Source organism: Hippopotamus amphibius, chromosome 14 (genome assembly GCF_030028045.1).
Source record: "Hippopotamus amphibius kiboko isolate mHipAmp2 chromosome 14, mHipAmp2.hap2, whole genome shotgun sequence".
Classification (NCBI taxonomy): Eukaryota; Metazoa; Chordata; class Mammalia; order Artiodactyla; family Hippopotamidae; genus Hippopotamus; species Hippopotamus amphibius.
This window is the reverse complement of record NC_080199.1, coordinates 127053-197631: the sequence shown is the minus strand read 5'-3', so window position 1 is coordinate 197631 and position 70579 is coordinate 127053. Positions and strand designations below refer to the sequence as shown.

Below are 70579 nucleotides of genomic sequence, written 5' to 3'. Positions count from 1 at the left end.
AAAGGAGGAGGAACTGAAACCCGGGGGCTGGGGTCCACCCAGCCTCCAGAGCGCGCCAGGGCCGGAGCGTTTCACATGCCCTCGCCGGAGTGTGCTCAGCTGGCGTCGGTGACTCACGCCCAGCCCGTCACTTCCTTCCTGCTCCCTGGAGGAGGCGAGGAGCATTGCCCCGGGCCCCCTGCGCAGCCCCAGAAGCCTCCAGCGGGTCTCCCGCTGTGCGTGTGGCCTGTGCCGTGGTCTGACCTCCCTTCACACGGCACTTGGCCCAAAGGGAACTTAAAAGGTGGATCAAAATGAGAATTAAGGTCTGTGGCATCATCATCTTTGCTGTTGTAATTGAGGATGTTTTCTGATTTAGCCGTTGTTCTGACCCTCAAGGACCCAGGAGTCAAGGTTTGGTGGGTCCTGTCAGGTGTCGAGATGGGAAACCGCCCGTGGGATTTCTGGACCCCTGAGCAAACCCGGTTGGCAGATTTCCCCAAATTCCTTTCTGGCCCTCAATGCTGAGTTTAAAAAGGCAACTGAGAAGTCCCACGTGACACGTGAAACGTTTACTTTCTTTAACTCTTAGTGGGGTTAAGGCAGAGAGTTGGGAAACGTAACAGAAACAGCTGCTCTGGCTCGAGATGAGAGTCTGGCGTTGCCGTGTCCCGCCTGGCTCTGTCCTCAGCTGCTCTGTCCAGTCTCCCCATAAAATAAGCAGAAATACAAAAAAGATGGTTGCATGGTATTTTGCAATTCATATTCAAAGGGACTGTATTTGGTTCTTCTTTTTGGAGAGGACCTTGTACTTTTGCTTCATCTCTGTTTTCATATTTTTTTTGTTCTCTAAACGAAATGCCAGCCTCTGGACTATTTATAGATAGGCATCATTGTGTAATTACCCTTATGAGGCCCTCTTAAGAAGGACTCAGATACTCAAAGGCTTTTGTACTAAGAGATTTTTTAAAAACTCCCAACCGTGCTCATAACACCCTTGACGGCTTGATTCCTCGAGGAGACTTCAGAGCTGGTTGGCAGAGCCCAGCTCCACCCAGAGCGTCGAGGCTCGCCCGCCGCATTTACCACCTCAACCCTGTGCCGACACGCGTAGTACCTGGTCAAGCTACAAGGCTGTTCAAGACTCAGAGAGGCCCACCTCGCGGCTGATCCCAAAGCTCGCTTTTCTTCTAGAATCTGGCCAGTGGTGAGAGCGCGCAAGGCTCCGTGCACACCTGTCGCCGTTGCTCAGTGACGTCCCCACTGCGGCCCCGACGGGCTGCTGGGACGCGCCCCGTTTCCTCCGCCGGCCGTGGCAGGGCCGGGGGCTCGGGGCTCGTGTCGCATCTGCTCTGCTGCCCGCAGCGCACAGCCTGCTCAGGGCAGCCCCACAGCCACGTCGCCTGCTGCTGTTGCAGGAGGTGCCAGCCCCGGATGGCATCGACCCCACATGGAAGTCAGTCCCCGGACGTCACTGTGACGCGAGCGAGTTCTCCGGTAGCGAAATAACCTATACGGCGTGTTTTTTATTTTAACTGTGAAGTAATGGGAATAGTACAAAAATTTATAGAGCCATTGTCTTTACTTTGTCTCGAATTTCCTCCTTACGAAATAAAAAAGAGATTGCATTTTTTGTCACACACGGCGTTAAACCATCTCACTCTCCTCTCCATCCTGGCTAAGGCACCCCGTGGACTCTCACCAGGACCGGGCGACATCGGCACATCGCCTGCAAAGCACAGTAAAAGCTGAAAGGACCGAGTGACTGAGTATACAGGGGCCGAATTTCAGAATATGGTCCTTTATTCTTTTTCCTCAAGCATCTGGGCTTACAGCCCCGGTGTGACTGGGGCCAGAGAGAGTTCCTTGTAGTTACACGCGACCGCAGTGCTCGTTGCGCCAGCCACACGTCTTCAGCACGGCTGCTGATGGCGTGACCGCGCCTGATGGCTCAGCAGCGAAGTCAGCCGCTGGGTTTACTCGGACTCCTGGCAGGGTGGCTAGCACGTGTCACCTGCTGGAAGCACGGATGATGTCCCCAGGGGAAAAGGAAGCCTGGGAAGTGGCCTGGAGCCACCCGAGCAAAGCCAGGTTCCTGAGTCTCAGCAGGTGTGGGGCCGAGAGCTGGAGGCCAGGCCACAGGTCTGCGGGCCGACTGGACTCCCTCCACACCTCGCCCAGCCCCTGGGCGCCTGAGGTGCTTCTGTGAAACTCAAGCCCTCCCCATCCCTCCCGCCCCAGGTGAGCCTGGACCCCAGCCCTCCTGCAGCTGCTGGGTCCACCCTGAGGTTCTGACTCAGCAGGTCCAAAGCAAGCACTGGCATTTCTGTCAGATCCCAAAGGATGGTACACGGTTGTTCTGGAAAGGGGTGACCAGCAGTCCCCGTCTGCCAGGGACAAAGGGGGCCCTCAGAACATGAGACTTCAGTTTTCAAACTGGAGTGTGTTGGGGCAAACCTGGGATGGCACTTTGAGACCCCCCCACCTAAGCCCCCACCCTGGTGGCAGAGTTGTCTCTAGTACCAGTGGTCCGGAAGGCTGTGTGCTCACGATGGCAGACATCCTCCTGCGGTATAAATGCACCAGGAAGACAGCAGAACAAGCCCAGTGCCTAATCTGGATTTGTTTACAAGAAAGTCTCTTATAAAGAGGAACTTTGAAAGAGGTAACTATTCAAATAGGGGGAAAAACCTTTCAGAGACCATGGTGCATCTAAGCTAAAGGTGAATTCTATATATCTCACTTCGTTAGGCCCTAGCTCTGCACTTGATAAAGTGTTACGTTCTTTTCTAATGTCTGTGCCTAGAATCTTTCCCACATCTTCATTTTGCTCACTAAGCAGCTTTAGTTTCACCCCCTAACTTTTTAACAAAAATCTCTCTGTCAGTTATACAACAACCGCCACACACCTTGTGGCTTACAGTGGCATCGCTCTCGGTGCTGGGGTTGGTGGGCAGTTCTCCTGGTGGCCGGGCGGGTGACCTAGGAGGCCCTCACTCACCCGTGCAGGGATGGCCGTGGTCCCCACTGTTCGGTCACTCGTTCTCAGACCAGGAAACCTGGCTTGTTAATTCGGTACCAAGGGTTCCCCACAGCACGCGTGGCAAACCCCAAGATCCATGCACATTTCACGCGTCTGCTTGTCTCCCATTGGTCGAACCAAGTCACCTGGCCGAACCCAGAAGCAGCATGGAAAGGGCTCAGACACAAGCCCCTATGCAGTTTGCCACAATCTTTGTTTCTCTTAATAAAAATTCATCATTTCTGAATGGTCTTTCAAAGCAACTTGTGAGAAAGGAGAGGCTCACCAGCAGAGCACTCACCAGTAGAGCGCTAACCAGTAGAGCTCTAACCAGTAAAGCACTAACCAACACAGCACTGACCAACTAGTAGAGAATTAACCAGCAGAACACTCGCCAGCAGACATTCACAGCAGAGCACTCACCAGCAGAGCACTGGCCAGGAGAGCACTCACCAGTAGAGCACTCACCAGCAGAGCACTCACCAGCAGAGCACTCACCAGCAGAGCACTGGCCAGGAGAGCACCCACCAGCAGAGTGCTCAGCAATAGAGTGCTCGCCAAGGTCGTGCTGACACGCACGTCCAGTTCTAGTCCCTTGGGCTGATTAGCCAGTCGCCCAGCACAGCCCCAACTCTAGCGTCCAAGGACACCCTCAGCCTGGGCAGACCGAGACAGTGGTCACCCTGTAATCACCCCGTTAGCCCTAAACACTGTCACCCCATCTTGCAGGAGAGGACATCAGGGCCTGGAGTCATGAAGGGATTGTCCCAGATGCTCTTGCGAGTAAACAGTAGGGCTGGACCCGTCCAGCGGCTGAGCCCAGAGCCGTAGCTGCCACAGCATCGCCTGTGACAACTGGGAGGCACCTTCAACTCTGGGAAGTGCTGTTGCCCTGTGCTCATCGCTCGCTTCATGTGTTATGTCTTTTATATGATATTTATTTATTTCTTTATTGGCTGCGTTGGGTCTTCATCGCTGTCCGTGGGCTTTCTCTAGCTGCGGCGAGCAGGGGCTACTCTTCACTGTGGTGTGCAGGCTTCTCATGGTGGTGGCTTCTTTTGTTGAGGAGCACGGGCTCTAGGCACAAGGGCTTCAGTATTTGTGCATGCGGGCCCTAGAGCTCGCAGGCTTCAGTGATTGCAGCACACGGGCTCCAGGGTGCGAGGGCTTCCGTAGTTGTGGTGTGTGGGCTCAGTAGTTGTGGCTCACGGGCTTAGTTGCTCCACAGCATGTGGGATCTCCCTGGACGAGGGATTGAACCCGTGTCCCCTGCGTTGGCAGGCGGATTCTTAACTACTGTGCCACCAGGGAAGCCCCTACGCTCTTCATTTAAAATCATGATTTCAAATTATTTGCTCTGTGTTGAAAAATAAAATTCAAATTTACCTTCAGTGCAAAGATTTGTGGTATTTAAGGGTATTCCAAAGAAGGCGCGTTTGGCTCTGAAGAAGCGTAAAAATGTAACGCTTGTGTGTGTTTCTTGGAGTCATGAATCTTTTCACCATTTTAAGGCCAACGCATTTTTCTGCTGTGAAATGTCCGTTCTTGCTCACTTTCCTATCGGGTCTGTGATCTCGTGTGTTGATTCGTTGGCACCCTTGTTTATTAAAAATGTAACCTCTTGCTTATGCTTGTAGGTTACAAATACCTCTGTTTGGTTATTTTGTCTTTGGCCTGTGCTTCATTGAAGACATATTTTATTTTTATGTAATAAAATGTATTGATATCTTTATTTTTTTAAAAAAATTATTTTTGTTAATCTTTTATTTTACCTTCTGGAGTCTTGTATCATACTTTAGAAAGAACTTCCCCTCTCAAATTATTTTAAAAAGTATTCATATTTTCATTTACTACTTTCATGCTTTTGTTTTCTCCAGTTACATGTTGATTTACCTAGAATTTATTCTGCTGTGGATTGACTAACTTTTCAGGTGGCTATTTAGTTGTCTCAGGACCACACGTGGACTAATCCCTTCCCTGATTACTTGAAGTGCTGTTTTTATCAGTATACTCCTGTATAAACTTGAGCGTATTTCTGGGTTTTCTAGTTCGCCCGTTGGTCTATTTACGCACCAGTACTACCCCACCACCATGAGCCTTTTTCCTCAGATGTTTTTTGTGGCTATCTTTGATTTTTTACCTTGTCTAGTTAAGAAAGTATGCAACCTGTTCTGATCCTTTTTTCAAGATCATTTACCTGGCATGGCTCTGCCCGCCCTCTCATTGCAAACCTGCCGAATCCCTCTGCTTTAGTCAGGTTCCTGTCCTGTGATTCAATCTGACAGTCTTTTTCTTTTAAAAGGTGAGTTGAGCTTATTTAAGGACATTTGTTGATAGGAAGGACATGGTTAGTGTTAGTTTTGTCATCATATTTCTCGTTACAGTTCCTGGTTATAATTAATTCTCCTTAAGAAGACCCGCTCTGCGCCCTTCATTGCGATGTGTCTTCATTGGGAAGGGCGATGTTTCTGTTCCGGGAGGTGGGTGCGCCCGGCCTTCTCTCCTCTCGTGGCCGTGCTCCTGCCCCCTCTGCTGTGCTGCCCTCTTCCCTTAGTTTGCGTGTTCTGTCCGCACTGTGTCCTGGCACAGCTCCTGTGCTGGTTCCTTCCTGAAGATGACTCACCTTCATGGGGCACGTGCTCCCCGGGTCAGCTGTTTACAGGGGGCTCCGTTGGGGGCGGGGCCTGTCCAGCTGGCATCACTGCCCCCAGCCCCCGGGCGGGCGTGAGGAGCAAGGCCTGGTCTGGGGGCTCTGACTGCTTCTTTTTCATGCTGCGGCCTGACGCCCACACTCCGTTCCTCCCTGGGGACGTGACACGTACTCTGAAGCTTTGTGGCCTGCAGCCTCTCAGGGTCTCCTGCTCCCCGCATCTCTCCCGTCCATGGAGCTTAGACTCGTAGCCGACGCCTCATTTCTCCTCGCTTTGTTGGAGGTGGAATGTGTCTCTCCTTCTCCTTTCCTTGGTTTGTTTGTGCTCCCAGAAGAGGGGAGACGCTGCTTCTGCTCTGCTGTTCAGCCTGTGCGGCTCGCTTGCGCGTGTCCCGTAAACTGGCGCCGACGGGTCCTCTGTCCCCAGATCCCCTCGGGCCGGGTCTGGGTGGCGCGTCCCCTCCCGACATCCTCAGCCTCCATGGCGTCTGTCTCCTGAGCCACGTCTTTCTCCTGCTCGGAAGTTTCCCTCTGCTGCGTCCTAGTGATTTCTCGCCCTTCTTCTTTTCTCTCTGAAGCCCTAGGGGCCAGACGTTCCACTCCCGAGCTGTCACCGCAGCCCTCACCTCTCCTGTGTGTCTCCCCATCGCACCACGTGTGAGCGGCGTCCTGGCCGCCAGCTCTTCCTTGGGATCTCAGTTCAGCAATCGTATTTTAATTTCTTTCCTGTTCTCTGCCTGCTCGAGGATAGCGTCCTGTTCTTGCGTGATGGACGTGCAATGTTTTCTGGAATGTTTCTGAGGACAATAATTCGACTTTTAACTCTCTCCTGTTTCCTGCGTGGCTGTCTGCTCCAAGGTCAGTGTCTCTGCGGAGCTCCGTCTCTCTCCTCTGTGTGCTGACCTCCTTCTGGACGGCTGTAGGCGGAGAAGCAGCCGCTCTTGAGGAGCCGCCGTGGGTTTCTCTGAGTTCTCCGAGTGGAGAGGTAAGCTGTGGCTGTGTCCACAGACGGGGTTTGTTGCTTTATTTCGGTAGACGTGTGAGGAGCTAACTGGGCAGTAGGCTGGCAACTCCCCCTCCTCCCTACCCCCCACAGACCCCACCTCAAAGCAGAATGAGGAAAACTTTGCTACAAGCTGTAGCCCAACCCAGGTCTTTGAAGGTGTCTGCCCCTTGGGCGGGGTGTGGGGCCTAAGGGCAGGTGCGGGGAGCTCGTTCACAGCCACTGCACCCAGTGACACCCACCCTCAGGCCCTCCAGGGTCCCCCCTGCAGGGTGACACCCGCCTTCACGGTGCCTCCCCGCCTTCCGGTCCTTTCCACCCTCAGAACCCGCCCAGCCTCCCGACTCTGTCCTCACTGCTGTCACGGGTCCATCCCTGCAGGTGTTTCCTTCCCGGCTGGGGAGGCCTGAGGAAGAAGGAGGCCCAGACATCTGGGGGCGTCCAGCCACTTCACCACCCCCACTGTGGAAATGAAATCGGCCCGTCCCTCTTCTAGGAGCCCGAGGAACGCTGAGACGGAGTAATTGCGTCTCCGGTCTTTCTCTGGAAGCAGCACCCGGCAGCAGGCTGTCTTCTTAAAATCCCCTCTGTTGCGGATTCATTTTCCACACGATGCGTCAGGGCCCTCGTGCATCTTTCCTTTGTCCTATTGTCTGGTAGTTCGTTTTCAGCTTGTGCTGAAATGCGTGGACGGTTTCCGTCTTCACACACCTCCGTGTCGCTATTGAACGTCGCCCTTTTGGATGAGTCGGTCTCCTAGTAAAGGCCAGTGCTGGTGCGGGGGGCCTCACACACCCGCAGGGTACGCGGAAGGGCGCCGACGGCTCCGTGTTGAATCCGGGCTGCGTGGAGCTCCCGGGAGACCCGTCTGGCTCTCCTGGACGCCCTGCGGCGTGCGGCGGCCCCTCCACCCTCTGCCTGGGCCACCTCATCCCTGTTAGGGTGCTTCGTGGTGTGAGTAGATACCTTCTGGCTTCACTCGCACGCCGAGTATAAAGAGAAGGAAAGACAGCCCCTGCCGACCGCGTCCGCTGCTCCGCCGGTGTTCCACCTCCGCGGCTCAGCCGAGTCAGGAAGAACTGTGCTGCTTCGTTCCCAGTTCGCTGACCTCTCTAAAATGAGACGTCACAGCAAATTCCTACTCCGTGCTCACAGGCAAAACATCCATCACGTGTCTTGACCATTAACTTTCACAGTTACGATCCCAGCCATGGATTACTTGGTTTTCCATAGTTTCTGCGAGTCCCACGACGTTTTCTTCAAACAAAAAGCACAAAATCAACATATGAAACGTGTCCAGGAAGAGTCACTCTGACTGGATGTGGAAGGCTGTCGGGGTCCTGCCCTCTCAGCCTCACACCCTCTGGTGCCCAGGGACCATGCTCAGGAGACGTCTGTCCGGCAGAGAACTCGGGAAAAGAAAGCAATTTGCAGAGAAAGAAAAGGTGTACGTAGAGACGGATCCTGAAGCCGATATGCTTTGGTCCTGGGGGAGGGGTGTCAGAAAGAAAAGAGGTTAAAGTTACAAAAAGAAAACCGCTAGTATCTTGCCAAAACCTCGGGGCTGGCGTCTTGGGGTCGCAGCGCAGTGAGGGCTCTGGACTTCAGCTCCTTTAACTTGAGGGCAAATCTGCATTTTTCCTGCGGAGGGGCCCGCGGTACAGGAGCAGGTGGGAAGCGAGCAAGGCGAGCTCAGGGGTGGGGGGGGGGGACAGGGACCTTTGGGTCTGACAGGGAGCAAGTCAGATCTTGAAAATGTTCCTTGGTGTGGTCTCCATGGAGGCGCGAGGTCGGGGACCTGATTGAAAGGGCCCCGGAAGCTCACGCAGCAGAGGAAGCAGCTTGTGGCAGCTGGTGAACCAGGGGAAGGAGGGGGACACCACAGCCCCGCCAGCCCAGCCCCTGCCCTCCCCTTCCCAGGCCACTGCCCGCGACACTGCGCAACGCAAAGCCTTGGCCCTCACCTCCTGACCACTCGGTTTTGTCCTGGAAGAAACAAGCTTTAAGAACAGACCCCCTTGCTGATCACGGAACGATGACCACAGGGGCGGCTGCGGAGGGCGGGTGGCCACACGTACAACGAGCGACCCAGCTGCGCCAGCTGCAGGGCGCCACCCCCGCCACCCTGGGCCCAGAAGCAGCCCCGCCGGGTCACCCGCCACGCCAGCCCAGCCCGCCCACAGCGATGGCCACACGGAGACGCGGCCGGCGGCAGGTCCCCCAGAACCGCTTTCCCACGCGGAGGCCCTCGTGGCGGCGCGGGTGGATGACGCTCTTCTCACCTCTCATGTTTCTTCTCAACTGGAGGAGAGGGTGCCGTTTACTCTCCAGGCGCACGTTCTCCTCTTCCCCAAAGCGTTGCCGAAAATGCTCATGACCCACTTCCTCGTTTTCATGAGGGAGAAAATGGTTTCTTTATCTTACAGTCGCATCCGTGTGAAAACGGCAGCAAGCGACAGTGGGATTGAGAGCCTGGGGCCTGGTTCCTCCCCTGGGCTCCCAGCGTGCTCACGGGCGTCTTCTGGAAGGTCCCCTGGACGCAGCCCCCAGGGCCCAGAACACACACATCTTGTTCAGCCTGTGCCCTGCAGAGCCCAAACGTCAAGGGCTATTGAGACAGTGTCTGTGGCCACCGGTGCAGGTCAAGGGCGCTCCCGGGGGCCTTCCTGGCGGGTGGTGCCTGAGCATCCGTCCCTACCCTGCAGAAGCGGGAGCTTTGCCGAAGGCCACACTGCAGGACCTGTCACGGGTGATAAAAAGTAGCTGCTCTAAAATAGCACAAACGCCCTTAAGGCCTTGCTGCCATCTTTAGCAAGATGGAAACGTGAACCGGTGCGGAGGCCCTGCAGGACGGGGTGCTCGGTCAAACCCGGGCGCCCGTGGTGTGGGCAGCCCGGCTCTGACCTCGGAGGCCCTGCCCTCTCTGCCCCCTGGGAGCCACTCACAGCATCCCTGCGTTGCCTGGTTTCCCAGTAAAAGTTGCCTGAAAATTCAGATCCACGCTCACTCAGCCTGGCTTGGAAGAGGGAGGGAGACACAGAAGGGAGGCTGCCCTTCAGGTCCTTTCAGACACTCTTCCTGGGAACGCTCTGTGGCCTGAAATGGTCTCCGTGGTTGGTGCTTTCTCTGCACGTGGGCTCCTCGCTGCGGGGCCCTGAGGGCAGCGAGGGGCTGTGCGACCAGAAACCGGGGGGCCCCGGGGAGTCTGTGTGCTTTACAGGAGGCTCTGGGGTGGGGGGTGACGCACGGCTGGAATTCTCGAGGCTCAGTAAATGCGGGCGGGGCGTCCGGGAGGAGGGATGGTCTGCAGCCGGTGGGATCAAGGCCTACGTTGCACATCAAGCAGATTTTTTTAGAGTAAGCACGCAAATACGATAAATCCATTTTAAATATTAAAACTCGCTTCTTTCCCACCTGTAACAAATTAACTTTCCAGGGCATCCTCCAGGCTCCAAGCACACCCGACTGCCACAGGCTGTAAGAGGGACGGTCTCCTACCTGCTTCACTGGGTTACCATCACTGCCATCACAGGAGTTCGGCTGCACTACATCCCGTCATGCGAATGTGATCATGCCCCACAGAGGACACTGCAGGCTCGCGGCTCCACGAGCAGTAAAATTAGAAACACTGAAATTCAGCATTTGTGTATACAACTTTTCTTGTCTTCCGGATGAATTCCCTAAGAACATATCCACAGCAGGATTAACAGATCTAAGTGAATCTTTTCAGGACTAACATTCGTGAGAAAGGGCTGCATAAGTGAGGCTACACAACCCCACCATCGCTGATTACTGGCAACTACAATTCCTTGTGTTCGAAACACCCAACAAACATATCCAGCTTATCCTGAAGCACACTTGAGGGTCACAGGAAGATCCCTGTCTTGTTCCCGACCTTGGAGCCCATCCAAACACACGCGGTTCCCAGTCGCCTCGGTCGTTGGCTCAGCGCAGCCTCACTGCAGCGTCACCTGGTCCTGTGAAACGCGCGGGGACTTCCTTACAGCTCGTATATGGTTAAATTTTGCAAATTTTGTAAATGCTCCTCCTGTATTGAAAATTTTTGTAGTTTCCTGTCCCCTGCAGATATTTCCGATTTCATTTCTTTTTCCCTTAAAACACAGTCAGCGCTGTGGTCCTATAACTTTCTCACCATTTCAGCCGCTGTCGTCTCTAGGAGTCGGTTCTGAGGTTTCTGCTGGTTCTACTCACGTTGATTCACTTCACAAGACGCTCGTGCCCTGGAGACACTGGGAAAGTTCGGGGCCTTGGAGGGAGGCCCTGCTTTTTCTCGGCACCTGGGGACGCCCCGTGCAGGGCTGCTTCGGCCAGTCTCGCAGGTGAGGGTGTGTGGCTACAGGGTCCCCCGCTCCGGGCTGCTCCACAGGAACGGGCGGTTGCTCTTGGAGACTGGTTTTGACTCCCCTTTTCCCGAGAGTGCAGCCTTGGTCTCCTGTGGGCCCCCCCTAGTTTTCAGGATCTACCCCCAGGAAGAGCCCCCCGTGTGCTGGCTCAGGACCCTGGGTCCTTTGACTGTAGCCTTGACTCCTAAGTCAGCTCTTTGATGCACTTAAGACCCTATCTGTGTTTTCAGGTATTCTTGGTGCCCAGGGAACCGCCGCCCCGCACTGGACGTAGGTGCCCGGTGTCTTCACCAAGGCCCCTCAGTGACCCACGCTCACCAGAGGCCACGGGGGGCCCCTCGTTATTTCTGAGAACAAACATCTGCGGGCCAGTTTCCCTCCGAAAGCGTATGAGTCTGAGGCAGTTTGAGTTTGTGTTTAAACTCATCTGTCCTGGGAAGGAAGAAGGAAGACCGTGGCTCTGTGCTGCTCTCACTGCCCCCGCAGGACGGCAGAGGAACAGGAAAGCTGGTTATAGTCACAGGACACAAGAAAAGAATTAGGAATATTAAGGATTTAATTAACGTAGATTATATCACGAATGCTTGATCCTAAGTATACATCACAGTGCGTCTTGGACAAGGGCTTCACGTACTCACGGCATTGCTCAGCAACATTTCAAGGCATTACTAATAAAATCAATTTTCAAGTCAATATTTGGCCAAAACATTGATTAAGGCTGAGCCGAACACACAGGTATCATGTGAACAATCAAATCGAAAGCAGGCTTTGGTGTTGACTTTCTTCAGAGCATGAGTAGAAACTGTATAATATTAAACATTCGAACCTAGGACCAGGTAAAAAATTCTCTACTTAAAAGTTCACAAAATGCAAAGTGGTATCACAGATCGGGTCTTGGACAGAAAAGGAACGTCAGTGGAAACTGACATTGTCTCCTGCTACTAATTAAACTCCAGGTCTTCCAATCTTCCACTTTCATGAGTAATTCTTTGATGTGTGTAAATCCTTGTCCATGTTTCAGAGTCTTTCCTCAGGACAAGCACCAAGGACCTCTGGGCTGACTGCCTTTTCTGGTCTGATCTTGTTGAGAACATGTTGAAAACTAAGCCTTAGCTCGAGCCTGGGAGCCAGGTCAGCGAGCTGCCGGCAACCATCCTGGCTCACGGGGCACGTCCGGCCTTTGCAGGCCCTCTGCGCTGCCCCTAACAGCAAACGTGAGTCGAGCGGCCGGGTCCTCCTCGAGAGCAAGGCCAGGTGGACAGGCAGCACCCAGCAGCGTGGGCAGCACAACCACAGCTGCGAAGCCCTCAAACACCCTTATCCTGCCCAGTGTCTCCTCTGCCCTCAACCCCAGGGCTGTCCACACAGGCGCGAGCAAACTGGACAGAGTGGCCTCCCCGCCCAGGCACCGGGCAGGATGCTGAGGTTGTCAAAAATCTCTCAGCCTGTGTGGCCAACAGGCTTCTGGAAAAGAAAGACAAGAGTCATGCAGACCCAGCCCCGCAATTGAACAAAAAGCCTCAGATTCCCAGCTGGGGACTCAGATGCTAACATCAGTCCCACTCTCCATCATCATTAATGCAGATGTCCATCGAGCACCTCCTGACCACTGGGTTCAGTCAATGCCCACAGCTGGGTAAAGACAATGAACTATTTTAACAGAATTCCTCTGACCGTGGCGTGCAGGTTTCATAGGTTAGGAAACCTTAATGAAGCCCGTGTCTTCAAGTGCCAACTGTATTTTTTAGGCAGTAGTTCTTACATCCATCTTCTACTGTATGCACATAGCTTTCTAAAGTTAATACTTGTGAACAATTCTGAACTAAAATAAATTAGCTCTTTTAATAATTTACTCTATTCAGATAACTTTTTAACTTTCAGCATATCAACACTTTTACCAACCTGCAAAGTCTTCTACCAAATTTTTGAAGATTAGAACCAGTTAAGTATGCTGTAGCTCAGCTGCCTGGAGCAGGGCAGGAGAGAGTCATATTCTGATTTTATTCACGTCTTATTTTTCCCAAGTCTGACTCAACGTAAGCTTGGCTAATTCTCTTTCAGACGGATGGCCGCTAATATGTAGAACTCGATTCCTCATACAATGCCCCTTTTCTACACTTGACTTACACACAGCTGAACACGAGTTCCCATTCACTAATTCTGCACTGCAGAGTTTTTGTAATAGATACTGTAATGCAATGAAGACCAGCATTTTGAAATGAAAATGATCCTGCTATTTTGTCATTAACCAATTCCTCTAACTGTCATCTCCAAAATGACGCCTATGATTTTGACAAAGGTGAGTGAATCTGCAGACAAGCTCTCATCGCTGTGCTTCCTTTGTCTCAGAAAACCCATCCCAAGCCGACGAAAGCTGGGGAGAGAGGAATAGCTTAAAATGGCTGAGACTTTCTGTGGCTCATCTTCCCGTCCGTTGGAAAAGCATTCAGTGAGGATCTGACAGCTAAGCTGCAAATACAAGCACTTGGAGCTGCCCGAGTCACTATAAAAGTCGCAGACAGAAGGGGAGGGGCTGAGGAGGGGAGGAGACCGTGGGGAGAGAGAGGAGGAAAAGACCGGGGTGGGGGAGTGGAAAGGGAGGTGAGTCGGGGGGTAAATTCTTGACCTTATTCACGAGTGTGGGGTGGTGAGGAGCGCTCTTCAAAATGGCATTGAGGAAATACCCGCTGGAGGGAAGGACATTCAATCCCTCTCTGCCCCGTGCCAGGCCACCCTCTGGCCTCTTCCCCTCCCTGGAGCTTGGATGCCATGGCGACGGGCACGTGACCCAGCAAACACAGTCTCTCCGCAGGGCAGGGGGCTCGTCTCTGCTGCCGGAGATGCGCCGAGCCCCCCGGCTGACTCTTCCCCGTGGCGGGGGCTGCCTGCGGGGCACGTGGGAAAAAGCCTACCAGGATCACAGGAGAAAGGTAAGGGGGCAGGTGCACAGAGCAGCACCCCAGATGCCAGGGCTACCCTGGAAGTCCAAGGCAAATGTTCTTTTCGGAAGTGGAACAGTTGAAATGACATTTCCTTAAAAGGTTGGTCATATATGTTGCCATACAATAAAAATTCCATTACATAGACGAAGGTTTTCAAGTGTTTTAGGGCCAGCCTTTCTCAATCATGGCACATGTTTATAGAGTGCTCAGCTTTTCCCGAAGGACCCAAAAGACAGAAACAGCGTCCTGCAGTGGGGACTGGGAGCTGACTTTTGTCTTTATTAGGAGATGCGTTCTTATTTCCGTGTGTCTGATGCACATGTGGATCTTGTTTGAGAAGGAGGCCCCGTGGTCCCAAGTGGCCGGGCGGTCTTCTGCCCCAGAGACCTCGCAGAGCCGTCCAAGTGCAGGGCGTTCGCCGCCAAGGCTGAGAAACGCTCTGAAGACGCGCCCGTTCTGGGCACCAGGGTGCCCTGAGAGGGTCTGAAGGGGCTCCCCAGGAGTGAAAGCAGTGCTGCCCGCTGTGCCCTCGCCTGGCCCTGCCCCCGTGTCCCCATGAGAGCCCCACGGAGCCTCTCGGCCGCGGCCCGGGCTCACCTCCCCTCCCTGCAGCGACCCCTGGTTCCGGAGCCCCCCCGCCACCTCTGCGCGCAAGGCCCGCACGCGGCCCGTCCCTGTGCCTCGCTCTCCCGCCTCGGGTCACTGCGTGACTGATGGGACGTGTTCACCAGGTCCCCTTGCTTGTGTCGCCCAGTCTGGGAGGGCGGTGGCCCGGTGCCGTCACCCAGAGCATGTCGTGCGCTCAGCAAAGAGCTCTTGGTGGGGGAGGACTCACCAGCTATCCATCTCCCCCGTTCTTCTCCCACACGCCGAGTGGGTCCGTCTCTCTGCCTGGGGAGGAGCCCCGGGGATGGAAGGGACCCTGGTGCCGCTCGTGGGAGGGCTGTGCCCGCAGCGCCTGCAGTCAGGCCCCTCGCCCCGCCCCCGTCTCAGCAGGGCCTCAGCCTCAGAACCTCAACACCGGTTCATGATGTAGATACAATTAAACTCACCTTAATAAAATAGAAATCGCGACTGATATTCCCTTAACGTAAGCCTGGGGCCGTCTCCACCCCTCCTCCCCCAGCCCAGCAGGCTCCCCGCCGCCGCCCCCATGGCCCTGGGCGACCGTGCCAGCCTGAGACCGCCCGGCCTCATCCGGCCTTGCCCTCCCCCACAGCACAGCGGCGGAGGACCTCTCCCTTGCTCTGCTGTCAGGGGTCCCCTCACTTCAGGGCATGAGTGCCGCCTCCTGAGCGTGTGAGCCAAGCCCTCGGCCGCCTCCTGGCTCTGCGCGCACCGGCTCCAACACCACGCGGCCCCGTGGGTCCGCGTCGCAGATGCCTGGTGCTCACGCCGGCGCGTGGGGCAGACGGTGGAGGTGCCGCTTCCAGATCATCGGCTGAGAGGTGCCAGCAGCTGGAGATCACGTTCCCAGTGCCCTCAGCCCAGAAGCTGCCCGATGGGAGCTCAGGTTAACACCTGGTAGGAGCGTCTGGGTCACACCACCCGCTTTCTGCAGGTGCAGGAGGCCCGGCCGCTGGTGGACACCCGCGCCCCACCGACCCTGAGCCACCTCCACCTGAGACTCGGAAAGCTCAAGGTAACTTTCAGTTCTGTCCCAGTGACTGTTACAGCTAACAAAACACAGAAAATGTCAGCTCAAACCCCAGCAAAATGGAAAGGGCAGCCTCCTCAGGAATAATAAGTCACGTATCAAAATAAATAAAATGCCTCTGAGTAACCAGTTGAGCCTGTCTCGCCTGGAGAGCAGTGGTGGTGATTGCACCAGGAATCTTTCTCTCGTCTCCCTCTGACCTGGCAGGGATCCGGGAAGAGGGGGGGTACGCACAGCGGCGGTTTATTCGGTGCGGATCTAGAGTAATTAATTAGCATCGTTCCTTTAAACCAGCCCATTTCGTGACCACCTCAGCATATTTATTCCTCGAGGCGTAAGCCATCTGGTGAGCGTAAGAATCCCACGGTTCTGCTGGCGGCCGTGCCTCCGGAAGCACCAGGCTGTGTGCGTCTCCTGTGCCTGCGGCTGACGGCCTAGCTGGGCAGAACGAGCGAAGTGCGACTCAGCAGATCAATCCATTTAAACCCTGAAGCAAGAGGATTTTCTTTTCCTCTGGCCTCAAATCTTTTCTTCTGAACACTATAAAATCTGTCTCTTAAAGTATGAAGTGATTCCTTTCTATTTCACTGACACAGCTCAGAGTTTTTGAGTACGACCTAATTTCACAAAGAATCACACCACCCTCCATGTTACTTCCACTGAGAGTAAAATTTGTGAAATTTGGTCCCATCCTAACGGATCCCAGTTCCCAGACACAGGCGCCTGCACCGTCCCTCAGGAAGCTGCTCTAGCAGCGCTGCCTGTTGCGTGAGGAGGTGGCCTACAGCCCTGGAAAGGAATCCTCTAGATAGACCTGGGTGCAGCGCGGCCCAGACTCGGCCCCCGTGTGTCTGTGCAGCTGGAGGAGGGCCGGCTCTCCGTCATCGACAGGGACAACCGTGTGCTGCTGGAGAAGGTGTCCTGCATCATGAGGACAGGGGGACAGGCCCGCAGCAGAGACTCCCGCGTGCACAGGAGGTAAGGGGGCCCCCACCCACAGGCAGCGCAGGGCGCGCGGAACCCGCCCACCAGCCGAAGCCAGGCGCCTCTGCCCCCCCCAGAGAGAGCGCTGCACGCTGTCCGGGAACCGAGGTTTTACCTGGGCCTCAAGCACTAGCTCTCCTGGCTGCAGGCTCCGGGTCCGCACGGACCCTCTGGGCCTGTTAAAGCTGTGACTCTTTAACCCTCACAGTGACCCAGAGACAGAGAGGCCATTGCGTTCCCGGTTTACAGACGGGGAAACTGAGGCCCAGGAGCCACGGAACCGGCAGCGCGGCAGGTAGAACGTGAGGGAGCACCGCTTCCTGGGGGAGCGGCTGTGCCCGGTGGTTCTCAAAGGTTCCATTTCCAGAAGCAGCACAGGTTTTTGCTTTTCTGCCGGCAGACCCCTGGGCCCAATATCTGGAAAGAGTATGGAAGGTCATCTACTCCTGTGTCCAGCAGACGCCCACTCACAGCCTGGGTGCTGGTTCTGCCTTCTCATAACCCCGGTTTTTACCAAAAGTGGAGTTCTCGGTGGAGGTGGGGAACAGCGGCTGTCATGGTCTTTAAATCGCCATACAAATGCTTAGAGACAGTCGTGAATCCTGAAAGCCCCTCTTCTGCAAGGCAAACCACCTCTGTCCCCTGTGCCCTGCAGATCCCCAGGCCGTGCTCACTGGCCCCATCAGAGTTCTTTCACTCAGTGACCCTGGTGGGTTATTGGAAGGAAGGCCGCTTTCTTCAGAAGCGTTCAATCCTTTGATAACCTGTAGCCTGTACAATGTTTTCTTGAACATTATGTAGTGGGTTTGTCACATGTTCTAATAAGATGGCATCATTTATTAGAACCTCTTATTAGGCCTCTTATTAGGTCCCCAGATAAACTGAGAATTTCCACTTTCACAAACGATGCAGAAGTGGCCATCTTTATGCACTAATTTTCATGCAGACTCTTTTGTCCTACTCTATGTGTGGAACGAAATTGCTGACTTTTCATTGTTTTTGACCTACAAAAATGTCAATGTCCTCTCTCTTCTAGCCAGAACTCTTTCCCCAGTCTTATGTCTCCTTTACGCCTGATCACTTTTGTCTGCCCCGTGTTACCCCCGGTCTCCCTAACCTCCCCACACCAAGGGTGCCCTTTCTGCCCCTGTCTTCACATCAGTGCCACTCCAAGCTGCTCATCCTTTCGTGCCCACAGCTTCAGCTGAACAGGTGATTGCACCTCGACGTTCCACATGAGCCAGGCTCACTGGACCTTGTGCTCCAGCACCACCGCCAATGCGCTCTGTGACCCCGGACACATCTTCCACCTCAGCAGGGCTAATGACAGTGCCTGCCTCTAAGGACAGAGTGAGACATTCACATTTCATAGGTTCTAAGACACGCTTGCCCACCACACACACACACACACACACACACACACACACACACACACACGGCACACGGCTCTGAAGAGGGTTACATCTTACAGAGCACGGCATGGTTTTGCTAGGAGCAATTTTCTTTCTGGTGGCATATAAAGCAATGGATGGCACCTGTTATCAATGGAATGACGTGTATGATGTATTTAGAACCGTGCCCAGTCAACGTGCTGACGGCGGCAGTGAGGGGGCGCCCCACCGTCCCTCCCTGTTTCAATAACGCCCCCCCCCCGGGTTCATCGGTCACCTCATCCCAGGGCCTGCACGGCCCTCCCCGCGCTCCTCCCCCCCCCCGCCGCCCACCAGGGCCAGCGGCTCCCGGCCCCTCCTCTCGGGCAGCCCCTCCCTCATCTGCGCGCCGCGGCCTGGCTCTGGCCCCCGTGTTCTCACCTGGACTGCCGCAGGGGGCTCCCAGTCAAGGCCCCTCCAGTCTCACCCTGGTTCCTCCTCCACCCTCTCTCAAGAAACCCTCCTACAATGCACGTGTGGGTGTGGTTTGAAACCACCGATGGCTCCCCACTGCCCTCGAGACAATTCAGAACTGCTCTGTCAACCTCCTGCTCACCTTCCCAGACACGCCAGGCCACCTGCAACGACCTTCCTCTCCTTCTGGCCCGTGACACCCACTGTGCCTTCAGGCTCTGTCCCAGCATCACGTGTCCTGATTGCTGCCCCCTCCCACTGCCCTCAGGAGGCCCTTAGTGTCCCCACCCCTGGGTCCCCAGGGCACTGGCAGCACCCTCTGCATTTTCTCCTCTACCCATCGTCTTTCCAACCGGCCATAAGGTCCCCGAGTTCAGGGCTGTGTTTGTTCACCTCCCGAAGCCCAGCTCCTCTCAACGAGGCGCCTGGAGAAGGGTGAGCTTCCAACCATCCACGAAGCAAGGGAACGAGAAGGGACACTCCTGCTCTGGGAGCCCTTCCTGCCCGGAAGCTACTCGGCTTGTTGTCTTGAAATGAGGACTCTGTCACAGGCTTTAACTCTCTCCATACTTCAACATCTGTGCTGTTTGTTGGAGTCTAAACAGGGAGAAAAGAGAAAAGGAGCTTCGCAGAGTGCAGAGAGGAAAGAAAACCATTCTGGAAAGCATCGTAAACTCAGAGCCAAGCTCTGGAGCTCAGAGCCGGGACTCCGTCACCAGGGATCCTGGGAGGGGGCTGACGCGCCGCCGCCTGAGAAGGTGCTGCGCTTTCCCTTTCCTTTTCCACCCACAGCTGTTTGAGACTCCCCTTCCCTTCACCAGATCCATCAGACATACAGACGCACAGATTCTTTGCTATTTTAGGGCATTTTATTCTATTGTCGGCAAGCGTATGCCAAACGGTCTCATCCTAATAAGAGAAGACACAGAACAACCACCCAGCTGATGAATTCATCACTGTTTCCTCACCAAAAAAAAATGATAAGGAGATAAACATGAGCTCAGCTGATTGATCATAGGTTGTGGGAGAAAGATTTGGTGAAAATACTTCCGAGCAGGATGGTCTGCATAAACCTTAGTGGGAACTTAGGTGGCGATCCTGAAACAGCAGTCACACACACATCCAGAAAGGCAGAGAAAATGGATCATTGGAACGCACTTGCCAGATAATTTAAACTCTAAACTCCCCTCTTCATCTGGCAAAACCATAATTCCAAATGAAAATAATATTTCAATTTTGTCATTAATTATCCTGTTTATGAATGTCCCAATGAATCAAATTAAAGAGCCGTAAAATCTTCACTCACCACCCCCACCCCCGTCTGTGAACACAGCCATCGTGTTTCAGGGACTCGCTTTCCCTTGAAATCTAGTCCATCACAGGGAACAGTGCAGACAGCAAGGTTTGAATAAACCCTCGGAGCCCAGGCCCCCACCCCAGGCCTGAGCTGCCCACGGGCCCATCTCCCCCTGCCCACCCCCACGGCTGCTGGGCCTCAGGCGCTCGAGTCGGACTTGGCTCTGCCAACGCCTGTCCCCTTGCCTGCGGGGGACCTCGAGAAGCCCCAGCCTTTCTGCCTGCCTGCCTCGGACATTTCTCACAGAATCTGGAGGTCTGGGGAGAGCAAGCACCTTTCACAAAGATGCGTAACTAATAAGCAATTACTCGTTACAGGCACACCTGTCTGGGCTCCATTCCGGACCACAGTGAAGCGAAGGTCACAGTCAAGGGAGCTGAGAAAGTTCTGGTTTCCCAGCACATAGAGAGGTTATGTTTACACTAGACAGTAGTCTATGAAGTGTGCGGTAGCATGACGTCCTAACAAGCACACTCCTTAGTAAGAAACACTCCACCGCTAGGAAATGCTACCCACCATCTGAGTCGTCAGTGAATCACAGCAGCGACACCACAGATCACCTAACAAGCATAATAATAATGAAAAAGTTTAAAATATTCTGAGAACTACCAAAATGTGACACAGAGACACAAAGTGAGCAAATGTTGTTGGAAAAATAGCACCAATGGACTTGCTTGACACCGGGTTGCCCAAACCTTCGATCTGTAAAAAACCGCAGTGTCTGTGGAGTTCAATAAAACAAGGTGCTAAGGCATTCAGAACATCTAGTTTGCAATTTACATTGAAAGCTTGAACCATTCTTACAAATCTTTATTTCTAATTATGAAACTAATATTTGTTTACTGTAACAGTGAACTATAACACAGTACAGTGTGTGCAAGTAAGAGGCGGGCTTCTCTTGGTTTGGACGCCCTGGAAGAGATCACGGTCACCAACTTGTTTGTGAGCTCTGACTTTTCTCCTTACGTAAATTCCCTTGTTTAAACAAAAATGAGATCCCACTCTCCATAGTTTTCTGTAAGTTGCTTGCTTCATTCAATAACATATCATGGAAACAGTTTCATGCCAGTATATAAAGACCTTTCCATTCCTTATTAGCAGTTACAAAGTATTTTTTGTACAGATGTGCCCTAATTTATTTAATGGGCCCCCTGGCTACAGAAATTTAGGCTGTTTGCAGTTTCTCACTCTTCCCCATGAAACTGTGACAATCCTCCTAGCCCACATGGATCTTCACACATGTTATTTCTGCAACTTATATTCCCTGAAGTGAACTTGGTCAGTTGAAAGGTATGTGCATTTAATTTTTTGATGCTACCAAACTGCCCTCGAAAAGGGTCCAGCAATTTGCACATCTGCCTGCAACGGCTTCACCTGAAAGGTCTGTTTCCTCACACCCTTTCCTTCTGATTTCCTCTACGGATTAGCTGTCTGTTCATTCCTTTGATCAATTTCCTATTGGGGTGTTTCTTTTAGTTTTTATGTGTATTTTCAATATCTACTTTTTTCTATTATCAATGTCACAGATATTTTTCCCATTTATTATTTATCATTTCACCTAGTTTATTTTTAGGTTGTCAGATCTGTCACTATTTTCCCTTATGACATCTGGTCCTGTGCTGTACATAGAAAGGTTTCTCAAGCTAAGACTGGAAAAATGTTCTCCTATATTTTCCTTTAATTCTTTCATAGTTTTCTTGATTCACTTTAAATCTTTTAATTAATATAGAATTTAATAAACATGGAATTTGTGTACATTGTGTACATCAGAGATATACGTTCATTTCCCCCAAATTTATTGCTTAAAAAAACACCAGTTTGTAATATCAAAAACTTTTCATATTCTTCATGCTTCTTACAAACTGCTTGCCAGAGGTTTACAGCAGCTCACACCCCCAGCAACACGGAAGGCTTCTCCCTGGTCCTCCCCCAACAGAGGGAGGAATCGCCTGCCCTGCGTGCCTGTCTCATGGGGTCTCCTCACCGACTTCTCTGGGTCCCGGGGCCCTTTTCCACTGCCATCTCATGTATTTACTCCTCTGCAGCCCTCCTTTCGTTCATATCTGTCTAATTTGGTTTTTGACATCATTTCATTTTTAATATTTGTGTCATTTTATTTGAGGTTTGTGTCTTCTAAGCAGAACACTGTAATTTGGTTTTATAACTTAGTCCGAGAGGCTTTCTCACCCAGTTTTATCCATTTTTATTTGTTGACATATGTAGCGTATCATGTTTGCTCTCATTTCTAGCTTTTTGTTCCTTTTTGCTTCATTACCTTCCCCCCCCCCCCCATTTATTGTTTTCTTTAGTAAATGTAAAGAAAATGCTTGGAAGCTATGCTTCAGATCCACCCTTCATTTATTTACTTTGACTCTCTTGAAATCCCCCTTTTACAAAACAGGAAACAGATAAAACCCAAGAGCAAAGAGAGATGTTAAGATAAAGTAAAACAAAGAAAGGGAAAACAGAAGCTCCTCGAAATAGAGTTTCCTGCACTTTATTTGAAGTGTCAGCAGCTCTGGTGAGCATCTAAGTGCAGGGCCGGGGGGCCGCGGGAGGACTGCCACAGGAGCCGGAGGGGAGAAGCACGCTCAGTTCTGACAAAGAGCAGCCCCCAGGGAGCCGGGCAGGCAGGCGGCCCCGCACTGGGCCTCCTGGTGAGGTTATCATTGCTCTGTGCTCTCCTTGGGAAAAGACAGACACGGAGAGCATAAGGAAACGACTGCCAGCTCATTGCCTCTGGGTCTCAAGTCCGAATTGTGATCTGAGTGTCAAAATCCAAATCCGAAGACAGCTCTCTCCTGAACGACCTTCATGCCCTGTTTGACGTTTCCAGGGCCTCAGCTTCCGTGTGCAGGACGAGTGTGGTGACAGGCACAGGGCAGAGGGACAGACACCCCGCTGTGGAATTCCTCAGAGTCCCCTTCCCCACCTTGAACGAGCAGGACTTGCTCTGAACTGCGTGCTTGCACAGGGACTTGGTCAGCATTCGGGTGGCAGCAGGGGTAGCAGGACAAAACCACGCTATTTGAGAACTGCAGGTTTCGGGAGGAAAGAACTTTGCTTTACAGGACCAGACAGTTGGAAGATGGTCCAAAGAAGCCCCAGCAGCCACCCTTGACCATCTGTCTGAAGGCCAGAGGTCACCCACCCAGTGTCCAGTCAGCTGGGTTTGGGGCCTTTGCTGGTCAGGCACACACAGGACATGCTACAGTTTACATATAAAATTCCAGAAAATACGCTTCTCATTGACGCAGCAGAGGAAACAGCCCTTCCCCCACCCCCACCCCACCCCCCCACCCCCCCCAGGGAGCCCTGACCGCTCCTCCAGGGCAGCGTCCCCCAAGGGAACACTGGACGTTTCCTCAGTGGCCGAGGGGCTGCCCTGCGTTCAACGGGATGTGCCTTCAATCTCTTTCTCTCTCTCTTTTCTTTGCTAGTTTAAATATTAATTTGCGAAACATCTCAACTATTTTGAAGGAAGGATTTCAACTTTTCATCCTCCTTACCCTTTCAAATCATCCTCATTTATCCCTAACTCCAAACTGAGAAATTACTTAACTGGATAACTTTTTGCTGAGGGAGGATAAGATTTCCATACAATCAACCAATCAAATCCCTTGGCCACCGTGGGATTGTTGGAGTTTCAGTTATTGTGAGTGTGCACTGTTCTAATCTAGCACGCCAGCCCCAAGTGACCCCCATACGCGAGAAGGAAGCCAGAACAGAACAAACGCAAGTGATCTCGAAGAGCAATGCTTCAGTGTTTCCTAACCAGTGCAGAGGGCTTGGGGGAGACTCAGCGATGCCAGCCTGACCCCAAGGCCACTCAGTCCCCGTGAGCCTCCGGCGCTCATTTGTGAAGAGAGAACACGAACCCTCTCCCAGGACTCATGTCAGGGTTCAATGTTTGCAAAAATGACTATGAACGTGCCTGGCATTTACTTGGCAAGCAATGAAACAATGAAACGGTGTTTCTTTCCTTCTTTACTGTGGGCATCTGCCACCCAGAGTAAGAGCGCTAACCGAAAAGCTCACCAGCTTGAGAGGCGTGTGCACCCCCACGTTCACAGCAGCACTATTTATAACAGCCAAGGTGTGGAAGCAACCCAGTGCCCACTGATGGATGAGTGGATAAGAACCCGTGAGATATATAGTTACACATATAGGTATTGTTCAGCCGTCAAAACGAATGAAATCTTGCCATTTGTGAAAACACGGACGGACCTCTAGGGCATTATGCTGAGTGAAATAAGTCAGAGGAAAACAAATACTATAGGATCTCTCTCATGTGTCAAATCTAATAATAATAACAGTAACAAGCTCATAGATACAGAGAGCAGATTGCCCAGCGGGGGTGGGTAGTGGGAGAAGTGAGTGTGAAGGGGGCCAAAAAGTTTTTAAAAAGTAGACAGAGCCTTTAACACTTACGCAAACCCTAAATTCTCTTTGTCTAAAATCCTTTGTTAAGAACAAATAAGGAGGGGCCTCCCTGGTGGCGCAGCGGGTAAGAACCCACCTGCCCACGCAGGGGACGTGGGTTCCATCCCTGGTCCGGGAAGACCCCGCATGCCGAGGAGCAACTAGGCCCCTGTGCCACAACTACTGAGCCTGTGCTCCAGAGCCTGAGAGCCACAACTACTGAACCTGCGTGCCACAAGTACGGAAGCCTGCACGCCTAGAGCCCGTGCTCTGCCACAAGAAAAGCCACTGCAATGAGAAGTCTGTGCACTGCAACGAAGAGTAGCCTCCACTCGCCACAACTGGAGAGAAAAGCCTGCATGCAGCAACGAAGACCCAGCACAGCCAATAAATAAATAAGTTTACCTAAAATAAAAAAAAGAACACAGTGGGTGGGACTTCCCTGGTAGTCCAGTGGCTAAGACTCCACACTCCCATGCAGGGGCCCCGGGTTCAATCCCTGGTCAGGGAACTAGATCCCACACGCCACAACTGAAAGATCCCACATGCCACACCTAAAAAAACCAAAAAACAAAACCAAAAACAAATAAACAAAAAAAACATAGTGGGCAAGTGGTACCTTAAGATATTTGCCCACGGGACTTCTCTGGTGGCAAAGTGGTTAAGAATCCGCCTTCCAATTCAAGGGACATGGGTTCGATCCCTGGTCTGGGAAGATCCCACATGCTGCGGAGCAGCTAAGCCTGCAAGCCACAACTACTGAGCCCATGTGCCGCAATGCCTGAAGCCCACACGCCTAGAGCCTGTGCTCCACAACCAGAGAAGCCAATGCAATGAGAAGACTGCGCACGGCAACGAAGACCCAACGCAGCAAAAAATAAATTAATTAATTAAAAAAAAAGATATTTGCCCACCTCAAGGGTTTTATAATCTTGGTGTGTACAGGGTGTGTGTGTGTGTGTGTGTGTGTGTACTGGAAGTAAATGGATGGTGAAAGAGCAGGGGATGTTGTTAAATTTATCTCAATTCTTACATGAGAATGTCGAACCAGGAACAGGGTGAGATTTTTGCACAGGTTACTGAATTTAATTATGAAATATTCTTGTACTATTGTTCAGTGTGTTTTTTGAGAGCCTACTACTTACCAAGCATTCAGCATCCAACCGGGATTTATTCTTTTAGGCTTATAGTTAAAGCTGAAAGAGAATCCCATAGGTTCTATTGAAAGGTTTTAGCTGTGAGAACTCAACTCCTAGCGTTTCACGTGAAACGCTGATTTGTGCTGTGCAGTCCCCCGACACGCGCACCGTGGACGGTCAGGTCAAGCGAACACTCTCCAGGGCAGGACACGGCAAGGAGCCTTCATTCTCCCCTCTTCCAAGTCCTGATGAGTCCATGCCTTTTCCCTGAGAGACCTGGACACCTAGGTCCCATTACCCCAGACTCTATCCTCGGGCGGTTCCCAGCACAGCCTTTCAGGGAGGGATGAAGGAAACAAAGGAAAATGTAAAAACTCTGGGCTTTGGCTGGCACCCTAAAGGGCCGGCATCACCCAGTACTAAAAGCCAGCAAGCTCGAAGTGCGGTCACGGAATTTTACACTGAGCTAGGGGAAAAGTACTTTGACCCATTTTAGAAAGATTTTCAACAATAAAATTGAAATAGCAAAAGATTATCTATTTATTTAAAAAGACATTTCTCCAAAGAAGATGTACAAATGGCCAACAAGCCCATGAAAAGATGGTTGATACTATTAGAGAAATGCAAATCAAACCCACGAGACTTCGCTTTACACCCACCAGTTGACTAGAATCAAAAGACACAAAATAGGGCTTCCTAGGTGGCGCAGTGGTTGAGAATCCGCCTGCCAATGCAGGGGACCCAGGTTCAATCCCTGCTCCAGGAAGATCCCACGTGTCGCGGAGCAACGAAGCCCGTGCGCCACAACTACTGAGCCTGCGCTTTAGAGCCCGTGAGCCACAACTACTGAGCCCACGCACCTAGAGCCCGTGCTGCGCAACAAGAGAAGCCACGGCAATGAGGAGCCCGTGCACCACAACAAAGAGCAGCCCCCGCTCACCGCAACTAAAAAGAAAGCCCGCACACAGCAAAAAAGACCCAACACAGCCAATAAAATAAATAAATAAATAAATAAATAAATTTATTTAAAAAGACAGAAAACAAGCGTTGAGGATGTGCAATGTGACCCCGGCCCAGTGGTGACAGGATGTGAAATAGTGTAGCCACTCGGGAAAACAATCTGGCTGTTCCTCAACAAGTTAAACATAAAGTTACAATATAACCTAAAACTCCCACTCCTTGGTATACACTCAAGAGAATTAAAAACACATGTGCCTAAATGTAAGGCCAGACACTATAAAACTCCTAGAGGAAAACATAGGCAGAACACTCTATGACATCCACCAAAGCAAGATCCTTTTTGACCCACCTCCTAGAATCATGGAAATAAAATCTAGAATAAACAAATGGGACCTCATGAAACTTAAAAGCTTTTGCACAGCGAAAGAAACCATAAACAAGACAAGAAGGCAACCCTCAGAATGGGAAAAAATAGTTGCCAACGAAACAACGGACAAAGGATTAACCTCCAAAATATACAAGCAGCTCATGCAGCTTAATACCAAAAAAGCAAATAACCCAATCCCCAAATGGGCAGAAGACCTAAATAGACATTTCTCCAAAGAAGACAGGCAGATGGCTAACAAACACATGAAAAGATGCTCAACATCACTAATCATCAGAGAAATGCAAGTCAAAGCCACAATGAGGTATCACCTCACACCAATCAGAATGGCCATCATCACAAAGTCTGGAAACAACAAATGTTGGAGAGGGTGTGGAGAAAAGGGAACTCTCCTGCACTGTTGGTGGGACTGTAAGTTGGTACAGCCACTATGGAAAACAATTTGGAGGTTCCTTAAAAAACTACAAATAGAACTACCATATGATCCAGTAATCCCACTCCTGGGCATATACCCAAAGAAAACCATAATCCCAAAAGAAACTTGTACCATAATGTTTATTGCAGCACTATTTACAATAGCCAGGACATGGAAGCAACCTAAATGCCCATCAACAAATGAATGGATACAGAAGATGTGGCATATATATACAATGGAATATTACTCAGCTATAAAAAGGGATGAGATGGAGCTATATGTAATGAGGTGGATAGAACTACAGTCTGTCATACATAGTGAAGTAAGTCAGAAAGAGAAGGACAAATATTGTATGCTAACTCACATATACGGAATCTAAAAATGGTACTGATGAACTCAGTGACAAGAACAAGGACGCAGATACAGAGAATGGACTGGAGAACTCGAGGTATGGGAGGGGGCGGGGGGTGAAGGGGAAACTGAGACGAAGCGAGAGAGTAGCACAGACATATATATACTACCAACTGTAAAATAGTCAGTGGGAAGTTGTTGTATAACAAAGGGAGTCCAACTCGAGGATGGAAGATGCCTTAGAGGACTGGGGCAGGGAGGGTGGGGGGGACTCGAGGGGGGGGGCGTCAAGGAAGGGAGGGAATATGGGGATATGTGTATAAAAACAGTTGATTGAACCTGGTGTACCCCCAAAAAAATAAAAAAAATTAAAAAAAAAAAAAAAAAAAAAAGAATGGCCATCATCACAAAATCTGGAAACAACAAATGTTGGAGAGGGTGTGGAGAAAAGGGAACTCTCCTGCACTGTTGGTGGGAATGTAAGTTGGTACAGCCACTATGGAAAACAGTTTGGAGGTTCCTTAAAAAACTACAAATAGAACAACCATGTGATCCAGTAATCCCACTCCTGGGCATATACCCAGAGAAAACCATAATCCCAAAAGAAACATGTACCATAATGTTTATTGCAGCACTATTTACAATAGCCAGGACATGGAAGCAACCGAAATGCCCATCAACAAATGAATGGATGAAGAAGATGTGGCACATATATACAATGGAATATTACTCAGCTATAAAAAGGGATGCGATGGAGCTATATGTCATGAGGTGGATAGACCTAGAGTCTGTCATACAGAGTGAAGTAAGTCAGAAAGAGAAAGACAAATATTATATGCTAACTCATATATATGGAATCTAAAAATGGTACTGATGAACTCAGTGACAAGACAAGAATAAGGATGCAGATGCAGAGAATGGACTGGAGATCTCGAGGTTTGGGGGGCAGGGGGTGAAGGGGAAGCTGAGACGAAGTGAGAGAGTAGCACAGACATATATATACTACCGACTGTAAAATAGATAGCCAGTGGGAAGCTGCTGTATAACAAAGGGAGTTCAGCTCGATGATGGATGATGCCTTAGAGGACTGGGACGGGGAGGGTGGGGGGGAGTAGAGGGAGGGAGGGGATACAGGGATATATGTATAAATACAGATGATTGACCTTGGTGTACCTCAAAAACTGGTACAAGAGTGTAAAGCAATTATATTCCAATAAAACAAAACAAAACACATGTGGACCGGGCTTCCCTGGTGGTGCAGCGGTTAAGAATCCGCCTGCCAATGCAGGGGACACGGGTTCGATCCCTGGGCAGGGAAGATCCCACATGCCACGGAGCAACTAAGCCATGTGCCACAACTGCTGAATCTGTGCTCTAGAGCCCTCCGGCTACAACTATTGAGCCCATGTGCCACAACTACTGAAGCCCATGCGCCTAGAGCCTGTGCTCTGCAGCAAGAGAAGCCACCGTAATGAGAAGTCCACGCATCACAAGGAAGAGCAGCCTCCGCTCCCCGCAACTGGAAAGAAGCCCGTTGGCGCAGCAACGAAGACCCAATGCAGCCAATAAATAAATAAATATTTTAAAAAAAACGAAACAAAACACATGTTGACCAAAAACTTTACACGAATGTTCCCTCAACTGATGAACAAATAACGTGTGATATAACCACATAGTAGAATATTGTGCAACCATGGAAAGGAATAAAGTTCTGGTACATGCTGCATGGTAGAGAAACACTGAAGACTTTATGCTCAGAGAAAGAGGCAGACACAAACGGCCGCATAGTGTATGATTCCGCTTGTGTGAAACGCCCAGAGCAGGCCAGTCCATCGTGACACAAAGTAGATCAGTGGCTGCCGGGGGCTGGGGGCCACAGGTGCAGGTGAGGTGTCGGGGGTGACGGGAGTCTTCTAAAATTGGATTCAGTGATGATTGCACAACGTTGACGACACCAAAACCACTGAAATATAGACTTTGAAAGGGTGAATTGTCTGTTATAGAATTATGTCTTAATAAGGTTGTTATTTTTTTAAAAGATTATATGAGTAATTCTAAATCAAGCAGAATTGTCCATGCGTGTACCCCATTTCCCATGCGTTCTAATAAACTGATATTTTACTGTCCTAACTTAAGGAGAGTGCTTGTTTCCAACGCATTTTTGATCCAGCAGGAACTGAAACTGACATTTAGCAAGGCCACATCCTGGACCCAAAAAGTGAAGCGGAGGCGGGGACTTGAAACAAAGTAGGAAAGAAGATGTGTGAGACGTGGTGATGGGAAGAATGGCAAGGCCAACACGGCCTCCCGGTGCAAGGCCACCTGGTCCTCGGGGTGCTGGGCCCCGGAGTATCACACAAGGGCAGCCTGAACACATGTGAGTCAGCACTCCGAAACTGTGTGTTCACGGGGTATATTTGACCACATGATGCAGCAAAACTATTTTTTGTGCTTCTTAGGCTGATAGCTGGAAACAAATTATGCAGAGTAACAGTGGGAGTTAAAGCCTTTTGAATTGGATTTTTCTCTAGTTATTAATTCTTACTCTATTACCATATTTTGTGCTGTTGTGGATTTGTTTATAATTCTCAGGTGTATTTGTGTAATTTGCCTTAAAAATCTGCGATTATTACTTTAACAAATATCTAAATAAATCAGATTAAAACTCTTCAATGTGATGAAATAACACCCTGACCCTGAAATACACAACCTAAGATGTAAAAGGAATCAGTAGGTCTTGGTTAGAGTAACTAAGTACCACTGAGAGGGTCTCAGAATCTGCATACTTCCTCTGCACGCCCAGGTAAGGTCATGCGTTCCACAGCTATGAACATCTATCCTACAGGTAAGGCCTCAGAAAAAAATGCTTAAAAGACTCATTCATTTATCAGCAAACTCTGTGTATGTGTCAGGCCCTGAGGCAGGCCCAGGGTTCAAGACAGGAAAGATGGCTGGGGTCCCCAGTTCATGGAGCTGGGCCCTCGACCGCATCACGGTACCTAAAACTCTTGGCTGTATTTAACTTGTACAGCAGGTTTAGGTTGAATTCTCTACTAAAATAAAAGAAGAGAATCAGGAGCTCAGGTCATTCCTTCCTGCACAAACCCTTGAAGCACCCTTGAAGATCCAGGGCCCGTCTCCTCTCGGGTTTCCATGTCTGCATGGAAACACCCAGGTTCCTCCCTGCTCCTGGCAGGCAGGCCCTTCAGTGATGGTGTTTAGAATCACGGGCCTGGAGTCAGACAGGGCTGCACGTGCGCGCTGGCCCCAGAGGGCTCTCCGCGTGGCTGTGATTGCTCAGGTGTCTCTGAACCCCCATCCGCAGCCTGAGCGGGTGCTGGAACCTGGCTCGCAACTGCGTGCTCGGCCTTTGGAGTGTTGCGGGGCCATCCTTAGAGCCCCTGCAGGCCGTCCACATCCCTTTCCTGTCGGGAGGCCTCGAACTGGGCCCAGGCCTGTGTCAAGAGTCTTGAGCTCAGCACTAGATTTGGTGGAAACAGCCCTCCGAATCGCGGGCGAACGCCTGGTTTATGGCCCTCACACCCGCCCCTCCTTTATAACCACGGCAACGCGGGGTCGGGGTCAGGGCTTCCCGTGGTGCATCTTGCCTTGACCCTCGCCCAGGGACCGTGCTGCTCCCAGAGCGGAGCTTCAGTGGCTGCGTCTCTGCAGCTTCGTCCCGAAAAGCCCCGATGGGACGCATTTAGACAACGTGTGTTTGATGTTTGAGTCTCTGTGGTGCTCACCTCCAAAATCCAAAAAGAAGCTTGATGGACAGAAGGGAAAGACATGAGATTTGTTATACATGATAAAGTGGTCAAGAAATGTCTTATTTCTGGAAAAGAAAGTTGTTATCTGTTGAGCTTTTGAAACAATTACTTAACCACCTGCATTCACTACAGAGACTATTAGAAATTCAATCAAAGCAGCAGCACAGAAGGCCCCGTAACTGGAAATGTGCGATTTGGCCATTTCTCAGAGTCAGCTCCTATACAGCTGCCGAGCTGCTGCGTGCGGTCAGGGAGCAGCTCTCCTTTGCAGGGAAACAGCCCTCCTCTGGCTTTGGTGTTTCCTCTCTGGACTCTGTCCAGAGAGCACCCAGGGGGCAAGTGGTCATGTTCCCTAACCCACCCCTTAGGGTGAAAACTGGCCGTGCAGGAGCTCTGATTTTGAAGATAACTTGAGAAGTAAAGCACCAGGTATGTTCCCAGGTGAAGAGATGTTGTTTGTCCCATGTTACCCTGTGCATCGTTAGTTTAAATATGTAGAACTTTGGAATGCTTTTAAATCCCCATAAATGTAATGACCGGGAAGAGTGACAGAGGAGGGGGAGAGAGGGGAGAGGGAGGAGCAGGAGGAGGGAGGGAGGGAGCCCTGCGTGATGCCTGCACAGGGCTCTGGGGCCCAGGCGGACTCTGGCTGAGGCAAGGAGACACTCCCCTGGGGCCTGCAGGCCCTGACCCTGCACTTGGGGGCCTGAGTGTGGGCACCCCTCCATCTCCATCCCTGAGCCCCAGCTCCCCAGAAAGCTCCACAACACTGCAGCCATGCTGTTAGTCTCAAGGACAGTTTTGGGGCCGATTCTGTCTAGTTCGACACCGCTCGTTTGCTTCACCCTCTTGCTTGCTGCTTAATCAGCCAAAGGTCCCGGAAAGGCCACGTAAGGCCGCCCTCGGGGCTCTGGTATCACAGGCGGAGGAGGAGGCCTCTGAACGCTGGTACGGAGTGCACGCGGGGCCCCTCCTCTGGACGCAAGCAGAGCCCTGACTGTGAGGGGCTGTTCTAGAAATGCAGATGTGGGCGTCAGACAGAGTGCCCAGCGCTGAAGGTCTGTAACTTCTAACTTCCAGCAACGATGGTCTGGCCTGGAGGTCAGACTTGCCCAGCAGAGAAAGCAAACTCCTTGAGAAAGTCGCGTCCACAGGCTGGGTGGGCAGAACCAAGGGTGCACGTTGAAACCATGAAAACTGGAAACTGTGACTTGGGCTTGAACCGCCAGGAAAGGAGAGCAACTGATTTTGGCGGTGACGTGAGAGAAGCAGACGGCAGCGTGTCCTCGGGCTGTGGTGCCGCCCGTCAGGCTGAGTCCAGCCCTCGGTGAGGCGGCTGCAGCCCTGGTCTCTGTCCACCGGGGCGGTCGCCGCGCGGTGTCTGTTTCCTCCTCTCAACATCAGCTGCAAAGGCCTAAAGACGCTGTACGGGCTGAACAGCACTTCTTGGTTATTAGAGAAAGTAGTTACTTAGAAAGCAGGTCAACTTCCCCGTAACCCAGGAGTAGGTTGGGGAAACCACAAAGCACACTGAGCCTCGAAACAGTGGCTGAAATGGACGGGGCCTCGCTGATCCTCAGGGTCTACGACCCGGCCCTCCTGCCAGCCTCCCGAGGCCCCTCGCGTGACCCGCCCCATCCAGCCCGAGGCGTTCACAGAACCGACCGCCCGGCAGACTTGGCCGAGGGCCTTGGGGAAGCCGGAGGGGGCGCGCCCTCTGGTGGTGGCCCCTGGGCCGTGCCAGGCGGGACCACCGAGCCCCCAGCGACCGGGGACACAGGGCTTCTCTTCCTTCCTGTGGTTTGAGGAGAAATGTCCAGGAGCGCACAACTCCAACTCCCCTAATTAGCACTCTTTTTCTCATGTTGTTTTCCCAATATTTCATCAAACTGTAAATTGTAGCACAATAATCAACTGCACTCAACCAATATACACCAAGTCACCCAAAACCCTGAAACCTGGTCGGGAAGAATAAATGTGGCCCGTCCCCAGCAGCACCTGCGCTCAGACCAGCAGCTCTTCAGCACGGTTTTATGGGCTCTTGTTCTAATAAGCGTCTCCAAGTCATGAAATCCAATTTGGGAAAATATCAAGTTCCCCAAGAGTTTTAACAGAATCATGTTTAGAAGCAGTAGGTGTAAGATCTTTAGGGAAGAAGCAGCTTCCTTTTACCCTCCAAGGATTTGTGGCTGGCTGAAGAACTGAACGGACCTAAGACAGATAAACAAGAGGAAAGCATAAAGCTTATTTAACATTTTAAGTGTACATGGGAGTCTTCAAAAGGAAAATGAAAACCTGAAGAAACCATTAGACCCAAGAGCTTATATACATTTTTAAACCAAGAACCATACGTTGTGGAGCTGTGACAAGACAGAGGGGCTTTGGCTGGAGGGCCACCCTGTGAGGCAGTGACTGGGGGATACACGGAGTTAGTGGAAGATAAGGGTTATTTTGTAGCTTTGTTTGTAGACCCATCTCTGCTGACTCCTGTCTCTGCTGGTGCAGAAGGGCATCTTTTTCATGGGTATTTTATGCCCTGGTTTTAGGTAGAAAGGCGGAGGGCAGAGAGCCTGCTGTTTCTTGAAATAATCAATAAGCCAAAGTGGTGTATTTTGGGGTGGCATGTTCTGAACACATTCAGATCCTTACGTAAAATCCACACAAAATAATATTTCCACGTGAATCACGGCTTAGCACGATGCTGCCAGAAGAGAATTCAGACAGTGGTGCACACACCGTGAAGTCGGGTCTCTTCTTCTCTGTGTTTTCCTTTTCACATGGCAGCATGCACTGCTGGCACGATGCATTTTTCCTCCATACGTGCGTGGGTGGGCAGCCCCTGACCACGGTCACTGATGTGAAAGCTCATTGCTTCTCCTCACTCTCCTCTGGAACACCGTGGCTTTTGATTTTTATTGGATCCCTTCTCCACTGCCTAAAGCCTCTAGGTTTCCCTTTTTTCATTAGCATGGGCCCCACCCTGCCCTAGCGTCCCTCCCCCCAGGGCATTCTACTCTGCTCCTTGTAGGCCACACGCAGCGCCGGCCGAGACCTCCGGCTCACACACACTGGCCACGCGTGTAGAGTCACCAGTAGCTTCTCGGGACAAGAGAAAGGCCGGCTTAGATCGAGCCCCACACAGTAACTCTCTGTCAAAGTTCTTTTGAAATGTCTCTGTTCCCTCGACACTTTACTCTGAGTTCCATGGCCCTTCCTCCTTTCTCTCCCTTCTCCCTGTGTAGCGTAGATGTCCCTTCTCCTTCCCTGGTAACTCCGCCCCAGCCCTCAATTTGCACCTTACACTCAACAAAACCAGGACCTGACTGTCAAGCTGGACCTACTGCCTTTATCAGCAGTACAACCACCATCCTTTTGTTCCCTAAATAGGACTCTTGTGGATCTTCCATCTCACCTTGAGGAGCTAATCAAAGTATTCGCCCAACAAAATCTAGATAGTTTAGGACCAGGTGTGGAGCAGCATTTAGCTGCTAACAAGACCATGTACATGTAGGTATGTACAGGGATGTGTGTGTAACTCCAGCTTAAAAGATTTCACACCTGTTTTCAGTGATATACTTCTGCTATTTTTAAAAATTGTCCTTCTAATTAAACTTAAAAGTTTTGCACATCAAAGGAAACCGTAAACGAGATGAAAAGACAACACTCAGAATGGGAGAAAATATTTGCAAATGAAGCAACGGATAAGGGATTAATCTCCAAAATATACAAACAGCTCATGCAGCTCAATATTAAAAAAACAACCCAATCAAAAAATGGGTGGAAGAACTAAATAGACATTTCTCCAAAGAAGACATACAGATGGCCAACAAACACATGAAAAGATGCTCAACATCACTAATCATCAGAGAAATGCAAGTCAAAACCACAATGAGGTATCACCTCACACCGGTCAGAATGGCCATCATCAAAAAATCTACAAACGATATATGTTGGAGAGGGTGTGGCGAAAGGGAACCCTCTTACATCATTAGTGGGAACGTAAATTGGTACCGCCACTATGGAAAACAAGATGCAGTTTCCTTAAAAAACTAAAAATGGAACTACCATATGACCCAGCAATCCCACTCCTGGGTATATACCCGGAGAAAACCATTAATTCAAAAGACACATGTACCACAATGTTCACTGCAGCACTATTTACAATAGCCAGGACATGGAAGCAGCCTAAATGCCCATCTACAGATGAATGGATAAAGATGTGGCACGTATATGCAATGGAATGTTACTCAGCCATAAAAAGGAACAAAATTGAGTTCTTTGTAGTGAGGTGGATGGACTTAGAGTCTGTCATACTGAGTGAAGTAAATCAGAAAGAGAAAAACAAATACCGTATGTTAACGCATATATATGGAATCTAGAAAAATGGCACTGATGAACCTAGTGGCAGGGAAGGAACAGAGACAAAGATGTAGAGAACGGACTTGAGGACGGGGCAGGGGGTAGAGGGGAAGCTGGGACGTAATGAGAGAGTAGCATTGACATATATACACTTCCAAATGCAAAATAGCTAGCTCGTGGGAAGCTGCTGCATAACACAGGGAGATCAGCTCCATGCTTTGTGACGACCTAGAGGGGTGAAACAGGGAGGGTGGGAGGGAGGCTCAAGAGGGAGGGGATATGGGGGTATATGTATACATATAGCTGATTTACTTTGTTGTACAGCAGAAACTAACACAATGTTGTAAAGCAACTATACTCCAGTAAAAATTAATTTAAAAAATTAAAAAAAGAAAAAAGAAAAAAAGAAAAAAATAAAAGTCTGATAAAAAACAAAATAAAATAAAATAATAAAAATAAAAAATTGCCCTTAGCATTATGTTTTAAACAGCAATACCATATCTTGGAGTAAACAGGATGCATGTTGATAAAATACCCTCAACACTGGACAGCGGCTATAAACACTGTAAGTTCCCTTCACACCCTCGTATGTCCCCACAGGAAACTTCCCATCTTTCACCTCAGGGTCTCTCGCGCTCTGTGTTCCAGCCCAGCTGTGTTTCTTCACTCCCTGGATAAGCTGGGCTTCCTCTCAGCAGCCCACCAAACCCCTTCACTGAGCCAAACCATCTTCCCGCTGTCCATGTGGCCCCTGCCCGGCTCTGCTGGAGACACTGACAGCCCCTCAGAGCCCGATGGACACAACCACCAGGTTCTGAGTAGGTGTTTGGTCCAGCCCTTGGAGCCTGTCCGCAGCACACACAGTGGGACCCAGCGGAGGCTCAGGAACCTCTGGTGCTTGTGTACAGGTTAGTCCAAATCTGCAGAATGTCTGCAACTCACCGTCTTCTTAAGAATTATCTGGACTTCCTAGGTGGCGCAGTGGTAAAGAATCTGCCTGCCAATGCAGGGGACACGGGTTCGAGCCCTGCCCTGGGAAGATCCCACATGCCACAGAGCAACTAAGCCCGTGTGCCACAACTATTGAGCCTGTGCTCTAGAGCCCGTGAGCCACAACGATTGAGCCCATGTGCCGCAACTATTGAAGCCCATGTGCCTAGAGCCCGTGCTCCAAAACAAGAGAAGCCAGTACAACGGGGAGCCTGCGCACCACAATGAAGAGTAGCCCCCCGCTGGCAGCAACTGTAGAAAGCCCGTGTGCAGCAACGAAGACCAAACGCAGCCAATAAATAAAATAAATACACAAATTTATAAAAAAAAAAAAAGAATTATCTGTGTCCCTTCACCTTTAGCCAGCAGGAGTCTAGCGATTCTTGCTCTCCTTCCACGGCCTGATCACACCATCCCTCACTTCAGTGAGAAGACTGTTCTCTTCATTTCTGAGTAATTTACATTCTTGAGAAACCCATTGAGATGTTTAATATTCTGGTCAGACTGAAAATCTGTGCCTTGGTTTCCTGACTGTACTTCATGGACTATTTAAGGAAGGGCTCATTAAAAGAAACAGCAAAACACAGACTTCTGTATATGCAATTTCACAAAACTGAGTACTACATAAAAATAGCAATGTGCAGCTGTTCCCTGGTGTCTGGGGGACTTCAGACAAGTTAACACGCCAGCAAGGTCACGGGCCAGCGGTTTAAAACCCCTTAGATGAAGCTGTACTATCGTCTTGGTGTCATTCACGACTTGATCGATGTCATCAGGGTCCTGTTCTCTTTCCGTGTGTGATTCTTCACTGTCCCTCTCGAGGGCCGTGGAAATGACTCCTGGAGCAAAACAGGCCGCTGAGGGACGTGCGGAAAGCGCCCCGCCTGCTGTCCCATGCCCCTTACTGGCTGTTGGCCTTCACCCCCTTCAGACGCCTGAGCTGTGACCTCTGATTGGTGTATTAGGTCACAGGTGTAGGTGTGAGGGGGCAGTGGAGGGAGTGTCGTGCCCAATACACACGCCCACCCACCCAGTTGTACATCTTGTTACATTGCTGTCCCCAGAAATGACGTGACCATCCCCGCACGCAGTGAGCCCGGTGAGCCCTGAGGACACGGGCTGTTGCTTCACACGCAGTCTTGGTTAGAACCCTGAAGACGATGGCAGCGGTTACAAAGGCCACAGAAACACGAAAGGCAGGGAAGGCAATCCAAGTCCAGATTAAGCTGTTATCCCAGAAAGAAAAAAGTGCTGCTCCTCCTGAGGCAGGAGCCCTGGGTAGTCAGCCTGGCCTGTGGTAGCTGGTGGGGCCTTGGCACCCAGGACCCCTGAGGGTACAGGGCTGGCCACCTGGATACCAAGCAACTGACTATCCGAGGTGAGGGAGGCCATGCCGCCTTCTCACGGCCACCATGGCCACGAAAGGAGGAGGGGGGAGTAGGGGAGGGATGGGGGGGAAGTAGGAGGGAGGAGGAGGGGGAGGAAGAAGAGGGGGAGGGGGAGGAGGAAGGAGAGGAGGAAGGGGAGGAGGAAGGGGAGGAGGAAGAGGGGGAGAGGGAGGAGGAAGGGGAGGAGGAAGAGGGGGAAAGGGAGGAGGAAGAGGGGGAGAGGGAGGAGGAGGGGGAGGGGGAGGGAGGGATAGAAGGGAGGGGGAGGGCAGGGAGGGACAGGGAGGGGGCTGGCTCTGGATGGCTGAGGAGTCTGCCATTCGGCCAGGCAGACGCTGGCCTGGAGCTGCTGGGCAGACAACAGGCCACGTCCCGAGAGGGGTGAGGAGCAAGTGTTAGTTACCCCTACTTCTTTGTTAGGTTTCAACATACGAGTCTTGGGAGGACACATATTCAGTCCACAGCAGCCTCCAGGTTTATTCTTACCCTTTTTTCCCTCCTATACCTACTGTCACCTGCTGCCACATTGTCACCACTGATCTTAGAATGACACACCTGCAGTGGAACCTTCCATCACTATGGTCCCTACCACACTTACTAACTCACTAGTGGAGACTAATATGGCTTATGAATATCTCTAGCACCAGCATTTGATAAAGAAATGATCTTAACTAGATGTTCTAGGCTCATCAACAAAAATTCTCCCACAGCCAAGGGTCCTGCTTGCTTCTTCAGCCGGGTGGCCTGAAAGGGCACAAGACCTCTCAGTAAATCCCCGGGACTCGACCCCGGTCTGCCACAACCCAGGAGGCGGTGAGGCGAGTGACGTGCTATCCCAGGGGGCGCTTTGAAAGTGGAGGGGTCTCGTTTGGATATTGGTTTGTGCTTAACGATTCTTGGGGCTTCAAAATTAAACTTTTCCAAGGTTTAGATTCTTCACATAGTCAAATGTCACAGCGATCATCTTGATTTGCGAGCAGTGGAGAGGATTCTGGAGCTGCCGTCAAGCACAGGAAAGGACGAACTGGAAAAAAGTGATAAATTGTGCTTTCAAGGCTACTTGTTTACTTTATTAAACCCTTTTGCAGCAAAGCTTTTAATCCCTGAAGACATCTGGAGAGCCTGGCCTCATGGAATGAAATGAAAGATGTATGATGCTCAAACACACCTGGGAAATGTCAGCATGATCCAGTCACTGAGGGCTTATAATCCAAACAGAATTCACTGTTTTGTCTTTTAAAAATTAGTATGATGGAAAGAGAATTTTAGACTTTGTGATTTTAATAATTATTCATCTCAAATATGACTTTACACACATGTAAGTTAATTAAAAAAGTGTTCAATTAAGACTTGAAACATGAAATTGGGTATGACAAGTCACCTGGCCAGCCTTAGCATGGCTCAGGCCTGCCTGAGATTCCAGAAACTTTGAAAGGCAGCCTGGTCACGGCCTTTCAGCCACTCCCTGGGTGGGGAGGAGGTGAACGAGTGCCTTCCTGGTGCAGAGACCTCAAGTGGAGTTGAGCAGACTGTCCAGCCTTGAGAAGAACACAGAAGTGGTTCGAACAGACCTTCCTGCCCTGGTTTGTGCTGCTCAGGCTTCTCAGCAGGGCTTCTACGACAATGATCACCAGTAGCAATAAATGCCACTAATATGATGTGATGCAACGCAATGCACTGTATTTTTTCTTAAGCTCTTTATTGGAATATATTTGCTTTACACTCTTGTACCAGTTTTTGAGGTACACCAAAGCAATGCACTGTATCTTGGGTATTCATGCTAGTATATTTACAAGAATGTGTTCAGCCTTACTCTAAGCACTTTACACAAATTATCTCACTAAGTCCTCATGTGCCTCAATCCTGGGACGCAAGGGCCATTTGACAGATGAGGAAAACGACACACGGAGAGGCTGAGGAACCTCTGCCCCAGGTCGGAACCAAGGCAGTCCCACTCCAGAGACCCTTTCCCACCAGACAGCACACGTTGCCTCCCCGTGGTGTGGCCTTGCAGGATGCCTCTGAGTCTTTTCATAGGTCTTCCTTGGCCTTCACGGCTGCCTCTGGCTACCCTCCAGTAACAGTGGGTAAATCACTTGCCTACACTGTTGGAAAGAAAACATGGCCCTGGAAACAATGGTCCATGCACTTTGAGTTGGCCTCCAGTAGAACGGATGGCTTTTGTTTGATTCGTTTATATTTTCTTACCCTGTTGTAATAAAGGCATGCCTTTGGGCTGCTGACTAGGTTATGTAATGCGGTGGGCAGAATAACAGCTCCCAAAATGTCCACACCTTACTCCTGAACTTGTGAATTTGGTACCGTAAGTGGCAAAAAGGACTTTTCAGAGGTGATTAAGGATTTTCAAAAAGGCAGTTTTCCTGGGTAATTGGGACGGAAGCGATACAACCACAAGTGTCTTTGTAAGTGAAAGAGAAGCAAGAGGGCCAGACTCAGGGGCAGCCTTGAAGATGCTGTGCTGCTGGCGTTGAAGGCAGAGAAAGGAGCCAGGAGCCCCGGAGTGCAGGTGCCTCTAGACGCTGGAAAAGGCAAGGAGTCAGATTCCCCCTGCAGCCTCTGGAAGGAACACAGGCCAGCCCACACCTTGACATCAGCGTGGTGAGGCCCGTTTAATGTAGTGCTTGGAGATTAGGAAACAAAATTAGAGCTCGGCCAAGGGTGGTTTGACTAACAGCGAAATTCTATTTATTTCCTCTCCTTACAGTCTCCACCAGTATTTGCTCCCAAGGACCATACAGACCACAGGGCAATGTGAAAAAACGAACTGGCGATCACGGTGGTGTTACTGAAAAGTACAGGAGGGAGACATAAGCCCGACTTGAGGGGCTCAAACATTTCCTGCAGAAATGGTCACTGTGTTGAGATACACATCTCACTGTGAGTGCGCGCGCGCGCGCGCGCGCGCGCGCGCGCACACACACACACACACACACACACACACACACACACACACACACACACACACACAACTCCTTGTGAGGAACTGGCTGGTGCAGCTGTGGAGGCTGAGGAGGGCCAGAGTCTGCCGTCAACGAGCTGGAGCCCTGGGGAGCTGGTGACGTAGTTTCTAGACTGAGTCTGGGTCCAAAGGCAGCAGGAGATGGTCTACGTCCAGCTGTTGGGCAGAGAGCCAACTCTGTCTGGCTATACCTTTTTTTTAACCATGTTTTTCTCCTTTGTTAATTGATGATCATATCAAATGGATTTTGAACGTTAAACCAACGTGTCTCTTATAAACAGCATGTGTTTTGTGTGTGTGTTTATTATCTGGCCATGCCACTTGGCATATGGGATCTTAGTCCCCTGGCCAGGGACTGAACCTGTGCCCCCTGCAGTGGAAGCATGGACCGCCAGGAAAGCCCCTGGCTGTACCTTTTTGTTCTGTTCAGACCTTTAATGTGTTGGATAAGCCCTATCTACACTGGGGAGGGCAACCGTCTTTATTCAGTCTACTGATTCAAACGTTAATTTCCCCTAAAACACCTTCACAAACACACCCAGTATAATGTTTAACCAAAGATCTGGGCATCCCGTACTCTAGTCAAGTTGATATATAAGATCAACCACCACAGCCACTCAGGTGTGACCTGAAGTATTAGTCTGTAAAGCATCATCAGCCTAGTCTAATGAATGTAACGTGAAATGTTTTTCCATCATCAGAACGAACAAAGCAGGTTGTGCCCGGGAGCTTCTCTAAGGTACACCAGTGAACAAGGCAATTCTCAGGGTAATTACATACTGTATCACCTCGTTTCTGTAGAAAAGAAAAAGAGATATATTTGTAAATGTACATAAGTGCATTCAAAGCAGAGAAAGGCAAGTAGAAAATGCACAACAATTGACAGTGATACTTTCTGAGGAGAGGAGGAGGGATGGGTCAGGGGAGTGTCCACCATCTGTATGCACCGTCTTCATGGGAATCTTTTATAGAGTGCATCCATGTGTAACTCATGCCCAAAAGACAAAATCTAAGCAGGTAACACACAGGTAATTATATGTAATACCACCAAATGAATAGCAGCAATTGAAAATATGGCTTGAAATACAGCCTGCCACATGCTTACCCCAAGTTAATGAGCATAGAGCTGATTATTACCTGCTGGTATGGAAGGGGTGGGAGGGAGGAGAAGGAAGGGAAAGACACAGAAGAAATTCAAAGGGACCGCTTCAAAATATTACCCAGCGTATGCGTATGCATGGCAGACAACTCACAAAAAGTAGTGAGAGAAGAGTTTTTGAGTACATGGAATCTTTGTGGGAAGTTTTGTTCTTCTGGCTTCTCTGCATATTCTTTCTTTCCAAGGATTTTATATTGATAAACGTTGTATCTGCTTTTAAAAGGTAATATATGTACATGGTCTGAAATTCAAAAAGCACACTGACACGTCCAGAGGAAAGTCTCTCCCACATTCACCGTCGTTTAACTCCTCCCAGAAGGCACTGCACTGCTGCCAATGTTCTAATTTGTCCTCCCAGGGATAGTTCAAGGATCTTTCTACCCATTCTTTAGTTACTTTTCTATTTTACACAAATGGTTATGTATGATAAACACTTCCCTATCCCTTGCTTTCCCCCCTTAATATATCTTGGAGGTTGTTCTATATCGACACACTTAACTGCCTTGTTCTTTTAAACGGCTGCGTGCTATTCCACTATGTGAATATCCTGTGACTTCTTTTATCAGTTTCCTACCTGATGCGCTGTTCAACTGTTCCTACTTTTTTGCTTCTACAGACAACGTTGTGATGACTGTCCACACGGGGCAGGTCATCTACACACACGCAACACAATCTCTGTAAGATGTCTCCTAGAAGTGGAAGCGTTAGGGCAGAGTGTACAGTTTTAATTTTGGAAGACATGCCAACGTGTCCACCATAGAGAGTATACCAACATCACTCACAAAAACAACATATGAGGACTGTTTCCCCTACTCTTGCCAACAAAGTGTCACCAAACTTTCTGATCTTTGCTGATGTATGAAAAGTGATATCCCACTATTTTAATTTTTCTTATTGCAAGTAAAGTTGAGCTTTCTTTCATATGTTTAGAATTCACTTGCATTTCTTTTTCCAATGAACTGTCTTTCCATGTCATTTACCCACTTTTTTTTCCTTTTGAGTCACTGGTCTCTTTACATGGGCTTATTACATCTAAAGGAAATTAGCATCTTATGGTAGATTTCGAATTTCTCCCTAGCTTGTCTTTTGACTTCATTTGCTGTCTGTCTGTCTACATTAAATTTTTTTTTGGTAATGAAAATGCAACGCTTTTATTGCAGAAGTTGAAGTTCATTATGGGAGAGAAAGGTCCAGCTTATGTCGCCTCCATTTCAGTTGCTCACATGTCACTTGATCCCTCACTTGGGTAGCCTGCCTGCTCTCTGTTAGTCCCTCCACTCCCTCCTCTGTCTTGCATCTCTGCACTTTGCACTTACACGTTTACACCCGTTTCCTTCTACTAGACTGAACATTTTACACGTACAGAGACTGTTCTCAGGTACCGCACGTACCCTTTTCAGCTTCACATAGCTAACTGCCGGCACTGTCTTGTACACATGAAGTCAAGTAAAACGTATCTGTCTAATAATGTTTCTTTTTGCATTCACCTTGTCGAAGAAGGTTTTTTTAAACAGCTTTATCGAGATGTATTTCACATACCATAAAGTTTGAAGTGTAGAGTTCACGGCTTTTCGTTTACTCACGGAGCTGTGCAGCAACCACTACAACCCGTTTAGCTCAGTCATCACCCTGAAAGAGAGCCCGAAGGTTTCAGCAGTCACTTCTCTGCCCAGGCCCATCCCTCCCTCCAGCCTGACAACTACGTCTCAACCACCTGTCTCTATCGACTGGCCTATTCTGGACATTTTATTTAAACGGTGTTATTCAAATGACATCTGTTAAAGCACGGTAAGATTCTATTCAAAGGTGCGGAACCACCAACTCAGACAGAGACCACCACGAACGAAACGCGCAGCGAGGGCGAGCCCCAGCTCGAGCGGGACGCAGCACGGACCGGCGGAGCGCACAGCCGAGGCGCAGGGGCGGCGGCCGGCCAGCGGAGGGTGCCTGGGCACACACAGCGGCGGCACGGGGGGCTCCACCCGGCCTACCGGGGTCCTCGCCGGCGGCGGGCCAGGCGGGCCGACGTCACCGCGGGAGGCCGGCCACACGCACTCATCGGGATTCTCGCAGACACCGGACAAGGCGAAGGCACCATGGACGTCCAGGGCCAGGCCTCGCGGAAGGCAGTGCAGGGCGCCCGAGCGGACTCCGGTCCGGGAGGGAAGCTCCGTAACGGAGCCCCGCGCCCCGGGCCCGGCGGCTGGCCCCTCTCCCAGCGCGGGGCTCGCGCTCGAGCCCGGCCCGACGGCGCCCTCGGCCGCAACACACCGGCTCCCGCGGGGCGCTCTCGCCCCCGGTCGCAGCTCCCGCCGCCTGAGGCTGAGGAAGGCGCCTCTGGGTCTCGCCACAAGGCCGCCGCGAGGAGACGCCGGGCCGCGGCGGCCACGCCACAACGGCCGCCTCGCGTGCCGGGACGGCGCGGGCGCCGGGCCAGCCTCCGAGGCGGAGGCCGCCGTTCTCACGCGGTAAGGACGAGCCGCGCGCGGGCCCGCCGAGCGTGCTGGGCCCCGGCCGCCGGGCTCCGGACTCGGGACGAGCTACGCAGCGCGCGCGACACGTCCGCGGGGCCCGAAGCGCAGGGGACAAGCGTCGCCCGCCGCACGGACGCCCCGCCCACCCAGAGGCCACGGCGGCGCCGCGGAACCGACGGCGCGACGCTCGCTTCCGGCGCCAGGAGGGCCGCTCGGGCGGAGGGCTTCCGGGGCGGGGCCGCGCGGGGAGCGGAAGTTCCCGGGCGGCGCGCGCGACCCGGCGGGATCGGGCCGGGGCTCTGGGCGGCGGCGGCGGCGGCGGCGCGGGGGTCGGGTCCGCCCGGCGGGCCGCAGGCGGGGGGCGCGCGGCCATGACCCTGGAGCGGCTGCGGAAGCGCGTCCGGCAGTACCTGGACCAGGTGGGCGGCCCGGCCCGGGGAGAAGCCCGCGCAGGGAGGGGTGCGGCCGGCGGGCTGAGGGCCGGTGGGCCCCGAGAGCGGGGCGCGCGTCGGGAGGCCGCCTGGCGCGGGGAGGGGGGGGGTGCGCTTTGAGCGCTGCGAGCTGAGGCGAGCGGTCGTCGCCCTCGCGGGGCCAAGTGCGCGGGAGGGAGGCGGAGACGCGCCCGCAGCCTCGGCCGCGGAGCCTGGAGGCGTCTGCCCCGGTTGCGCCCGCGTCCCCTGCTGCCCGCGCGTGTACGGCGCGTTTCCGGGTCGGCAGCGTCCGTGTCACGTGGGCGTCCCCCGCTCTCCCGGGAGGTCGGCACCCGGGAGGGCAGAGAAGCCTGTGCGCCGTGAGCTGTGGAGGCCTGGGCGCGACGCGTTGCTGCCGAGTGTGTGCGGCACGCGGAAGGGCTGTGTCCTGGCTTGCCCTCGGCCGGCGGAGTTGGATGAGTGCTTTTTGAGCGCCTTTTCTCTGGCTGTTGGGAGGCAGTGAGGAAGCGGACAGGCCTGGTTCCACCCTGCGGGCGCTGACATTGAGCACATCGGTAACCGTCCTAGAAGCTTTCCTCCTCCTGACTGGCTGGCGCCAGAGTTCCTGGTTTGCATCCCGGAGGGCTGAGGCGAAGACTGACAACCTTGTTAATGGCTAGATGTTGCAAAATGATCACTTAAGTTATCCACTTCTTTAGATACCTGCTGATGCTCTTTTGCAATATATGTTAGTAAAAAAAAAAAAACAAACTTTCTTCAACTGTATGTATTAAAGGTCTTCCAATAATATTTTTATTGTACCGTTGAACTAAAACTCATCTAGCTGAGATACAGGGGTGTAATTGATAGATCCCTACTACGTGTAAAAATTATTGTATTGAGTTGTTGATTTATTATATAGCATTCTAATAACATTAGCTATGTGTATAAAAGTATTGAAATAATAGGGCAATTACCACTTTTTTTTTTTGGATACAGCAACAGTATCAGAGTGCTCTATTTTGGGCAGATAAAGTAGCTTCACTCTCTCATGGTAAGTGAGAAATTCTGCTTTTTTTTTTCTGATTTCTCTGTCCTTAAAAAACTTTGTACTTCCTGGTGTACCCCCCAAAAATAAATAAATTAATTAATTAAAAACAAAAACAAAAAAAACAACTTTGTACTTTACCCTGCACCTCTGACTATTTATGTAATTTTCCCTCCAGAGGAACCCCAGGACATTTACTGGTTGGCTCAGTGTCTTTACCTGACAGCCCAATATCATAGAGCAGCTCATGCACTTCGGTCACGAAAACTGGACAAAGTAAGTGATTGTATGAACCTTAAAGCTTTTCAAAGGCTTTTAAAAATGTAATTTAAAGCTTTTTAAAAATGTCATTAGATTAGTATTTTAGGTATATGTTCTTTTTATGTCAAAATATTTTAAAGGAGTCAATTTTCTTATTAAACGTAAAGAGAAAATTTTGGGGAGATACACATTGCGGCACACAGGGTCTTGCCATCTTGCCCTCTGCATTGGAAGTGCAGAGCCTTAACCACTGGACCACCAGTGAAGTCCAAGAGAAAATTTCTTATTCCTAATCTCTGTCACTTTGTTTTTCCCTCCCCCCCACCCCCCATCCAGTCACTAAGTTTTGAAAATTCTGTTTTCTGAATAGCTCTGAAATTATGGGTATTCCTTCCTATCTTGTTACCACCTCCTACATGTCAGGCCTGTAATTTGTTTTGTTGTTTTAGATTCCCTCGTTTCTCTTTTCTCCAGTAATGTCTTTCCCACACCCCACCTTCCTTGTCGCCAGTTCATCTTTTAAACTACCACAGGGTGGTCTTCCTAAAACAAATGTGATTGCATCACTCAGTATGGCTCAGTGATTTCTCGTTACCTACAGGATAAAGTCAGATGCATTCACAGGCACCCCAGGTGCTGCATGACTTCCTCCAGTCTGCGTCTGACCCACCACCACCATCGGTGCATGGGATGTGTGTCCGCTCACGCTGGCTGCTTGGTGTGTGACAGTTGTTCAGACTTAGTGCTGGAGTGCTGACCAACTCCTCTTACCCTCTCCGCTGAAGATGTTTTTTATTCATCTGGCTAGTATTTTTTATGGGATTCTTTAATAGTTTATGAAAAAAACTACGTGCTGTGTTTGTATCTCCCCTGTTGCAGCCTCCTTGAGGGCAGGTCCTTGTTCCTTTTTGAATCCTTGGTGCCTGCTAAACAGTAGGTTCATGATGAGTATGGGTTAAAAAGATTATTTTTTTTGTCTGTGAGAGTGAAAGGAATTATGAAAATAGGTTTCTTCTCTGTGTAGTTGTAGTTTTCTTCTTGATGGGTAATGTATGTTATCGTGATCACTGTCTTAATAGATTAACTTCTTTCCTAGTTGTATGAAGCGTGTCGCTACCTCGCAGCTAGATGCCACGTAAGTATGCTCGGTTTTGTTTTTATCTTAAAGGTTTAATGATGTGAATGTTATGCCTCCCTCGTGTGTGTGAGAACTCAAAATACTGATTCTCCATTTACTAAAAGCTGATATGCGTGTAGACGATTTTACTTTTAGACATTTTAAATTTAAGTAATGAGTGGGTATAGTATGTATTACCTGTTTAAAATCTAGGGCGATTGTGTGTTTCTGTCTAGTGTCAGAAGTCACGGACGACAAACGCGGTTTCTGTTTTCTACACAGTTTGCTGCGAAAGAGCATCAGCAGGCTCTCGATGTTCTCGACATGGAGGAGCCGATCAACAAAAGGCTGTTTGAGAAATGCTCGAAGGATGACAGCAGCTTGAGAGACCCCTCCAGTGACTGGGAAATGTCACAGTCCTCAGTAAGTAGTACTGGAGTAAGCATGCCCACGTGACAGGCAAACGTAAATCACTGTCTTTTACTTGAGTATAATCATGTTAAAATAGTCTGGTTGCCAGTTTACTAAATTTTCACAACCCCAGAAGATTGAGATATTTCTGAGCCATCAGAAGTTGTAACTGTGTCCTCAGATGCTTGAGTCTGAAACAGGCTCTTTCTTCTCACATTTGATCGTTGAACTCCTCCCGGCAGGTGGGATGGCATTTTCCCCTCTCACGGTGTTTCAGCAGTGTCTTAGTACCTACCCTGGAGAAACTTTGATTACTTAGATTGTTTCTTTCTAGGGAGTGGTTTGGTGTTACTGTTTATGTTATTTTGTGTATTTGAGTTTGTATGCTTATTACCTGCATGAAATTGCAGTTTCCTTGCTGGCAGAGATTATGTTGATATAATGTAACATTATAATATCCACAGTCAGATTGCTAATCTGGACTGCTATTCTGTGTGTGTGTGTGTGTGTGTGTGTGTGTGTGTGTGTGTGTAAACAGCTTTCTTGAGATATAATTCACATAGCATGCAGTTCATTCATTTGAAGTGCATAGTACGTTGGTTTTTATTCACTGAGCTGTACAACCCTCACCTCAGCCAACATGGGAACATTTTTGTAACTTCAGCAAGAAACCCTGTACTGTTTAGCTGTTACCCACAATTCCCCCATTTCCCAGTTCTTTTTTTTTTCTTTTAAACAACTTTATTAACATGATTTATATAGAGTAGACTGCACCCGTTACAAGCATAAACTTTGGTGAGTTTTGACAGATATATACACTCAAGCAACCAATGAAATTTATACTCAGTGAAACCAATGTCACAACCAAGATGCAGAGCATTTCCTTCTGCCTCCTAAATTTTCTTGTGCTTTCTTTCAGTCCATCCCTTCTTCAACCCCTGGCTGTAAGCAACTACTGACCTACTTTCAACAGCTATAGATTAGTTTGCATTTTCTATGATTTTTAGTAGATAAAATTTCACATTGTATATATATTTTTGTATCAGGCTTCTTTCGGTGAGCAGGTTGGTGTTTGAGATTCACCAGCACCCACGTTTCTTCACTTTTAATTGTTGACCAGCGTTCCATTGCACAGATAGAACACATTTGTTCATCCATTAACTTACGGACGTTTCTGTTATTTCCAATTTCGGGTCATTACGAATAAAGATTGTATGAATGTTCATATACAAATTTGTGTGTAGATACATATTTTCATATCTTTTCAGTAAATATCTAGAAGCGGAATGGCTGGATCATATGGTAGATATATATTTAACTGTTTCAGAAAATTGTCAAAATGTTTTCTAAAGTGCTTGTGTCCTTTTTTATATTTCTACCAGCTGTGGATGAGCATGTTAGTTGCACAAAATCTGAATTTTTGCACCTGTCCCAGTTGTTCTTTATAACATGTCTATAAAGGAACTTGGTTACTCTACTGTTCACCTCAAAAAGGAATACTGTACGTTCTTAGATTTTTTTCTTTTTAAGAAGCACATTCATTTTTTTTGTGAAGAAATGCATTTGTGAGGGAATTGAGGATTGTTATTTTTGGGTCTCACTTCCATTAACTGCTAAGAAATGCATGACTTACTTGTAATGTGTTGTTTATTTTATGAGTTTACTTTCTTTTTAATAACTCACAGGACACTGCATAGTTCTAAGATTCTCTCACAATGTCTCTACTGTTTTTGAATTGTGATTTTATGATGACTCTCCGTCATCCCATTACCAGTGTTAGCTGTGTCTCTGGACCATCTTTAAGCTCACTTGTTTGTTTTTTGAGGTTCAGAATCTGAAACATAACTCATATTTCTGCATCTTCCTGTTAATGGTAGTAGTGAGGTGGCTGCTGTGTAAGCAGCTTACTGTGTGCTGGCTACACATGGTACCAGCTCTGATAGTTACAGACCCTGTGAGTTAGATGAGGAGAGGAAACAGGCACGAGAGGTTAGAGCTTTTTCCAGGGTCACGTGTCAGCATCACAGCTGGGGTTTGAGCTCAGGTGTGTCCAGTTCCCAAAGGCCATGCTCCTAACCCTGATTTACTGAGCCTCGTTGGTTGAGATCTGCCTGTCACACTGTCTTCATGTTTGATTTAGTACATGTATGCTCTGTGTGCTGTGTCTAAATCATTAACCCTATTTGAAACAGAACAAGTAATGAACAAAGTAGCTGTGACGTGTAAGCTAGTTATAAAGGTTCGTTAACGTGAGGAGAGCCTCGGGAAGATGGATGAGAAGTTTTACTTTGCTTTGATGTTTCTGTTAATTTATATGGTGTCTGACATTGGGATGGAGCAAATCCTTTTAGATATTAAAAAAAAAATCTTAGCTTTCAGACAATATATACTTTTTGATCAAAGATTAATTTCAGTAGCGTTGACTAAGTATATGATTTTTCCAACAGATAAAGAGTTCTATTTGTCTTTTACGAGGAAAAATCTATGACGCTCTAGATAACCGAACCCTTGCTACCTACAGCTATAAAGAAGCTTTGAAGCTTGACGTCTACTGCTTTGAAGCATTTGATCTTTTAACGTCACACCACATGTTGACAGCCCAAGAAGGTTTGGAAACCCAGGTGTTTTTATGTTTAGCACAATTAATATTGTTTGGATTTTTTTTCCCCCTGAAATCTATAGACTCAAGAGCAGGCTATGTACAGGTTTAAGTAAACCTATTAACTTGCTTCTTGTCTTCCAGCATGAAGCACATTGCAAAATACAATATTGTGCAGTGCTTCTTGTAGTCAGAATCTTTAGGAGTTGTGATGTGATGAGTGATTTGAGGTTGTGTAAGAATTCAGGATCTGATTCAGTGATTCCCAACATGGCCGCACTTTAACCCTCGAGGAGTTTTAAAAACATCAGTGTGCAGGTCCCAACTCCAGACCAGTCGAATCAGAATCCGGCGGTGGGGCCCCGGCATCAGGTGATTTTAAGCCGCCGGGTGATCCTAAGGTGCAACAAGGGCTGAGAACCGTTGACCTGGTATGTTGCCAGTGGTGTGAGGTGGATAAACAAGAGAGACAAAAGAAGTGGAGATGTTGTATGAATGGGATTCAGACATGTTTTAGCCTAGTGAGTGGTTCTCAACTAAGGTGATGTTGCCTCTAGAGGACATTTGGCAGTACCTGGGCAGAGTATAATTGTCACAACTTGGGAGTAGAGGGGGTGGGAGGTCGCTGCTGGCATCTGGTGGGTAGAGGGCAGAGGTCCTGTAAACATCCTGCACTGTGTAGGACAGCCAGCATGGCAGAGATCGTCCCCACAGTGTCCCTAGTGCTGGGTTGGGTAAGTGGCCTGGGGTTCTGGTGGGTCTCGTCACCACTCAAGGTGCCTGGAAGGCTCACACGCAGCCTCAGGTGGTTCTCATTACTGGGGTCTGGGACCACTGCCGTAGTTTCTCTAGTACACTCCGTCTTGTTATTTTCTCTCTTGAGTTCAGTTTACTTAGAACGAGAACTGTAAAAGAATACTTTTCATTGCTGATTTTTCCCCCCATAAATATTGTGAGGACATTCTTTTTTTTCTCAATATTTTTCAGAAAAAGAACTTCTTGAATCACTACCTCTTAGCAAGCTCTGTATTGAAGAACAGGAATTGCTGCGTTTTCTATTTGAAAACAAATTGAAAAAGGTAGATAAAAACAGTTAATATTTGCTTTATATAAGTATCTTATTTCTTTCATTAAATTTGGCCTCTATTCTTTTACTGGTTAAGAATTTAAAAATTTTTATTAGTTTAGCACATTTGCAGGAGTAGATTTAGATTATTGAAAATATATGATAGGATTCCTGAAAAAGCTTCCAAAAATATCTGTCTTCCTCCCAGGAACGATCCATTGTTTTGAAGGATCGAACTATCAGATAATTGAATGATGTTGTGTGAAAATGTGGATTTTTTTTCTTATGCTTCCTGAACTTCTGCTTTGTAAAATACTTCCTATCATGGAATTCTGTGATAAAATTGAGAAGAGAATTAGACTTGTTGAGAGGAGTACTGATGATATTTGAAATTAGAAAAGTTTCGAGAGTCTCACACGGGGCCTTGTGTTAAACCTTGAAACACTTGGGCCAGGTTGAGTGTGCCTTTTGATTCGGTGCTGCTCACTGAGTCCTGTTTGCTTCTCTCTCTTTCAGTATAATAAGCCTAGTGAAACTGTCATCCCCGAGTCTGTGGATGGTTTGCAAGAGAATCTGGATGTGGTGGTGTCTTTAGCTGAAAGACATTATTATAACTGTGATTTTAAAATGTGCTACAAGTTGACTTCTGTGTAAGTACATCCACTTATCTTTGTGCGGGAACGTAGAGTTTAGTCCATTTTACGTGAAAAATGTGTGGTGCCTGCTTTCTGAATAATGTCAGAATGATGGACGATCATTTAAGCTGCCTTTTCCACTTGCAGCGTGCAGGGGGTTGTCGTCTCAAAAGAGCTGTTTACAGACGTGGTGTGTGCACATTTGCTGCTTTATTCCATTAGCTCAGGAGTGCCTGTGTCTCTCCCAGGAGATAATTTGCGAGTTTGAGAATACCATTCTGGCATATAGTTGTATAAAGTCCGTTCTTTGTTAAATCAGAGACTAATGAAATTATGTAGGTACTGGGTGTCGGGCTCACTAAGTAGCCAGGCCTCCTCCCCCAACACCAGTGTTTCCATGTACATAGTTCACTCTTCTCCTTTACATATACTATTGTAATGGATCTTTGGGGTTGCTTAAAATCCTCGAATTCACAAAAATGTTAATTGACAGGATTCATTTAATATTTCATATTATTTTTGATCCTTCTAAATGATTATGCTATTTATGTGGTACGGTTCTATTAGTTTAAATATGTGTAGTGATGTTTATTTTTATTGCTTCTGAATAAATCAGGATTTTCCCTTTCATTTATAACCTAATCATTGCCTTAACTGAATAAGTCTGAAGATAATGGAGTTAAGAAAGTAAAAATGTATTATAACCCGCGGTATTGTACGTAATATGGTAATGACTACTTAAATAAACATAGCTAACTGTAATGAGTGCTCTTACATGCTCTTTTTGGGTAGGTACATAATGTGTTGCTTTAACTTTCAGAGTAATGGAAAAAGACCCTTTCCATGCAAATTGTTTACCTGTACATATAGGGACACTTGTGGAGCTGAATAAAGCAAACGGTAAGAATTCTTTTTAATTAAAATAATTTTTAAGAGAGAAAGATATTCTGTAAGACTGGAAATTTTGTCTCATAAATCCTGGATAATTGAGGTTGCAGGTAACAACTGGGGGAAGGAATGTTTATCAAAGTAACCAACCGTCTTTTCTGTTATGCCAGCAGAACACACTGTTTGTTTATCCCTACTTCCTGCTTCCTTCTCTCAAGTGTAGTTTGTGCTCCAAGGTATATTAGCTTTAGAGTGTTGGGTGGCAGTTTTACCTTTGTTCTTGTAAAATCCATAAGAAAGCTGATACGGCAAGAGTCAGTAACTGTTTAGAAATTGGAAAGGGGCAGATTTTTTGCTCATGTTTTCCATATTTTAACATTTCAGAAACATTTAGAGTGTTTGGAGTGTATTTGCTCTTAAATCTTTGAAGCTGACTAGTCAGCTCGGTCGAGACGGAAAGCAGCCAGGCAGCCCCGGGCCCGCTGCTCCCAGTGCAGCCTGTGGGCCGGCTGCATCCTGTCTCGCGGAGCTTGTTGGGGATGCAGGCTCTCTAGCCGCCCTGGTCTTCTGAGCCCTAGGGGACATCACTGTGACATGTTGGGAGGAAATTGTCTTGCTGATTCGAGAGTTTGGTCAAGCAAATTGGTTGTGTGTGGTCGAGATGGTCTGTAGTAGGCCCATGGAGTAAGAGACGTGGGCTTTAAGACAGGCGGGCCTTTGAAATAACCACTTAAGCATGTGAAGCGCTGCTTATCCAGGCTGCTCATCCCTCAGTAAGCGCTCAGCACCCACTTCGTGCCTGGTGTGGGGTGGGGTAAATGAAAGCAGCCGTAGTGTCTGCCCTGTGGAGTTTCCGTATTGCATTAGGTAAATGGATTTTGTATCTAGGAAGAAAGAGGAGTATGAAATCATTGCTGCAGGAACGAAATTTGTATGATTGTGAAGAGTTGTAACTGGGGGAAACTCGTATCTTAAAATTCATTTGCTATGAGTATTTTATTCTTTTTTTTTTCTTTTTCTCTAATGTAGAACTTTTCTATCTTTCTCATAAATTGGTGGACTTATATCCTAGTAATCCTGTAAGTAAATATAAACTTATTTTTTTTCCTTATAGTGGTTTTTTCTTACCTGAACTTTAAGAAAATGCTTAACTAGTGTTTAGACGGGGGCTAAATTTAAGTTCAAGCGAATAATGTTTTATGGTGTTAGAGCAGAATCTCCTGGTGCTTATGAGAATTCACTTTTTCAATTCATGAAAGTATTTTTTTAGTATATAACTTAAAACAAAAATCTGTTTTTATAACAGAAATTATATATGCTTATTATTTTCAAATACTTATATAGAAAAATTAAATAATGAAAGTGAAAGTCATACACCTCTCATAAGTAATGCCGATAACGGCCTGGTTGCGTGTTTGATAACTTACTACATTATGCACTGATTCAATCACTGTGTCTTCCAAACTGCCATGGATCAGAACGAAGGCCTAGAAATTGAAAATGGAATCAGGACCCATGTCCTGAAACACAAAGGTCAGGAGTCATGGTCTAAGTCTCAGACAAGAATCTGTGCCCCAGACCAGTGTGAAAATAATGTATAAAGAGGCAAAACCAACTCAAGAGAAGTCAGCTCACGAGGTGGAATCTGTGGAAGAAAGGTGGGGCTGGGAAGACAGCAGCTGAGAGGCCGGGGCTCAGGTTGGCTTTGTAATAGGACGGGATTCAGATGCTTCAGGGACTCGATGGGAGGCACCTTGAGCAAGAGCTGTGGAGAATCTGGTCTCTTTTCATCCAGGGCCCTTAGTATACAGCCTGTGTCAGAGAAGTTTCTGACTTGAATATGTGATGGGACATCTGACTTGTTACAGATTCCCAGAACAAGGTTAAGCGTCTTTGGTTATGGTACATTTTAAACTTTTCAGGTGTCTTGGTTTGCAGTGGGATGCTATTATCTCATGGTTGGTCATAAAAATGAACACGCCAGAAGATATCTCAGGTATGAGCTTACTGCCTCCTTCCCTCTGTAGTGAACCTGCAGGAAGTAGTTTTGGTCATCTGCTGTAATGCAGTAATTAGTAGTACTTTATACACATTATGAAAGAATAAATGTTTTATTTAGATTCCATTCAGTTGTGTCCATTATGTACCCTGCTCTTTATAAGATGCCATGAGAGGAGATAAAAGTAATCAGTGCTGTAGACCTTGTCCTAAAGGAGCTTATGATGTATTTAAATTTTTATTTATAAATGAGAATGAATATGAAAAAATAGGGAATAATACAGAGTATTTTGAAAGTTTGTGTTTTATTTGCAGAGATACTATTAACATCTTACTATTATGATTTTTGTTAATTGTGAAATTACATGAAACTTTATGTGTGATTAGGGTCAGTAAATGTGACTACAAAACAGAATTCTTGGCGTAGTGAACTGGTTTACGTAAGGATCTGCTGTGGTTTTAGCTTGAGGAACTCCATGCAGCCCAGTCAAGCTACTTAACCCATGTTACTCCATTATTCAGGTACAAAAAATGTCTCATAATACCTGTGATTTCCTCCATGTGAACAAAACAGAAAATGGGTCTGTGGTAAAGTTCATAAACTCTGGACACAGACGTAAACCCTGATCCAGATTCCGCCACTTATTGGCTGTAATTCCTTGGGAGAGTTCATTTCTGCGACCTCCCTTCCTTCTGTAAAAGTGGGGGTGGTGTAGTTGGATGCCAGGATTGCTGGGAAAATTCATAAGATGGCTGCAGAGGATCCTGCACTAGGAAGAGATTAGGGAGAGCTCTCTGATTACTGGAGTGTTAAGCATTTTAGAGAAACACGCTTGTGCTTTTTTCGGGAGCAGAACGATTCATGTTATAAGTTCTTTTGAACCATGCTGCTTTGACTTAGTGTGCTTATTCAGTGATGAATTCTGCATGAAACGGGGAACATTTAGGTAAAAGAAAACTTAGAAAATAAAATGCTAGGAAGTGGGAATCTCATCCTTTATATTTTCCATGTTTAGTGATATGTTCTCTTTATTCCTTCTTGTGGGTCACATGGTTGAAGACTGTTTAAGACCAGGGAAATGGTCCAGTCCATGGAACCAGCGTGAATCTCTTAATAATCTGTAGGATGTCACTTAATCCTTCCTACCCCAGGATGCTTATCCCTAAAATACAAGGAATCATTCATCTTGAAGGTTATTAGGGTCAGATGATGCATATAAGGCACGAAACAGGCCTTCATCACATGGCTGCTGCCACCACCGTTTATCTACCAGGTGTTGAAACAGAGCTCCTGGATCAAGTAATGTTTGTAAATTCTGCACAGAAGCTAACGGGCTCCACTATAGCGCCTAAGAAGTTGTGGACCTCTCCTAAAATTACTTAAAATTTTGCGTGTACTATTAAACATTATGTTATTTCAAGTGAATTAACATAAATGTTATGTTAATGTTTAATACGTTAACAAGTCATTCATTTACTTAATTCTGATGTTCTTGAAACCATCAGCTTACATAAAATTACTTATGTAACAGTTTCTGACCATTTAAGAATAAATATTACACACAAGAATGAAATCTCTTTGTTTTAGCAAAGCTACGACGCTGGAGAAGACCTACGGGCCAGCGTGGATCGCATACGGGCATTCGTTCGCAGTTGAGAGTGAACATGACCAAGCCATGGCCGCTTACTTCACAGCAGCACAGCTGATGAAAGGGTGCGCAGAGCAGGCTGATGCAGCAAAGCGAAATTTTATTATTACTGTCTCTGCCGTTTGGTTGCTAAACCAAGAAAAGTGTAATGTATCTCATTAGTAGCTGATGGTTGGGAAATAACCATAGAAGTGAGAGGGAAAGAAGCTGGTGTAATGATTTTGCCTAGCGGTTTCTCTTAACCAGTACGAAAGGGAACTCGCAGATTAGGCTAAGGGAACAGAGTAGGATGGAAGCTGTTTTTCACATGCTGTACAAGAATGAAAGTATTCATGAGCAAAGTTATTATTTATGTCCTACTTATGTCCAGAAGGTACTTATGTGGCTGAATTCATGATTCAGGTTCAGGACTGAGTTTGTCAGGGTTGTGGATTGCTAGCAGTGTTAAGTGTGCTGCTGTTAACTGGTGTGCCCTAAGAGCATGTTACTGTGGGGAGCAGAGCACTGCTGTTATTCCTGTTGACTCTTTGGATTTGCTGTTGGTCTCACTTTGCTCGTTCTCTCCTGTGGGCCGCTTCTGCTGACCGCCCCGTCTCTGTGTGGAGAGGCCATGGGAGTGCGGGGTGCACAGGGCTGGTCTGGGGCCACATTGCCTGGTGATCTTGGCAATCTATGTGCCTCTTAAAAGAGAGGAATGACAGCAGCACGTACGCCCAGGCTTGCTGCGAGAAGTAATTGAGCTGATTCCAGTTACAGACTTTGTTCCGTTTCCGACACACAGACAGCAGTCAGCAAAAGTTAGCTACCTTCACTTGTTTACTTGACTTTCATCTTGTTAGGTTTGATTTATCTTTCCAGACTGTTAGACTCATTTTGGCACCCAGTTCTGCATTTATGCTATTTATGGTCCCAGCTTTTTTTGTTATATTAAATTTGATATGTGTGACTTTGATACCTATCTAGCTGTCCATGAAAATATTGTAAAAGACACAGCTCCCTAGCTGTTAGTCTGCTCAGATTGCCATAACAAAATTCCACAGACCTGGTGGTTTAAACGGCAGAAGTTTATTTTCTCACAGCTTGGAGGCAGGCTGGCGGATTTGGTTCCTGGTGAGGGCCCTCTTCCCGGCTTGCAGGTGGCTGCCTTCTCACTGTGTCCTCACAGGGCAGAGAGCTAGGTCTGGTGTCTCTTAAAAGGGCACCAGCCCTATCATACTAGAGCCCCACCTTCATGCCCTCATTTAACCTTTACTATTTCCTCACAGGCCCTTTCTCCGAATATAGTCACTGGGGGTTAGCGCTTAACATGAATTTGGGGGCAGACATACATCCAGTCCATCAGTCCATGATACTGACATATTACTAGAATAATCCTCCAGATCAAAGTTCAGCCAGTTATCGATCCACCTGAATGGCTCTCATACCCAGTGCATCCCATTCGCCAAGATGCATGAGGCCCTTTCCCCTGCTATGCTGAAGCTTGTCTCCAGGGTCTGCACGTACCCCTGTCCTGTCAATCTGGTAAACTTGGCAGCGAACAGTAACTCACTGTGGGTTGTTTCTAACGAGCAAATGCCGGAGTCTCCTAACTTTATCTTGCTCTTCTGGGTGCTCTCACGAACCCGGAACAGTTTTTTACTAGTTATTAGTTAGTTACTAGCTAAGAGTCAAAACCGTGAGTAATGACATGATGAATACTTTTAATGTTTCCCAGTCAGACACTTTTCTAATTAAATTTTTAAATCAGTTCATCAGGATAAGCATTATTTTTCTCTCAATTTCACTTCCTCATCAGAACAGCTTTGTATTCCCTTAGCTTACCCTGTGTTTGGGTAATTGTTTGAAATTGCATACATATTTTAAGATTTCCTTTATGACTTCTTTGAGCCATTGGCTATTTAAGAGTGTGTTGCTTACTTTCCACATATTTGTGAATTTCCAAAATTTTTTTCAGTTATGACTTTTAATTTAATGCCATTGTGGTTGGAGAGCATACCCTGTTGGTAATTTTGCCTTAGCCGTCTTCACTTCCTGCTTGCCCTGAGCCTCAGGGGCACCCAGAGATGAGCGACTCATCTCTTCCCCAGCCTTTCCTGTGCATGTATACGGCCCTGTGTGTGGCCTTCCGGATCCCTAGGGATATGTCGGGATTCTGTGAAGCCCCCGTGCACATCTTATTCCCCAGGTTTCCTTTTAAGTTTTCGGTCAGCCTCTTGTTGGCCTTAACAGGTGTAGCTGCCTCAGGTTAATGTTAAATGGTTACCCCTGACTGTTTTCAGCAAACAGCCTGGGAGTAGACGCTTCTCTGTGTGAGCTGAGTCAGGTCAGATGAGACGGCTGCGAGATGGGCTTTTCCAGGCAGCTGCCAGAGGGGTCAAACAGTGACAGGTCTCTGTGGAGCTTTTCAGGAGTTCCAGACTAGTTTTTGTCCCCTCCAGTGGGTGTCAGAGTGCTGGTTTTCTAGGCTGGTATGGAGCTGGGGAGAGGGAGATGGGAATCGGACAAGTTCAACGGCAGAGAGTTTGCTGTTCTTCCTGAGACTCAGCTGTTCTAGAATAAATACTCCTCAGATTGTTGTAAGCCGTTGCTTAGCTTGCAAAGTTCTGGAAAGTTTATTTTGACAATTTTGGCAGTGTTCTTATTGCTTCTACGGAGGAATAGATTTTTGGAGCTCCTCTCTCTGCATTTCACACTTCCTCCAGGTACATGCATGAAGGTTCCTCGTGACCCTTGTGTGGATGGTACAGTCATAACTTCAGTCATGACTCTAGGTCAGAGCCCGGGCACCTCCCAGCCAGGTGGTCAGTTTTCACTGCCTTTGTCAGATCCATCTTCAAGGAAGGGTTATCGTCCTGTGGTCATTGGTCTGACAGGGTGAAGAGGTGAAAACTTAATTAAAATTAGTTACTCTGCCTAGAACTGTTTCAGAGGGTATGAGAATAGAATACACATGACGTAACTCAGAGCTCTTCAGCAGAGAACTGATCATAGCCGATGTGACAGAAATCAACACAAGGGGTGGGGGGTGGGGGTGCAGTGTCGGAAGCAGCCCGGTAGAGGGAAGTGGGATTGAGCGTAACCGTGAAGGGTCCGTGTTGCTGCGTCAGTGAAGGAGAAAGACAGTCTCAGCGGGGAGCTGGGCCCTGCCCTTCTGCTTTACAGGGTTTTGTTTTTGCCTTTTTACTGTGGAATAATGAAAAATAAGGTAAATAGGTTGCTGATAGATTCTGGAAGTGGCAGCTGATTAGTCGAAAAGCCTACTAGATGTTCATTAAATATTAGTAAATGAAGTGTTAGGAAAAAAGTAAGTGCTCTGTTTTTGGCTGTGTTACAGTTATTTTGCAGACAGGATTTGAAATCTGCTGAATTTTAAAGTTTTGGGTGTTGAATGTGTGAAATTTTCCGATATTTTTAGGTGTCATTTGCCGATGCTTTATATTGGATTAGAATATGGATTGACCAATAACTCAAAATTGGCTGAAAGATTCTTTGGCCAAGCTCTAAGCATCGCACCAGAAGATCCTTTTGTTATGCATGAGGTTGGCGTGGTTGCATTTCAAAATGGAGAGTAAGTACTGATGGGCAAAAGCCCTTCTGTTTCCTTTTTTGTAAATAGAGCAGAACCTCAGTCACCAGAGTTTTAAATGGTCAGAGTGACTCTTCATAGATGTTTTATTTTAGGAGAAGGAGGTGGGTAGTTAAAAAAAGAAAATAGCAAGTGTTCTCTTGGAATTCTTTAAAAACACTGAACCTGGGTTTTGGTCCCCTTTGCTGTGAGCTGTTGCAGGTTCTAGGTCCAGGACTGCACAGTTGTTGCTAACTCTGTGAAGTCAGTGGACCCCACAGGGTGGCCTGGAGGCACCGCAGAATCCCTGGTCTGTCTCTTTGTTGACTAGAAATTGGATTCATGCATTTGAGAAAGATTTCTCGTAATTTTGAAACAAAAATGTTTCCTTTTCAGTTACCAGTTAATCCAAAAATTAAACCAACTAGAGTGGCTCAGTCTCTGAGTTTCCTGGTCAGTAGTTGAGGCTTACTGTAGTCTTGAATATTTATAGAGTAAGCAATTCAGTGTCGTACTTAAAGAGAGAACTATCTGTAGTCCTTTGCACTAAACTATACATAAATTTTAAAACAGTAAATTAGTTACTACTGAAGTGTTTTTTTGTGGCATTTGTGTGTATTCTAAAAATGGGATTATCTAATATTAATAAAAGAGGTTGGAATCTTTTTAAATAATGTATAGTAATAATTTCATATGCAGTCAGTTTATTTGTAGTCTCTTTTATGCCCCTTTCCCCACCTTTCTTGTGCTTTTTGTTGGTTATTTCACAGTTTAAAATGATCCCTAAGCGGAATGCCAAAGTGCTGTCTAGTGTCCTAAGTGCAGGAAGGCTGAAACGTGCCTTGGACAGAATACAGGCATTAGATAAGCTTTGTTCAGGCATCAGTTACAGTGCTTTTGGCTGTGAGTTCCGTGTTAATGAATCAACAACATACGTTAAGTAAGGTGTCGCCAGACAGAAGCATATGTGAAACAGGTACGTTGAACAGTTGCTGACCATGTGAGCAGAGGATTGCAGTTTTTCCATCGGGCGCAGTGGTTTGGTGTTGGCTAAAGTAGTGTTAACAGTGCCTTTGTGGAACCTACTGAGAATAATGAGAATATGCTGTATCTCCTAAAGTCTTGAACTCTTGTGATGTTAATGCCATAAAAGTAATCATTTATCTCACTTAAATTTGAATTTAAAAAAGAACTATTTACAGAAGTTTACCTCATTTCATTTTAGTATTACTAGGAAGAGATATTCAAGTTTTTCTTAAAATGTTTATAGATGCTAATTTTGAATAATTAGCAGCTTCCCCCCCTCTATTTCAGATGGAAAACAGCGGAAAAATGGTTTCTCGATGCTTTGGAAAAAATTAAAGCAATTGGGAATGAGGTATTATATATAATATCTGTAAATGCACGTACTCGTAAGTGTGTTTAGGATTGAATGAGGAAGACAGTGATGGACAGTCTTGCCTAGAATATAATGACCTGATGTTCATCATAGCAGATGTTTGCTAATGCTTGACTTGTCATGGTACAGAGTGTTTTACTGCGTGGTACAACATGAGTCTGACTGAGAGGGCAGGTGTTGGCTGTTTGCTTCTTAAGAGGCTGAAGTTTTGATCTGTGGGCGTAATCAAAATATATTTGATGGTTCTTTGATATGGGGTGAGGGTCCATGGGAGCTGGTAGGCACTGTGGCATCTGATGTGTCCTTGTCTAGTGCCTCTTTGACCGGTGGGTACGTGTAGCAGCAGATTCCACCTCTGTAGGAACAGGGCCTTTAAAATGAGACCTGTCATTGCTGTTCCTTACCTGGTACTTAATGTTTATTTAGATCGTTAACCAGGTTCTGCCGTATGAAAGGTGCGTGAATTTGTGCTCACGAATTAACCTTCCAGCTATCGTGGATGTGTAGACACTGGTATTAGGTTAAGTGCTAACAGTTTTAGACATTGTCAGCTTCTGTAGGTCAGAGATTTGCATGTCATTGCTCTTTGGTTCCTGACTTTTTATTGACGCCAGTGTTGTCTCAGTCTGTGCTGATGGTCACTTCCCAGTGTCCCCCTGTTGCTGTCCCCAGGAACATGTGCCCGCACCACACGGCTTCCTTGGCTGTAAGTTCCTCTCTACTGAGACAGACACAGCTCCCCTGGGCTTCCTGCTAGGTGGCAGTTTACTTGTCCCTGTAGGCACAGCTTTGTTTATTTTGGTCTCTTCTTAATTATCATATGAACTTAAAAACACAGTATTTGTGTGTTTCCACATGCATGTATGTAAGGCGGGTCTTCCACAGCTCAGTCTTGGGTGGTCTGGATAATACTCGTGTTTCTGTTAGTGTAGGCTTGTCACTTAGCATCTTGTCCATTTTCAAAGACTTGAATACCTTAGGGCCTTTCTCCTCAGACCGGACCAGCAGCATCAGCATCACCTGGGAGCTCATTGGAAGTGCAGAACCTCATATCTGCTGAACCCAGACCTGCAGTTGTAGCACGATCCCCGGCTGATTCTCATGCACAGAAGAGTTTGAGATGCGTTGTCATAAACCCCACTTAAAGTTGAATTTATATACTTTGATGATCAGAAGGCACTGGATTCTTGCAGGCATTTAATGTAATGGTTTAAATACAAAAGCACAATACGATTAAACGTTCAAAATGCCCATTAAAAAGTTATATGAGGAGGGGAAAATATTGTGTGATTTAGTTATAAACTGCGGCAGATGTCAGAGGAGCCACAGGAAAGCAGTTGTGTCTAAGAATCATAGAGGATTGCTTCATTCACGTGGGCAGGACCTCCCAGAGCTGAGCTCCGGGGAGTTAGAGGATGTGGCCAGGCCTGTTTATTCACTTAGTTCTGACTTACCGCTGCATGTCAACTGTGTCCTAAGCTCTGAGCTAGGCGTTGGGAGGCAACAGAGAGCTGGTTTGATGTTGACTGCCCTCCGATCAGTGCAGAGAAGTAAAATTGGCAGTAATAATACAGTGCACGGAAAGGGCTATGATTGAAGAAATAAAGGGACCCACACAGACTTGAGAGTGGGTCAGGAAGGCCTGCTGGGTTCAAGGAAATAGACCTCAGCCCGAAAGGATGGGTGCTAGCTGGGCCAAACTAAGGAAAGGGGTATAGAGAATGGTATGTGCAAAATTGGAGGTAATTTGGTACGACTTGGATTTTGAGTTCACAGAGAACGTCAAGAAATGGGGCAGGAGGGGTAAATGTGGGTCTTCAAGGGCCTTGAAGATGATGTTAGAGTTAGTACCTTGTCCTGAGGTGGCGGGACAGTAGGAGCTTTCAGGTGGGCGGCGTGGTCAGACTCACGATGGGGCCAGACAGGACTTGTTGGGGTGGGGGTGGGGTTCGGACAAGGAGGCCAGTAAGCCAGCTGTTCTTGGAGGGTCAGCGGTGCCATGGTGCTGTGTGCTAAGGGGCAGGGCACCAGAAAGGGTGAGTTCAGGGTGCTGGATGACAGGAGAGAGACATAAGAGGTTAGCATGCATGTTGGACTTGAAGTACTTGTGAGATTCCTGAGTAGGAACAGTTACTAGGCAGATGGAAAGCTTTGGGCTGGAGGTACAAAATTTGAAGTTCTTTGGTGTAGATGGGCTCTTTGACAAAATTGTGCTAATAAAATAAACCCCAGGAAGTGTCTTCTAGTAGGGAAGGATGGAAAACCCACTAAACACTCTTGCTTCGTGCTGTGCAGTCACCAGGAGAGGGCCCCCTCGCATAGATAAGTGAAGTCATGCAGTGCAGACCGGTCAGGTTGAAATGTAGCCCGTAAATGATGGGTCTAATGTCCTTTGTTTTAGGTTACAGTTGACAAATGGGAACCTTTGTTGAACAACTTGGGCCATGTCTGCAGAAAACTTAAGTAAGTGAAGTAAAGCATTTTGAGAAATATTCTTTGTGACTAAAAGTTTTCTTAATTTTGTATAGCTATTTGCATATTTCTATTTTATGAGATCTTTTAGCTTTCTTGTACTTGGCTACTCAGATATGACAAGCATCAAAAGAAATGTTTTATTACCTCGGTTGGCATAATTTTATTTTAGAAATATATTGAAAATTATAATAACTTCTCTTTTCCTGGATTAAAAATTTTTAGTGTTCAAAATTAATTTAGAAGAATTGGGACAGTAGGACCTAATTAAAGCCATATCCGTACCCTAACTCGGAGTTCTCCTCCAGATACCAGTTTTGTGGTGTGATGATTGCTGTGAGAATAGATGTTCATTGAAGAAGAGATTCTTTGGTTAACTGAGTTTGGGAAGCTCGAGGTTGCTCAGAATGTAGCAGGGTTCTCAGGATTTCTTGCAGTCTATACTGTGCATTATGAACCGCAGCATTTCCCAGACACTATTGAGCACAAAACCTGTTTTCACAAGAGTTTTTACAGGGCACGTGTTCCAGAGAATCTGGGGAAATGCTGCTCCAGGGAACTCCTGTGGACCTTAAAGCAAAACCACTCGGTTGCTTTTAACCAGCCCTGGTGTCGGGGGCTGGTCTCCACATAAAAGAGGCCTTGCTGTATGATGGGGCTCAGGCCCAGGGTTCGAGGATGGGGTTCAGCTAGGAGCCCTGCAGGAGTGCCCACCCTCAGCTGGAAGCGGGAGACACACTGAGGATGCACAAGCGGACACGCAGTGGGTGCCGAGGACTGTTGCCGTCTGGGCTGTTTCTCTCATGTAGGGAAGTGGGGAGTCCCTCCTAGAGCCACTGACTGCTTTCTCTCTCTCTGTCCTCCCTGCCTCCCTCCCGTCTTCGCACACAGAAAGTACGCCGAGGCCTTGGACTACCACCGGCAGGCCCTGGTGCTGATTCCGCAGAACGCGTCCACTTATTCCGCCATAGGCTACATCCACAGCCTGATGGGCAACTTTGAAAACGCTGTGGACTATTTCCACACAGTACGTCTCTCATTCCTACCTAACTTTAAATCTGCTTAACAGTTACCACTTTTTTTTAAAGATCTTTTCTAGGTAATGTTTTGTTACTTTACAAAAGTGCAATTAAAAATTTACGTTTTAAAATTCTTCAGGCAACCTTGTATTTTATTCTTTTCTTTGCAGAGAAAAGTACGTCAGTGTTGTGTAGTGCTCATCCCATTAGAACAGATGTGAGCCTTGTCCTGAGTGCCAGTGAGACACACAAGTGTCCAGGAGTGTTTGTCAGCGCAGCTGAGCTGGGTGTACGTCTAGGGAGCCCTTTGGGAACTCCAGTCTTTCTATTTATGACTTAAAAGTAATTCCCTTAGATCATGTTAATAGATGAACAACATCTCTGCATTTGTCACTGGGAAAGAATCTCTCCTTTATCCACATGCAGTATTTCATCAAATCCAAGCCACCGTTAGTAAGACAACCACACAAAAAATATGCCGCCGTTTAAATTTTAACATAAATCTTTCTTTTCACTCAGTTTTTTAGTACTTAGAAAAGGTTCTCTTTTGGACATTTTAGGACATAGGTTTTTATCAGTGAACTCTATACTACCTACATAAAAAAAGAAGATATAGGTGAAGTAAATAGTTAAGATATTCAGTTCTACACATTAAGAGTTTGGTTCTTCAAAATCACTTTTGTATCAGGTGGTCAGTATTTCTTGTTTTTCCAAAATTGTGTCTGTGTGCCAGTACACGTGCCCCCTCCTCACTCAGGTCCCTGCCAGCCAGAGGCATTGGTTCTGCCAGAAGGCATCACCGGGAGGTTTTAGACAGCAGCCACGACTCAGATGCGGCCCTTCAGGTGGCCTGTGGTCTTGTCTGTGCCATTGATGTGGCTCCCAAGTCCACACTGCTGACACGGGGCCCTCATCGAGGCTGCGACCAGCTTGTTGAAAGACTTCCCAAGTTCAGAAATGCTAGAATTTGAAAAAATGTGGGTCTTAGAGTTGATGAAATAGCTGTATTTGGAGAAAGAGATAAAATATGAAAAAAATGCAGTGTTTCAAAGATAACATTTGTGAGTGATAGATTCATAACTGATTTTCAAGGGTTGGTTAGAGATTTTCAGGGAAAATGAAGTCCTGAAGTACCACTGTGTTAACCAGAATATTTTCTGAGCAGGCAGAAGTGTGGACTAAGCAAGTTTTGTAGTTTTTGTGATCTTTCAAATGTCTATATTTGAATATTGTAATATTTATTTCTATGATTTAATTAATGCAGAGGGCTTGGAGGACTTTTTGTGGAGATACAATTTTTAAAATCTTTTTCGAGGGGGGATTTCAAACATAAAAAATAGAATAGTGTAACCACTCTCCATGTGTCCATCACCCAGTGTCAGCATCATCAACTCTGGGCCACTCGTGTTAGGAGTATCCCCACTAACAGCCCCCTCTACCCCGGGTTCCCCGGAGTCTGTAGCAGTGAGTCCTGTGGGAATGTTTTAAACCAAGGGGAAGGAGAGACATTCACTTGTAGTGACCGTGCTGAATCTTTTCTGGCAGGCCCTTGGTCTTAGGCGAGATGATACATTTTCTGTTACAATGCTGGGTCATTGCATTGAAATGTACATCGGTGATTCTGAAGCTTATATTGGTAAGTTTATAAGTATTATTGATGTTGTGGTTCATTTTTTATGTTGTTGTGTATCTCTGTTTAGGTATCTCAGATTCTCATGTGAAGTTCTAAGTTTATTTTTCCAGTCATTCTAGCTACATTAATATCAAGAAACTCCATTTATTTCAATGGAACAACGTGTGGGAATTAACAGTTAAGTATCTGTTCAGTTTAAAGTTGAGGACTTGCTGTGTGCACAGTACTATTACAGAACATGTGTAAAGCACTGTGATATACAAGAGTCAATCTAATTGCATAATTGAAAAAATCTCGAGGTTTTTCTAATAAGTAAATGAAAGGGCTCTTGCCTTAATATTTTACAGTGTAGAGTACAGCATGTTAATCTGTGCACTTCAGTGGACTGTTAAGTTGGCTTATATTCACATTACAATGCTATGTAAATCTTTATTTTTTTTTTTAATGATTAGCAAGTCGTAGGGTAGGTTGGTATGGCGTTGCTGTACTTGGACACTCAGTTACGGACATTGTAAGGGAAAGAGCGTTGCAGTGAGGTTACATCTTGAGATCTGGACTTTGGGGTAGGCAAAGACTGCTTTAACAGGATGCAAAAAAAGCATAAGAGGAAAGAATGTTAAATTAGCCTTCAATAAAATTAAAACTTGAGAGCAAAGAGGCGCATTATAGACCGAGAGAAGTCCCTCACAATATGTAAACTCATCAGAGAACTTGTGTCTAGAATACAAAAAATTCTCCACAAAATCCTACAGTAAGAAAAAGTTCCATCGAAAATGGGCAAAATATTTGAACAGGTGTTTCACCACAGAGGATATTCAGATACTTACAAAGCCAATGAAGGTGCTCAGTATCCTTACTTATTGGGAAAGTGAAATAAAACCCCTGCGAGGCCCCACTGTAAACCTGCCAGAGTGGCTGAAAGTGTGGCCATGGCACAGAGCAGCTGGGGCTCTCGGATGTTGTTGGTTGTTGGGGGCTTTTAAACAGGTCAGAGCTCTTGGGAAAACGGTTTCACAGCAGCTCTGCTGCAGTTAAACAGGCCTGCTGCCGCCTAGCACACACACTCCTGCCAGCAGGGATGTGCCGCTTCCCGCAGTCCTGCGGGAGGTTGGTGGCTTGTGTGCTGGCCTCATTCACTTGGTGGGGCTGATAGTCCAGGTGGCTCATTCACAGGGGACCTCACTGACCAGCTGGGCTGCTCCATGGGTCTTTAACCCAGGCTTCTTCAAGGCATGGCCGTCTCAGGGTCCTGAGGGATAGGAGCTAAAGCTTCAAGACCACCTCCATCACATTCTGTTCATCAGAGTGAGTCATGTGATCAAGTGCAGGGTCAACACGGGAGGGGGCTGTTCACGGGTGTGGGTATTGGGGCGACTGAGGCAGTGACCTTCCATGCCGATCTCATGATGTAGCAGCTCTGCTCCCAGGTTTATGCCCAAGAGAACAGGTGCCTCAGGAAGCAGAATTCATGCGCAGGTTGTTCATAGCAGCTGCATTTGCACAGCACGTCACTGGGAATAACCAAGTGTCCACCATCAGGAGAGTGGAGAACACTGCACAGTTAGCAGCACTAATGGCTGAGTCATGTTGTAACATACATGAATCTCACACATTTTGACCAGAAAAGAATATATATGGATTAATTCCATTTATATGAAGATTAGTAATAAGCAGAAGTAATCAGTGACAATAGAAAAATCACAGCAGTGATTAAAAGGGAAGTGTTCACTAGAGGGGGCCTGAGGGGGTTTTCTAGGAGCTAGAAATGTTCTGTTTCGGTCTGGTGGTGGTGCTGTGGATGTTTACTTAGGTGGAATTCATCCAGCTGTGCACACCTCATAGTTTGTATGTTGTGGCTCAATTTTTAAAACTTAAAAAAAAAGAACTTGAACTCTGGCATCCTAAGGACCTTGGATTGAAATCTCAGCTCTGCCACTCAGTGCCCTGTGGCTTTGGGGCAGGTGTGAGCCTCAGGTTCCACATTTGTCCAGGGAGGGGTTGTGAAACTTAAAGGCAGAAGTCCTGTAAGGCTAAGAAGGGTCTGGAGATACAGTCCTGAGTACGACGGACGTTTTGCCTGTCCTCACAAAGAAATGGTCTCACAAAGGAGACTTCCACGTGTATTGTTCATTGTGTGTGAATTTATTTTTCTGAGGTGAAATTGACATATGATATTGTATTAGATTCAGGAGTACAACATAATGATTTAACATTTGTACGCATTGTGAAATGACCACCACCTAAGTCCAGTTAACATGTCACAACACATAGTCACAAAAGATTTTTTCTTGTGATGAGAACTTTCAAGGTCTACTCTCAGCAACTTTTGAATATGTAATACATATTATTGACTGTAATCACTGTGCTGCACTGTTTTTATCTTTAGAAGACTTGCATATTATTATCTGTCAAAACATCTATTACTAAAAGCTGTTAGTTTGAACTCTGTAAAATTGTCATTTAGTTTATGTCAGGAATGATTGAAACTTTAATACATCCATTATTCTCAAGGTTTTGATTTGTGGAAAATGTATTGCCCTTCACTGTGTTTCTGTGTGTGTGAGACTTGTGACTGTACCAGGGCCAAGTGCCAGCCGAAAGTTCTCCGTCTGCAGCAGCTGAGGAAGCACCGCCCACAGGCTCCTGTGGGTGCCAGGCTCGCCTTAGAGATGGGGAAGCTGCTGAGCCCACTGGAGCTGAGCCTTGTGTGCTTCTGGGAGTCTCCCCACAGTCTCCCTTCCTCACGAAGATCAAAGGAGCGGGGAAACGTTGAGAACATTTTTCCTTCTTAGCTATGCATATGCTCTTACAAGGACATTTGACCTAAATGATAAAGCAGTGTCGTATGTCGATGGAAATGACAAATAAATGGAATTTTTTTACTGTGTTCTTACTATGGTATTTCTCTTCTTTTAGGAGCAGACATCAAAGACAAATTAAAATGTTATGACTTTGATGTGCATACAATGAAGACATTAAAAAACATTATTTCACCTCCGTGGGATTTCAGGGAATTTGAAGTAGAAAAACAGACTGTGGAAGAAGCAGGGCTTGCACCGCTAGAAACCTCAAGGAAAACTCCAGATTCCAGACCTTCCTTGGAAGAAACCTTTGAAATTGAAATGAATGAAAGTGACATGATGTTAGAGACGTCTATGTCGGACCACAGTACGTGATTCCAGAAGCGTCCCTGCTCCCCTTTGTCTTAGAGTAGGTCAGTGTTTCCTCTCATCCTTGTCTTGTCTTAAAAATTTCCCCTTCTCAACATGCGTCCAGACCCCCCTCTGCATTTAGGAGTGGACCTGCCTTAAGAGACTGGAGTGCACACCTTGCAGCAGATGTTTTCTGATTCTACAAAATAGTTACGTGAAGTGAAATAAAGGAGGGAAACCATCTCCTATGTCTTTTTTTCTTTTTTGATAGGCTTTTATTTCAGACTAATTTTGAACTTACAGAAAATCTGCAAAAATAGTACCAAGAGTTTCCATGTACCCTCACCCCGTTTCCCCTGTTGTTAACATCTTATGTGACTGGGGGGCTTTTCTCATAACTAAGAAATCCACGTTGGTTTCTAGTAAGCAAACTCGAGACTTTTTTGGATTTCACCAGTTTTCCCATGAATGTCCTCTTTCCACGCCTGCATCCAGGGGCCACACTACACCTAGCCATCGCATCTCCTACGCTCTTGGCTGTGAGGGTGTCTCAGACTTTTCTTGTCTCTCATGACCTGGATAGTTTTGAAGAGGGCTCGTCAGGTATTTTGTAGAATGTCCCGCAATTTGAGTTTGTTTCCAGTATTTCTCATGATTGGACTG

The 70579-nt window shown here is 47.8% G+C and overlaps 2 protein-coding genes across 8 annotated transcripts; one reads left to right on the top strand and one right to left on the bottom strand.

Moving 5' to 3' along the window:
• Positions 1 to 40920: 40920 nt before the first annotated feature.
• On the bottom strand, positions 40921 to 44967 carry LOC130835927 (serine/arginine repetitive matrix protein 1-like). The gene is made up of 4 exons (XM_057707820.1): positions 44752 to 44967; positions 44015 to 44660; positions 43660 to 43749; positions 40921 to 41756 (listed from the first exon to the last, which is right to left on the bottom strand). Exons 1-3 carry the CDS (start codon positions 44965 to 44967, stop codon positions 43745 to 43747), a joined length of 867 nt encoding a protein of 288 aa, XP_057563803.1. The 3' UTR covers positions 40921 to 41756; positions 43660 to 43744.
• On the top strand, positions 44842 to 70159 carry CDC16 (cell division cycle 16). Of its 7 annotated transcripts, XM_057707171.1 has the most exons (19): positions 44876 to 45013; positions 45525 to 45579; positions 46004 to 46058; positions 46233 to 46328; positions 47410 to 47448; positions 47713 to 47853; positions 50289 to 50448; positions 51428 to 51519; positions 52023 to 52156; positions 52962 to 53041; positions 54059 to 54108; positions 54952 to 55025; positions 56616 to 56741; positions 60092 to 60244; positions 61556 to 61619; positions 64042 to 64103; positions 65004 to 65139; positions 66677 to 66767; positions 69681 to 70159. In XM_057707171.1, exons 3-19 carry the CDS (start codon positions 46056 to 46058, stop codon positions 69938 to 69940), a joined length of 1761 nt encoding a protein of 586 aa, XP_057563154.1. In that variant the 5' UTR covers positions 44876 to 45013; positions 45525 to 45579; positions 46004 to 46055; the 3' UTR covers positions 69941 to 70159. The 7 variants fall into 7 exon arrangements, with proteins under 7 accessions (XP_057563157.1, XP_057563156.1, XP_057563150.1 ...); XM_057707167.1 differs by lacking the exon at positions 45525 to 45579 and having other exon boundaries at positions 44843 to 45013; positions 46231 to 46328; XM_057707169.1 differs by having other exon boundaries at positions 45525 to 46058.
• Positions 70160 to 70579: the final 420 nt, after the last annotated feature.

Excerpts from the sequence above, each read along its gene's own strand:
- CDC16 (XM_057707167.1), top strand. The coding sequence starts at position 44,966 with ATGACCCTGGAGCGGCTGCGGAAGCGCGTCCGGCAGTACCTGGACCAG. Across the intron at positions 46,329-47,409 it reads GGTCACGAAAACTGGACAAA|TTGTATGAAGCGTGTCGCTA; the intron begins GTAAGTGATTGT and ends CTTCTTTCCTAG. Across the intron at positions 65,140-66,676 it reads CTGTGGACTATTTCCACACA|GCCCTTGGTCTTAGGCGAGA; the intron begins GTACGTCTCTCA and ends CTTTTCTGGCAG.
- LOC130835927 (XM_057707820.1), bottom strand. The coding sequence starts at position 44,967 with ATGGCCGCGCGCCCCCCGCCTGCGGCCCGCCGGGCGGACCCGACCCCC. Across the intron at positions 44,661-44,751 it reads GTCGGTTCCGCGGCGCCGCC|CTCGTCCCGAGTCCGGAGCC; the intron begins GTGGCCTCTGGG and ends CGCGCTGCGTAG.